The 72089-nt window shown below is 42.6% G+C and overlaps 1 pseudogene; it reads right to left on the bottom strand.

Moving 5' to 3' along the window:
- Positions 34006 to 61317, bottom strand: LOC102183365 (annotated as a pseudogene).

Genomic DNA, 72089 nt, shown 5'->3' with positions numbered 1-72089 from the left:
AAAGACTTTGGTTCCGTAGGTCTGGGCTGTAGCTTGAGAATCTGCATTTCTCAGAGTTTCCATCTGATGCTGTTGGTTTGGGGATTACACATTGAGGATCCCTAGTTGACTTCATTCTTGAACTCGATTGTACATCTCTTGAAGGTGGAGACTATGACTTATGCTCCTTAGTTTCTCTCCCCAACTAGCTTAGTGCTATGACCCACATGGAACCTGTATACATAATTCTCACAATGGAATAAATTCAGGTGTTGCTGTTGTTATTGGTTTTGTGTGTTGGAGGTTCTTAAAGTGCCAGGTACCTCCAGCCACTGGCAGTAAACAAGAAAATACAACACAGTCTCTGTCTTTTCATTCTAATGGGAGATGTGGGGCACTGTGGCAGGGCAGGCAGGGGATAAGAATGAATAAGTTGACTGTGTGCTTCTTCATCCAAATTGTGGCAGTGAAAGGGGACACTCAAAAATCCCAGTGGAATCACTATGTTGCCAGGAGCTATGGAAACAAGGAGAAGGGGCTATTTAGTCCAATGGAGCAGCCAGTGGGTTGAGGGGTGAAAGTTCAGAGGGGAATTCCAAAAAGTTACTTCAGGGAGACTATGCTTGAGTTGTGTCTGAACTTTCCCATTTTAAAGCAGGAAAAGGTGCAGCTCGGTTCCTCAAATGCTAATTAAGGTGGAATTTAGGGTGATAAGACCCTTGCAAGTGCACAGGGTGAAAGTGTCCAAATTATGCTACTTTGGATGACTAGACCTTCTTTGCTTAATAAGCATTTATCATTTGTCTGGGCAGCAGAAGTCACTTGGTAGTTCACTATTCCTCATTTCAGAAAAATAAAAGGTTGATTGACCTCAAGCTTTTACAAACAAGGAGAAGCAACTTGCTCTCCCCTGCTTGCATGAGAAAAGTCTTCTCATGCTTCTCTCTCTTTGTAAAAAAGTAAGTAAAGCTGACCTTTGGGCCAAGGTTGTAACAAGGGCAGTTCCAAGCTAATCGACAACTGATCTCATGACTGTGAGCTCAGTGTTTAGACAAAGCTAAGTTCTTTGCATCAGAGGTAAGTGATGTCTACTCAGAGGCTATATTCCCTCACCTGTTCTCTCCCGAGGGCTACCTTCATTGCTGGGTTTTTTCCTAATCACCTTGCCTGGGCTCACCTTCTTACCTGCAAAGAGCACATTCTCATAGCAGCACAATTGCATAGCTGTGGCTTATACTTTGCTGCTACTTTGGGTGCAGTTTGCTGCAAATAAGGACATTTACAGTCCCTGGGAGATGTTGAAATAGTCCCAAAATAGCAGACATGCAAACACGATGCCTGATGAGCTGCTGCTTATTAAAACATATGGTTTAAGGACTAAGTTACCAGTTTTATGTTTCCATAAAGTACCGTATGGTCTTGTATAATGAGGAAAATTGCGGAATTCTGATGTTTATAGGGCAGTCAAAACTGTAGGCTCTGCAGGCACAGACCATGAATTCCAGCTTGGAACTTCATGTTAATATAAGCTTTTTGCATTATATATATATATTTTTAACACTTTTAAGCCTTCCTCCGTGATCAATGCAAAGAAATAGAGGAAAACGATAGAATGGGAAAGACTAGAGATGTCTTCAAGAAAATTAGAGATACCAAGGGAACATTTCATGCAAAGATGGGCACAATAAAGGACAGAAGTGGTATGGACCTAAAAGAAGCAGAAAATATCAAGAAGAGGTGGCAAGAATACACAGAAGAACTATACAAAAAAGATCTTCATGGCCCAGATAATCATGATGGTATGATCACTCACCTAGACCCAGACATCCTGGAATGCAAAGTCAAGTGGGCCTTAGGAAGCATCACTATGAACAAAGCTAGTTGATGTGATGGAATTCCAGTTGAGCTATTTCAAATCCTGAAAGATGATGCTGTGAAAGTGCTACACTCAATATGCCAGCAAATTTGGAAAACTCAGCAGTGGCCACAGCACTGGAAAAGGTCAGTTTTCATTCCGATCTCAATGAAAGTCAGTGTCAAAGAAAGCTCAAGCTATCGCACAATTGCACTCATCTCACATGCTCACAAAGTAATGCTCAAAATTCTCCAAGCCGAGCATCAACAGTATGTAAACAGAGAACTTCCAGTTGTTCAAGCTGGATTTAGAAAAGGCAGAGGAACCAGAAATCAAGCTGCTAACATCGGTTGGATCATCAAAAAAGCAAGAGAGTTCCAGAAAAATATCTATTTCTGCTTAATTGACTATGCCAAAGCTTTTGACTGTGTGGATCACAACAAACTGTGGAAAATTCTTCAAGAGATGGGAATACCAGACCACCTTACCTGCCTACAGAGAAATCTGTATGCAGGTCAAGAAGGAACAGTTAGAACTGGACATGGAACAACACACTGGTTCCAGATCAGGAAAGGAGTACGTCAAGGCTGCATATTGTCACCCTACTTATTTCACTTATATGCAGAGTACATCATAAGAAATGCTGGGCTGCATGAAGCACAAGCTGGAATCAAGATTGACAAAAGAAATATCAATAACCTCAGATCTGCAGATGACACCCCTTTATGGTAGAAAGCAAAGAAGAACTAAAGATGAAAGTGAAAGAGTAGCATGAAAAAGTTGGTTTAAAAATCAACATTCAGAAAACTAAGATCACGGCATCCAGTCCCATCACTTCATGGCAAATAGATGGGGAAGCAATGGAAACAGTGAGAGACTATATTTTTTTGGGCTCCAAAATCACTGCAGATGGTGACTGCAGCCAGGAAATTAAAAGACGCTTACTCCTTGGAAGGAAAGTTATGACCAACCTAGATAGCATATTAAAAAGCAGAGACATTACTTTGCCAACAAAGGTCCATCTAGTCAAAGCTATGGTTTTTCCAGTAGTCATCTATGGATATGAGAATTGGACTATAAAGAAAGCTGAGCACTGAAGAATTGATGCTTTTGAACTGTGGTGTTGGAGAAGACTCTTGTGAGTCCCTTGGACTGCAAGGAGATCCAACCAATCCATCCTAAAGGAAATTGGTCCTGAATATTCATTGGAAGAACTGATGCTGAAGCTGAAACTCCAATACTTTGGCCACCTGATGCAAAGAACTGATTCATCTGAAAAAACCGTGGAGCTGGGAAAGATTGAAAGTGGGAGGAGAAGGGGACATGAGTTTGAGTAAACTCTGGGAGTTGGTGATGTGCAGGCAGGCCTGGCGTGCTGCAGTCCATGGGGTCGCAAAGAGTCAGATATGACTGAGCGACTGAACTGGACTGAGCTCTTTCACTCCTGAAGGGAGTGTGGACTCTGTTTCTCTGGTTAGACTGTGCCTCATCTACTGTCTTTGACCTTGTGGCAACTGATGTTTCTCAGGTGCACCCAAAGTAGGGAAGGCTTAAGATTTTCCTTTCAGAGTTTTTGCCCTAGTGTCCAGTGTCTGGTTAGGCAGATGGCTGTTATGATTTGAATTGTGTCCCTCCACAAAAGATATATTGAAGTCTTGACCCCCAGTAACTCGGGTGTGACCTTATTTGATAATAGCATCCTTGAAGATGAAATCAGTTAAGATGATGTCACATTGGAGTGGACTGGGCTCAGTCCAATATGACTCATGTCCTTGTGAAGACACTGACACCCAGGCAGGATGCTCTGGGAAGATGGTGTGTTGGAGCAATGCATCTCCAGGCCGAGGCATGCCAAAGACTGCTGGCAAACCTCCAGAAGCTAAGATTCTCTAGAGGTTTCAGAGGGGCCATGGCCCTGCTAACACCTTGATTTTGAACTTCTGGTTTCCAGAACTGTGAGAGGACAAATTTCCATTCTTTAAAGCCATCCAGTTTGCGGTGCTTTGTTATGGTAGCCTTAGAACATGAATGGCTAATGATGTCTGGGCCTCCAGTTCCCTCCTTTGGAAGTATCACTCACAGAAATTGCTCTAGGTGATCTGGGTGGTATAACCCAGTGTGACAGAAAGAAGGCTGGCGGGAGGGCGGGACAGTCATTCTTCACACAGGTGAGTTCCTCTGCCTGGATTGTTTTAAGCCTCCTGCAGTGCTGACTGTTCTACTCAGAGGCTTTGCCATCCCTCTTTGTCTTGGTTTTAACTCCTTTGATGATGGGTGGGGGGATGGGCAGGGTACACGGAACCCTGAGGTGGCCAGTCATGCTGCATTCCCTGGTACAGTGGCACAGAACTTAGAGGCAAAACGGCCCTTCCTTGAATTGATAGAGAAGCACTGAGTGGAGCGGGGTGGTGCTTTCTCCCTTCTGGCCACTAATGTGTGACTTGGGCACCCATGTGCAGTAGGTCCTTTGCAACCAGGGTTCTGCATCCACAGATATGGAGGGAGGGCTGACTGTCAGGAACTGGAGCATCTGAGCGTGTTGGTATCCATGGTAGTCCTGGAATCATTCCCCTGTGAGTAACAGGGGGGCGATTGCATATTTTTCTCTGGAGTCCAGAGGGTCTGCTTTCAGTGAGTGAGCCCTGAAAGCTGTGTTTCTGAACCCCTTAATCCCCGCTTTCTGCAGTTCTGATCTGCATCTTGTGAGCTACACTTCAACTCTTTCTAGCTACAGGTTTTGCTAAATCCCATTTCTACTTGAGCTAGGTAGAGTTCCTTCTTCTTTATAACAGTCAAGCCCCACTTGCAAATCTTTTCTGAATCTCCTCCTCTCCCTCCTCCCAGGGAAAGGTTTCCTTTTGCTCCCATTTCAATTTTTAAATCCTTTATGAGAATGCTAGACAGAAATTGTTTTTTGGCTTACATGTTGTTGAGTCTCATTAGGTCATGAATTTCTTGATAACAGAAACTGTGTCTTACTCATTTTTATTTCTTGGTGCTGTGTGCCTGGATTATATCTGGGTCCCCAGTTTAGGGATATTAGCCAGCTGAATAAACCAATGAATGATGAACCACCCTCAATGGGACTGCAGATTGTTTAAGCAGGAGAGGACTCTAGAGCTAGTCTGCGTGTGTGCTAAGTTGCTTCAGTCTCTGCGACCCTTTGGACTGTAGCCCTCCAGGCTCTTCTGTCCATGGGATTCTCCAGGCAAGAATACTAGAGTGGGTTGCCATTTCCTTCTCCAGAGAGTCTAGTGGTTTTCAATTTCTAGAAGCTGAATTCTTTCTTCAAAATGAACTTTTAGGTGGAGGCCTGTATGTAAAGCATGTGCGTGTGGAGTTGCTCTGGGGGAGGTAGGTGTGGCCTCCTCCCGGGAATGCTGCCCCTCCTCCTGTCCTCTGGCCCTCTCACCTTTGGCCTCTGCGGAACTTCTGGGATTCATGCATCACCGTTTGTTAAGCTTCTTTCTTAGACTCTTGGAGTTTCATTTTCCCATTTGGCTTCCCTTCCTTTTAGGGAGATTCCTTAAAAAATTGCAAATAGAACTGCCTTATGACCCAGCAATCCCACTGCTGGGCATACACACCGAGGAAACCAGAATTGAAAGGGACACTTGTATCCCAATGTTCATTGCAGCACTGTTTATAATAGCCAGGACATGGAAACAACCTAGATGTCCATCAGCAGATGAATGGATAAGAAAGCTGTGGTACATATACACAATGGAGTATTACTCAGCCATTATAAAGAATACATTTGAATCAGTTCTAATGAGTTGGATGAAACTGGAGCCGATTATACAGAGTGAAGTAAGCCAGAAAGAAAAACACCAATACAGTATACTAACACATATATATGGAATTTAGAAAGATGGCAATGATGACCCTGTATGCAGGACAGCAAAGGAGACACAGATGTGTAGAGTGGACTTTTGGACTCTGAGGGAGAGGGAGAGGGTGGGATGATTTGGGAGAATGGCATTGAAACATGTATACTATCATGTAAGAGACGAATTGCCAATCTATGTTTGATGCAGGATACAGGATGCTTGGGGCTGGTGCACTGGGATGACCCAGAGAGATGATATGGGGTGGGAGGTGGGAGGGGGGTTCATGTTTGGGAACTCATGTACACCCGTGGCAGATTCATGTCAATATATGGCAAAACCAATACAGTATTGTAAAATGAAGTAAAAATAAAAATTTAAATAAAAAATAAGCAGGGTGACAAAAAAATAAATAAAGTGGATGTCACAAGTTGTAAGTTGCTGCCGCTGCTGCTAAGTCGCTTCAGTTGTGTCCAACTCTGTGTGACCCCACAGACGGCAGCCTACCAGGTTCCCCTGTCCCTGGGATTCTCCAGGCAAGAACACTGGAGTGGGTTGCCATTTCCTCCTCCAATGCATGAAAGCGAAAAGTGAAAGTGAAGTCGCTCAGTCATGTCCGACTCTTTGCGACCCCATGGACTGCAGCCACCAGGCTCTTTCGCCCATGGGATTCTCCAGGCAGGAGTGCTGGAATGGGGTGCCGTTGCTTTCTCCTCTACTGTACTACAATTACTTCCCTCACACGTGAGCATCAGGCACGCAAAGCACACATATACCCCTCTCTAAAAATACTGAAGGGGGTGATTTGTAGAGCTCCAAATCCCATAGGGTGACCTGTGGGGTTCACAATAGCTATTGGCCTTCTGAGAGTAGGGCCAGCTCAAAGGATTCAAATTTGACCAAAGTTCACTCGGGGGAATCTCCTTTCCAAATTATAGTACATTTCCAAACCCTTCTCAAGCATACTCTCCAACTGACCACCCGACATCATCGGGACCCTTCATATCTTATTGTTGACCCCTGACCTGTCATGAAATATTGATAAACAGCATGATCTTCTTTCTCCATTAAAAAAAGTTTTTGTTAGGGTTTCAACTTACCTTCCATTTTTAGGATTCTTGATTTCTGGTGTCACATAGTGACTAGTTGTTTGTAATGGGAAAATCCTCAGAGAGACATGGTACTCCCAAACATCTTGCTACTAGGATGACCCTTTGCTATGCTTGATGTTAGCAAATAACTGTAAATACAGAGGCTGCCTATTCTATCAACCAGTTCCAGTTCAGTCGCTCAGTCATGTCTGACTCTTTGCAACTCCATGGACTGAAGCATGCCCGGCTTCCCTGTCCATCACCAACTCCTAGAGCTTGCTCAAACCCATGTCCATCCAACCATCACATCCTCTGTCATCCCCTTCTCCTGCCTTCAATCTTGCCCAGTATCAGGGTCTTTTCCAAGGAGTCAGTTCTTCATATCAGGTGATCAAAGTACTGGATTTTCACTTTCAACATCAGTCCTTCCAATGAATATTCAGGACTGATTTCCTTGAGGACTGACTGGTTTGATCTCCTTGCAGCCCAAGGGACTCGCAAGAGTCTTCTCCAACACCACAGTTCAAAAGCATCAATTCTTCAGTGCTCAGCTTTCTTTATAGTCCAACTCTCACATCCATACATGACTATTGGAAAAACTATAGCTTTGACTAGACGGACCTCTGTCGGCAAAGTGATGTCTCTGCTTTTTAATATGCTGTCTAGGTTGGTCATAGCTTTTCTTCCAAGGAGTAAGCGTCTTTTAATTTCATGGCTGTAGTTACCATCTGCAGTGATTTTGAAGCCCCCAAAATAAAGTCTCTCACTGTTTCCTTGCTTCCCCATCTATTTGCTGTGAAGTGATGGGACCAGATACCATGATCCTTGTTTTTTGAATGTTGAGTTTTAAGCCAGCTTTGTCACTCTCCTCTTTCAGTTTCATCAAGAGGCTCTTTAGTTCTTCTTTGCTTTCTGCCATAAGGGTGGTGTCATCTGTGTATTCTGTCAACAAGAGACTGTATAGTTCATATGAAGGCAGGGTTTCTGATCTCATTTGGCTAAAGGATACTTTTCAAGTTATAGTGAATTGAAAAAGCACCAAAAGAGCTTATTAAATAAAATTTGTATGGGAATTATAATAGAGAGCAAATATTGAATCGATATGAATAAATCGATTTAAGAAATAACCAAATTTTATTTAAAATTTTTCTTATAACAGGAAAAAATTATATAAATAAATTTTTTGTTAAGAATAAAAATCTATATTTAAATTAAGAAAAATTCTATTTTAAGTTTTTTACTGAGAGAAGTTGTGAAGTATTTTTTGAAGTATAAGTGACATAACATTATACTACTTTCAGATGTACAATGTAATGATTCAATATTTGTATATATTGCAAAATAATCCCCACAAAAGTCCAGTTAACATCCATCACCATACATAGTTACAAATTTTTTTTCATATTATGTGAACATTCAAGTATCTCTTACTTTCAAATGTGTAACATAGCATTATTAACTGTAGTCACCATGCTGTACGTTACGTCCTGTGACTTATTCAGTTTATAATTGGCAATTTGTACCTTTTGACTTCCTTCACCCATTTTACTCACCCACACTTCTCACCTCAGGCAACCACCAATCTGTTCCCTATTTACATGAACTCCATTTTCTTAATCTTACGTATAAAAGAGACTATATGGTATTTGTCTTTTTCTGACATTTCACTTAGTGTAATGCCTTCCAGGTCCATTCATATGGTCACAAGTGTCAAGGTTTCATTCTTTTTTATGACTGAATAATCTTCCATTGTATACACACACACACAGACACAGTATCTTCTTTATCCATTTCTCCATCGATGGACATTGAGGTTGTTTCCATGTCTTGGCTACTGCCAATAATGCTGTTATGAACTTGGGGGGCTGCATAGATCTTTTCGAGTTAGTGTTTTCAGATAACTGCTCAGAAGCGGAATTGCTGGATAGTATGGGTTTCCCAGGTGGCTCATTAGTAAAGAATCTGCCTGCTAATGCAGGAGACTTGGGAGACATGGGTTTGATCCCTGAGTTGGAAAGGTCCCTGGAGGATGAAATGGCAACCCACTCCAGTATTCTGCCTGAACAATCCCATTGGCAGAGGATGGGCCACAGCCCATGGGGTCACAAATAATTGGACATGACTGAGCATACACACATGGTAGTTATATTTTTAGTTTTTTGAGGAAACTGAATACTGTCGTCCATAGTGGCTGTATTGATTTACATTACCACTGACAGTGCACAAGGGTTTTATTTTCTTGCCAACACTTGTTAATTCTTTATCTTTTTAATGACAGTCAGTCTAATAGGTATGAAGTGATATTTCATGGTTTTGGTTTACATTTCCCTGATTATTATTGAGCATGTTTTCATGTACTTGTTGACCATCTGTATGTATTTTTGGAAAAATGTCTATTCATATCTTGTCCATTTAAAAAATTTTAACTCAATAGCATTTTTTGCTGTTGAATTCTATGAGTTCTTTATATATTTATTAAATGTATAATTTGCAAGTATTTTCTCCCATTAAATAGGTTGCCGGTTCTTTTGTTGATTTATTTCACTGTGCAGAAGGTTTCTAGTTTGATGTAGTACACTTGTTTATTTTTGCTTTTGTTGTCAATCCAAAAACCATTGCCAACATTCATGTCAAGGAGCTTATGCCTATGCTCTCTTCTTGAAGTTTGGTGGTTTCAGGTATACAGTATAAGTCTTTAATCTAGTTTGCATTAATTTTTGTATGTGGTATAAGACAGTGGTCCAGTTTTATACTTTTGCATGTGGCTGTCCAGTTTTCTCAGCACCATTTGTTGAAGATATTGTCTTTTCTCCATTGTATATACTTGGCTTCTTTCTTGTATACTTATTGACCATATGTACATAGGTTTATTTCTGGGCTCTTTATCCTGTTTCATTGATCTGTGTGTCTGTTTTTATGCCAATACCATACTGTTTTGATTATTATATCTTTGTAATATAGTTTGAAACCAGAAAGTATGATGCTTCATGCTTTACTTTTCCTTCCAAAGATTGCTTTGAGTATTTGGATCTTTTGTGGTTCCACACAAATTTTAGGCTTGTTTTTTCTATCTCTGTAAATGCATTAGAATTTTAAGTCTTTATGAGAGTCAGGTTTATGACCATTTTTCCATGTCTGCTAAATTTTATGATATTGTTGAGTCAGATTCTCATATCAAATGCAGTGTAGAATCCATTCTTACATATTTCAAAATTAGTCTAATTTGGAAATTCCATTTGCATTAGGAATGTTATAGCAAAAGGAAGACAAACTTCATCTGAATGTTTTATAATATTCAGGTCAATATGAACTAGATTACTTTAAAATTCATGACTTATTTTTGTCTTCAGTTCAGTTCAGTAGCTCAGTTGCGTCTGACTCTTTGTGACCCCATGAATCACAGCACACCAGGCCTCCCTGTCCATCACCAACTCCTGGAGTTCACTCAGACTCACGTCCATCGAGTCCATGATGCCATCCAGCCATCTTATCCTCTGCCGTCCCCTTCTCCTCCTGCCCCCAATCCCTCCCAGCATCAGAGTCTTTTCCAATGAGTCAACTCTTCGTGTGAGGGGGCCAAAGTACTGGAGTTTCAGCTTTAGCGTCATTCCTTCCAAAGGAATCCCAGGGTTGATCTCCTTCAGAATGGACTGGTTGGATCTCCTTGCAGTCCAAGGGACTCTCAAGAGTCTTCTCCAACACCACAGTTCAAAAGCATCAATTCTTCAGTGCTCAGCCTTCTTCACAGTCCAACTCTCACATCCATACATGACCACAGGAAAAACCATAGCCTTGACTAGACGGACCTTAGTTGGCAAAGTAATGTCTCTGCTTTTCAATATGCTATCTAGGTTGGTCATAACTTTTCTTCCAAGGAGTAAGCGTCTTTTAATTTAATGGCTGCAGTCACCATCTGAAGTGATTTTGCAGCCCCCAAAAATAAAGTCTGACACTGTTTCCCCATCTATTTCCCATGAAGTGATGGGACCAGATGCCATGATCTTCCTTTTTTTTTTTTTTCGTTTTCTGAATGTTGAGCTTTAAGCCAACTTTTTCGCTTTCCTCTTTCACTTTCATCAAGAGGCTTTTTAGCTCCTCTTCACTTTCTGCCATAAGGGTGGTGTCATCTGCATATCTGAGGTTATTGATATTTCTCCTGGCAATCTTGATTCCAGCTTGTGCTTCTTCTAGTCCTGCGTTTCTCATATGTACTCTGCATATAAGTTAAATAAGCAGGGTGACAATATACAGCCTTGATGTACTCTTTTTCCTATTTGGAACCAGTCTGTTGTTCCCTGTCCAGTTCTAACTGTTGCTTCCTGACCTGCATACAGATTTCTCAAGAGGCAGGTTAGGTGGTCTGGTACTCCCATCTCTTTCAGAATTTTCCACAGTTTATTGTGATCCACACAGTCAAAGGCTTTGGCATAGTCAATAAAGCAGAAATAGATGTTTTTCTGGAACTCTCTTGCTTTTTCCATGATCCAGCAGATGTTGGCAATTTGATCTCTGGTTCTTCTGCCTTTTCTAAATCCAGCTTGAACATCAGGGAGTTCACGGTTCACGTATTGCTGAAGCCTGGCTTGGAGAATTTTGAGCATTACTTTACTAGCATGTGAGATGAGTGCAACTGTGCAGTAGTTTGAGCATTCTTTGGCATTGCCTTTCTTTGGAATTGGAGTGAAAACTGACCTTTTCCAGTCCTGTGGCCACTGCTGAGTTTTCCAAACTTGCTGGCATATTGAGTACAGCACTTTCACAGCATCATCTTTCAGGATTTGAAACAGCTCTACTGGAATTCCATCACCTCCACTAGCTTTGTTCGTAGTGATGCTTTCTAAGGCCCCCTTGACTTCACATTCCAAGATGTCTGGCTCTAGATTAGTGATCACATCATCATGATTATCTGGGTCGTGAAGATCTTTTTTGTACAGTTCTTCTGTGTATTCTTGCCACCTCTTCTTAATGTCTTCTGCTTCTGTTAGTTCCATACCATTTATGTCCTTTATCGAGCCCATCTTAGACAATCTATTTCTCAGTTTCTTATAAATCAAAGACAGAACATTTTCATTTTTACTTTGGAGAATTTCAAACTTTTGCATGTTTGATTTAGACACTTTGAGAGTCATCAGCCTCTATATTTTATGCAAAATATCTTTCTTTTAGAAATAGCACCATGGGAAATGAGTATATTAGGTATACATGTTAGTATTTAATAAAATAAAAATTATCTGTTGACATTTTAAGATCAAATCCATACTCCAGATGAGCCATCATGTAGCAGACAACTGTTGGTAGGACAACCTGCCTTGGAGATATGAATTGCCCTGCCCATGATCACCAAGATGTGCCCTGTGGGCTCACAATATTCATGCAAGCCTTGTGCCTGGCATCCTAGTTGTCTGTGAGTCAGGTCATGTGATCTCTCTCATGGTGACAGGATACAGTATTTCATTGCTTTGACTCCTGGGGTCACACCATTGATTTAATCATAGCTTTTTAGGAAGAAAATGAGGTGTCACACATCAATACTAAGTATACATTGATTTCAGAAGCATTAAAATGTGAAAAATATTCATTTTAGACTCAGAGAACTAAGATAAAGTTATATGTGTTTAAAAGGAGTGCGTCAAGGCTGTATATTGTCACCCTGCTTATTTAACTTCTATGCAGAGTACATATGAGAAACGCTGGGCTGGAAGAAGCGCAAGCTGGAATCAAGATTGCCGGGAGAAATATCAATCACCTCAGATAGGCAGATGACACCACCCTTATGGCAGAAAGTGAAGAGGAACTAAAGAGCCTCTTGATGAAAGTGAAAGAGGAGAGTGAAAAAGTTGGCTTAAAGCTCAGCATTCAGAAAACTAAGATCATGGCATCTGGTCCCATCACTTCATGGGAAATAGATGGGGAAACAGTGGAAACAGTGTCAGACTCTATTTTTCTGGGCTGCAAAATCACTGTAGATGGTGATTGCAGCCATGAAATTAAAAGATGCTTACTCCTTGGAAGAAAAGTTATGACCAACCTAGATAGCATATTGAAAAGCAGAAACATTACTTTGCCAACAAAGGTCTGTCTAGTCAAGGCTATGGTTTTTCCAGTGGTCATGTATGGATGTGAGAGTTGGACTGTGAAGAAAGCTGAGCGCCGAAGAATTGATGCTTTTGAACTGTGGTATTGGAGAAGACTCTTGAGAGTCCCTTGGACTGCAAGGGCATCCAACCAGTCCATTCTAAAGGAGATCAGCTCTGGGTGTTCTTTGGAAGGAATGATGCTAAAGATGAAACTCCAATACTTTGGCCACCTCACGCCAAGAGCTGACTCATTGGAAAAGACTCTGATGCTGGGAGGGATTGGGGGCAGGAGGAGAAGGGGACGGCAGAGGATGAGATGGCTGGATGGCATCACAGACTCGATGGATATGGGTTTGGGTGAACTCCGGGAGTTGGTGATGGACAGGGAGGCCTGGCGTGCTACAGTTCATGGGGTCACAAAGAGTCAGACACGACTGAGCGACTGAACTGAACTGAATTTTATATATTTAAAAGAAAAATATTGCCTTTATCTCTATATTATCTACCTATTTATCTATACATATTTATTTGGAAGATAGTTCAGAAACTATTTGCCTGTTAGAAGCGAATACAGAATGTGATTTAACAGTAAAGTAACCCTCATAAAAGTGGTACTGGCTAAAGAACCCACGTTGGTGAGGAAGGCAGGTTTGACATATTCTGGGCCCTGTAAACAGGAAGCAAGCATAGCATTCTCTGCTCCTGTGGAATGTTCCCACACCAGGAAGTCAGTGTAAGATCTGAGCGATTGTTTTGACTACCACAAAAGAGCATCTGAATCTTGTGTTGTTTTCCATGTTTGTTTCTGCTTATCTGAGAACAGGAAGCTGAAGATGGCCACTGGTCACATGAGTGTGCAAGTTTGGGAGACCTTTCCTGCCCATTGGGGAACTTTGGGGGAAGGACCAGACTCTCATGGCATTCAGCCAGTGGCCTCTCTCCCATTCTTTCTGGTCCCTTCCCTCTCAACCCAAGGTGCCTCTGCTGCTCTGTTCTGTGCTGGAATCAGCCTTGCAGAGGATTTCTCCTCGTATCTCCACACTTCTTCAACTGCAGCTTCATTGGAGCCTGATTAGCAATTTGGAAGAGTATCAATTCCCATTCCTTAACTCCCAGGCGTTCAGTTGTTCCAAGTTTCATTAGAGGTGCCTACAGAAATTTGGCCCAGAAAGGGAAAGGACATGGTTTTAAAAGTACTCGCTTTAAAGTACCATAAAAAGATTTATTGGAGAAGCAAGTTATAGTTGATGAAGAGCAGTTCTCATCAATTTTATGTTAGGATGTTGGCTGACTTCAGGTGGGTGATTGTTCAGGATCAGATTGGGGCTTCCAAGTATGTGAGGGATGAGGCACCTGAGTATTACAGGATACTGGTACATCTGTTCTGGCCTTATTAGAAGATAAGGATAGTTAGGACAGGTATTTCCCCTGGTGTATTGCTACTTTACATTATTATTATATTTATTGTTGTAAAACTGCGGCTTCCTGGTGGCTTAAATGGTAAAGAATCTGCCTGCAGTGCAGGAGACCTGGGTTCATTCCCTGGGTTGGGAAGATCCCCTGGAGAAGGAAATGGCCACCCACTCCAGTATTCCTTACTAGAGAATTCTATGGACAGAGAAGCCTGGCTGGCTATAGTCCATGGGGTCACATGGGGTTGGACATGACTGAGTGACTAACACACACACGTTATTGTTATTTATTTATTGTTGTAAAAACTACAGAAGATTTTCCATCTTAACTATTTCTAAATGGATGGTTCAGTAGGGTTAAGTGCCTTCACATCATTGTGCAACCAATCTTCAGAACTCTTTCCATTTTGTGAAATTGGAATTCTGTATTCATCAGACAACTCCCCATTTCTCTTGCCTTGGTAATTCCCATTTTGTTTTCTGGCTCTGAATTTGACTACCCTAGATACATCATACGAGTGGGAAGCATACAGTATTTGTTCTCTTGTGTCTGGCTTTCTTCATTTAGCATCGTGTTCTCAAGGGTCATCCATGTAACATGGATCAGAATTTTCTTCCTTTGTTCTGCTGGATGGGACAGCTGTTTTTAAAGATTCTAGAGAGCAGACCACACTGGCTGGACACATAAAGTGCACGGAATACTCATTTGGAGGATTCCTATTTTTATGGTAACATTTTTTAAAAATGCTTTTTATTTCATGTTGGACAATAGTCGATTAAAGAATCTGCCTACAATGCAGGAGATCCAGGTTCAATCCCAGGGTTGGGAGAAGGGAATGGCTACCCACTCCAGTATTCTTGCCTGGAGAATCCCATAGACAGAGAGGCTGGTGGGCTACAGTCCATGGGGCTGCAGAAGAGTTGGACATGACTGAGTGTGTCCACTTTCATAGCCGATTAACAATGTTGTGATAGTCTCCGATGCACAGCAAAGTGGCTCTGCCATACATACACATGTATCCATTCTCCCCCAGACTCCCCTCCCATTTTCTGCTCACTTTTCTTAAAGTCTTTTAAGTAGTTGTGTTTCCAAGTACCAGTAGCAGCATCGGTTAGAATTCCCCGTGGATATGGATGATGCATGAAGAGTGAGATCAGGCTGAGGATGCTCCGAGAATTACTGAGTCGTCTCCAAATGGTCTCTTTCCTTCTGGCCTTTATGAGAAAAAACTCTTTTCAGCTTCCAGTGGTGTTCTCAGCTCAGGTGGGGTGTGATTCTGCCCTCCTCCAGGGATTTGGCATTATCTGCAGGCATTTTTGGACATCACGCTTCAGGGGAGGTGTGCCATTGGCATATGGCAGGTGGAGGCCAGGGTTGCTGCCAGACTTCTATGATGCACAACAGATGATGATTTGGTCCAAATGTTAACAGTGCCCATGATGTGAAACCCTGACCCAGAAGCAGAAGCTAAAGAAGACCAAACCGTGTATGAAGTTTTAGTCAACAGAGAGCTTCCAATCGTTACAAACCCAGATGGCCCTCCTCTTGGAGAAGGCCTGGCATGTAATGAAACAGAACAGCGTCCATCTACGTCAGATGCCTCAAGTGGGTACAAAAGATCACATCAACAGCAGCTTTCTTACCTAAACACCATTTGTCTAAACACAAAGCCTTCAAACAGCTGACTTTCAGGGAGCTCAGTGTCGGCCCTGCTCTGGAAGCCCCAGCAGAGGCTATTTCATGCTAATGTAAACAGGATAAGCCTTTTCAGCTGCAGTGCTGTTTACCAGGAACCTGCTGAAATAAACTGGGCCGTTAAGTTTAATTTAGTCAGCAGGAATTGCTGGCTTCTTCCATTGTCAAGAAGCAACAAATGTGTGGGCACATGTGACAGACGCTATGATCTGGATTTGCTGGGGAACACTTTGGAGGGCCTTTCTCCAAGCGAACAATGAGAACGATGAACTTTCGCATGATGGGCTCCCTCCCTGAGAGCAGAGAGTCAACTTGCAAGCAAAAGAAGCAAGTCTAAAGGTGGGACTGGAGACGGCCTCTGGAGGGCCCTGTTACAGCTGGGAATCAGCAAGTCGGTGACTGAGTTGAAAATGAATGATCTGAAAGTTCTTTTTCTTCTTTTAGGTGGAGAAGATACCATTTAATAGGAATTGTACTATATTTTTCTCTCTGCACATTAAAATTCTCATCCAGAGAAGAGCAGGGGAAAGCTGTCAGCAGTGGGAGGAGGTACAGTGGAGACCAGCACCCTTCAGGGTCCTGGACTATCCTACTTAGGGGCTGGGGCATCGCTCTGATAGTTGCAGCCATACTGCAGTGCTCAAATGGACCAGTTTTGTACAGTCTCTGGACAGCCTAGTTGAGCTAGGGCTCCTCTGTCTATAGGATTCTGTTGGAAAGAATTCTGGAGTGCTGTGCCCTCCTCCAGGGGATCTGCCCGACCCAGGGATTGAACCTGCATCTCTCTCTCACGTCTCCTGCACTGGCAGACAGGCTCTTTACCACTAGTGCCACCTGGGAATCCCGAGCTAGAGAAATGTGTTTAAGTGCAGTAAACACCTCACAGGGAAACATAAGTGAGTTCACATCCCCAGGCCCCCATTGTAGCTATACCATTTCAGTTATGCCCTCCCGTCTTTTGCTCCATCAGACATATTAAAGCTATAGTTGGTCCCTCCATGCAGTGCTCAGGAGTCTGGACTCTATATATGAGATTGCACAGGTGTGAGTCCTGGCTCTGTTACTTCCCAGCTGAAAGCCCTTTTCCTCTTCTGTAAGGATGAAATCACTTTCAGTGACCTCATATAGTTATGCTGATTTAAACGGCTTAATATTTGTAAAGCACATAAGACAGCTCCAGATGAGTGGTGAATATCATGTTTGCTAAATAAATGACATCCTGCTACCAAACCAAACTTGGGTCCACCAGCCTGTGTGCAGTAAAGCCGATCTGTTGACACCAGTTTGTAGTGAAGGAAGGTGCAGTGTTGACTGCAAGGCCAAGCAAGGAGTGTACTGCTCGAAAGACCTGAACTCCTTGGTTGCTTCTTGGAGAGGTTTCTAAACACAGGGTGAGGCCTCAGGGTGCCTCATGAGCGTGTGGGCACTCTTCTAGTGGATGGGTGTGAGGTGATTGGGAGTCAACATCATCAACCTTCTGGTTTCAGCTGGTCTGGGACCATGTATTTCTGGTCAGCAATGTAGTTAACTTCTCATACCTAACGGGGGTTTTAGTCTCTGCAAAAAAACTCAAGGCTGTGGCTGAGGATGTTATTTATAGCCCTTATGGAGGAACTAAAGTTCCTTGACTTTTTCAGGGCTAAACTATCATGATTTTGTATTGCCTGATGGTTTTCTTTTGTTTCTGAATTTTCTCACCTCTTTGATTGTGTTGATACTTGCTCTTTGGAACTCAGGGAAGGCCCCAGAAGCTAAAGATTTTCTACAAGCAAGAGGCGAGAGACATGGAGGTGTATCCTCAGGAACCCCCCCAGGGTCCTGCACAGTTGCAGTTCGACAAACTGGAAGCTCTAAATTCATGGATTAGACTGTAATTTAACAGATTTTTGGAGTCTGATGCTAACTTATTTCAGAGAGCGTATAAAATAAAGTCAACATGTATTGACCAAACAGCCCCCAACTTCCCCAGGTTTGATTTTAATTGACTGCTCAGGGTTCTATGCTCTCAGGCCTTCCTTGCCCATGCTGTAGCTACCAGGTGTCCTAGAAGAAGTGTCAGATGTTTTCATCAGGTGAGACTGATTGTCTGCCTTTCCATCCACTGGTGGGTCATAAAGTTGGCCTCACTGCAAACGGGGTGAAACAAAAGATTTGCTGGAGCAGGGAGCTAGGAGGACAGAGGACAAAGCCTGCAGTACATTCTGACTTGGAGGTGTTTACAGCACTTCAGCCAGGAGGTGACAGGACCTGGGTCAACGGTGGTTAAGATCCACAGGTGAGGCAGGATTAGGAGCTGGCCCAAGCCACAGGGCAGGGCTGTCTCCAGGATCTGTTCTGGTGGGAGAGACCTGACAACTGACCTATATCCAGGTGAAAAGGAGAATCACGACAGGGGACATTTGCGGCCCCTGTGGAGAGTTTTAACTCCCACTTCTCCTATCACAACTGGATGGCGTGGGCTTCTCCTTCCTCCTCTGGGCCTCTGGAGTCTTCCATCCTGGGCTTACATCCCCCTAGAGGGGGCAGTGGGTGGCATTCTCTCTGAAGAAACTGGCCTTTGGGAGTCCCAAATGACACAGTAAGTTGCGCCCTGATTTCCTAGCAGCAAAGTCCGCTGGTTGCCCAGCGTGCTGGTGCCCAGAGCTTCCATCCTGTCTTAGTGGCTTCTCCTTAGGTGTGAAGGCAGGTCAGGGGCCACTTCGGCCAGGGCTCATCCAGCCTGGGCATGGCCGTGCATTTCCTGCCCCTGGCTGCCTGCACCTCCTTTCTCTACTTGCACTGGGTAACAGAGGGAGGCACAGATGCTTAGAAGGAAACAAATAAATGACTTGGAAAATGATTCTCCACAAATAGCTTGCCTGCTCCTCTGAGTCCTGAGGAAGTTCAGTCAAAACACGGAAGGAAAACATCCACTGGTCCCCAGTGCCTAGGTACCGGCCAGCATGGATGGGGCTCCGAGGCTGTGGAATCCCAAACGGGATGGGACTCAGAGACATCAAACATGCAACCTTTTTACTTCCTCACTTTAGCACTTTCCTCTGAATTTCTTGTGGTCAACATTCTTGGTATTCCGGGTTGAAGAGAGTAGGGGAGAAGGAAGCAGGGAGAACTGATTCAAGGGAAATGAATCAGAGTGGAATGCAGTGAGCCCCAAAGTTGAGGATTAGTCCCCACTTCTGCCTTCTCTACTGCCGTGCAAGTCCAGAGGAGAAACAATGGGAAAAGCTGGTTCTGAGTAGGGGAAGCCCAGCAGACCCATGGCTCTCTCAGATTCAGCCTCATTTATGCCTGCCTGCTTGGAGAGAGAGAGAGACTGGTGTTCTGAGAACCACAGGGCATGGGGAGAGCCACTCATCTTGAATTGTTCTTGAAGAGCACATTTCAGCAGTTAGCTTTTCCCAGAGGATCCCTGCAGCTCAGAAACCTGCTCTCCATAGCCTAGAAGGGGCCATGGTGTTTTGAGAAGGCTAACACCTGATCATCCCACTGGCTGTTCTCTGGGCAGAGTTTTCAGCTCTGCGGTTAGGTGCTTTACACTGGGCACCACTAAGGACTGAGTGTTGGGAGTCCTAACCCCCAGTGCCTGTGAATGTGACCTTACTTGGAAATATGGTCTTTGCCGATGTTAAGTACTTTCAGTTCAGTTCAGTCGCTCAGTCATGTCCAACTCTTTGCGACCCCATGAATTGCAGCACGCCAGGCCTCCCTGTCCATCACCAACTCCCGGAGTTCACTCAGACTCACGTCCATCGAGTCAGTGATGCCACCCAGCCATTTCATCCTCTGTCGTCCCCTTCTCCTCCTGCCCCTAATCCCTCCCAGCATCAGAGTCTTTTCCAATGAGTCAATTCTTCTCATGAGGTGGCCAAAGTACTGGAGTTTCAGCTTTAGCATCATTCCTTCCAAAGAACACCCAGAGCTGATCTCCTTCAGAATGGACTGGTTGGATCTCCTTGCAGTCCAAGGGACTCTCAAGAGTCTTCTCAAACACCACAGTTCAAAAGCATCAGTTCTTCAGTGCTCAGCCTTCTTCACAGTTCAACTCTCACATCCATACATGACTACTGGAAAAACCATAGCCTTGACTAGACGGACCTCAGTCAGCAAAGTAATGTCTCTGCTTTTGAATATACTATCTAGGTTGGTCATGTTCTTCCAAGGAGTAAGCATCTTTTAATTTCATGGCTGCAGTCACCATCTGCAGTGATTTTGGAACCCCCCAAAATAAAGTCTGACACTGTTTCCACTGTTTCCCCACCTATTTCCCACGAAGTGATGGGACCAGATGCCATGATCTTCGTTTTCTGAATGTTGAGCTTTAAGCCAACTTTTTCACTCTCCTCTTTCACTTTCATCACTTTCATTAAGTACTTAGGTGAGGTCATTAGTGGGGGGGTCCTGATTCAATACGACTTGATGCCCTTACCTAAAGGGGAAGTGTGGGAGATGGACATAGACACAGAAAGTGTTCATCATGTGAACAGGAAAGCAGGCATCAGGATGATGCTTCCACAAGCCAAGAGATACCAAAGATTGTAGCGAACCACTGGGAACTGGGGGAGAGGCAGAGAACAAATTTCCCAGCCTTAGGAGGAACCAAACTTGCTAAGACCTCCAGCTCGGACTGGTAGACTCTGGAACTATGAGGCAAGAAATTGCAGTTGTGTAAGCCATGCAGTCTGCGGTACTTTGCTCCAGCAGCCTTACAAAATGATCCAGGCTTGGACTTGCTGGAAGAAAGTGAATTCATCACGCAGGGTTAATCAGCCCCACGTGGTTCACACACAACCTTCGATTTGGCTTTTGCCCAGAAGGTTTTGTGCAGTGACCACTGGTTTTGTTCTGCTCCGGATCTCCCTATATCTCTCTGGTGGAAAATTTTCTTGCTGCTCAAGGGTGTGTGGAGGGGGACCAAGAATGGAACTCTTTGTTTAGAATTTGCGTGGTATACATAAATAACAAGCATATGGGGGATTTTCGAGCCAGAGGCATTTCAGAATTAGGCAAGGGAAGAGAGACTTCATTTGTTAAAGACATTTCCTGTTCAAATTCATCAAGAGCTTTCCTACATCCTCCCTTCCCCGAGTCCTGCTCCCCTCACAAACCCCGAATATGTAAGAGGCTTTCTTAGCAGAGTAAGCCCAACAGGATGTTGAGAGAAAGGGATAAGAAAAAATAGTGCATAAACCAGATGAATGGAAAAAGCTCTGTTTCTTTTTATGCATATAACTTCAGAATTGTAAAAAAGAAGTGAGTAAGAAAATTTCCTTCTCAGTAAACATGCCATTAAGTGTGTCTAAATTGTTTACACAAAGCCCAGGATCTAGACGTTAACCCCGGTTGCCTCTTTTTAGATAGAGGGACCTGCACTGAAATGTTACCTTAAGGCTTCTTACACTACTGGCTTATGTGCCCTTCTGCTCAGACTGTTACATAGGGTGAGTGGGTCAAGTTTAAGGTACAAAAGTTGGCCTACTCCAGCTCAGCCACTCCAAAAGAGGGTTATACCCTTGGAGGGCGCAGGTGGGGCGATTTTGGACTCCTTATTTCCCGAATGCAGGATGCTCTAATTTAGTTAATGCTTTTTCCTATCACCATGTGAATGTTCTGTAGCAGCTTCATCATTTGCTCTGGAAAAGCCCTTTCGAATTCGAATAATTCATTAGCTGTCAGACACTTAGTGAAGCGAGCTGTGAAGAAGGGAGTCCCATTTGCTTGTGTCCGGAAAGGAGGTTGCCTCCTGGTTAGCATAAACATCTTCGTTTCACACCCCATTAACAGGGTGTTTGCCTGATTTCTTCCTTTCAACCCAAACCACAGTCCTGGGGAAGCCAGCCAGCCTTCCAGTTGCTTCTGGTGCAGATCTTCATGGCTTCGTGACTCAACTTAGTCAAAGAGATTTCTTGTAACAGTTTTAGAAGAGACATTTCCACATTCAAATGTGACCACAGAAACACATTTCAATGACAGGTAGACATTATATATGATTTCTTTGTACCCTGAATGAGAGTGCTTTTTCTGGATGAATCTCCTGAAGACAAGTGTGTGTAACTGGTAATTTGCAGTAATATTAGAAACAGAAGAATAAAATAGTTGTGATATATACTAATATAAGTATTTATTACATAGTATGTTGCAAGAGATAAAATATAGAACATAAAGCATAAAACCGAGGAAATCAGATTTGGGGAAAGGTTATTGAACACTTTGAACATGCCAGAAACTGCACTCAGCTCTTCATGTATTCTTAGGGGGTGTGTGTGTGTGTCTGTGTGTATGAGAGAGAGCAAGAGAGTGTGAGAGGGAGATTAGATCCCTTTGGAGAATGTCTTCTGTGTCATTGAAAGAAAGGTAATTTATATGAGTGTCATGAAAAGTCATTTAAGAATTTGAGAGGAAGCATAAGGAAGGTAATTATGTATCAGGAAAAAAAAGGGCATTTTCCCCCCTCTGATTTACAGAAGGGTCTAATCCTTGCATAACATTTTCAAGGGCAAGGCTCAAACTTGGCTTTGAGATAATTAATTGGCCTGTTGCCTGGAGTGAGGAGTTGGCTTTTAGAGACAAATACACTAATCAAAAACAGCTTTCAGGAAGACTTTATTCTGTCCCATGCCTACCGCAGTAATTTGCACATAATATGCCCTCAAATATGAGTTTATCTAATGGATGAAGAGAGGATTTTATATTGAAAAGTTGTTTGTAGCAGGCAGTATCTGTACTTCTTTTTCCTCTAAAGGTGAAGAGGGACTTGTCTAAATTGCGGTAAGAGAAATATAGGTTAGAGTTGCCAGCTACAAGCAGAAAGAAATATTAGCAAGAGCTCCAAGAGGTTTAACGTTCTTTCTGGAGGTATCTATGGCAACAGAAAGGTTAAGCATAGCTCTTGTAGAAGAAAGGTGTAGGTCCTTAATTCTCTGCCCCCGACTTCCCCTTTCCCCCTCCATTTGCTACTGGCTGGGAGATACAGTCAAGCCCAGAATGGTACTAAATCCCCCTGAATAATGGGATTTTTTTCTTATAGTCAAGATACTCTGCCTTTCTGAGAACAAAGGGGTCACTCAGCTAATGTCACCTGAACCAGGCTATAGTGTAAAGGGGACATATATAAAAGTTGGTTCACCCGAGAGTAAAAGAAAACCCCAATTAAAATGGCACAAACAAAATAGTAAGTTAAGAAGTCAAGCGGTAGATATCTAGTTCATGATATTGCTAGGGACCACGTTCTCATCATGTAGCTTCTACGCCATGGTCCCAGATGGCTGCTTGAGCTTCAGCCATCATGTCTACATACTAGCCAGGGGCCAAGAAAGATGAAGAAGGGCATGCCCTATTCCTATAAGGACACTTCCCAGGACTGGCAAAGGATACTTTCACTGACATCTCCCTGGCCAGAACTTCCATGAACACACTTTCAGCTTAGGGTGGCTGAGTAATATGGTTTCTGCATTGAGCAGTCAAATACCAGCTAAACACCAGGGGTCCTATTAAAGAAAGCAGAGAAGAATGGTTAGTAGGGGGCACCTTGTAGTCTCTGCAAAAGGTGTAAAATGGATATGTGGGTCACTCAGTTCATGGAAACATTATTTTCCTCTCTGCCTATTCTACACTCCCCTTGGTTCCTGTCTGAGTAGCTTAATTTGATTTTGAAATCTTGACAGTAGGAACTCCTAGGCAGATCCTGAAGGCATTCACAGGACCTGGGTCAGTCTGGATTCACTGGAGCAGAGCATGGTTTCCAAACTCAAATGGACAGATGCACTCTGAAGTACTTGGTCTGGCTAGGGCCTGAGATTCTGCATTTCTAAGAGTCTCTCAAGTGATGTGATGCTGTTGGCGTGCAGACCACATTCTTAGTGCAAGAGTTTAGAAAAGATTTTCAACGTCCCAGTCTGTAGAGATGGGCTGGTGGTGGTCAGAGTGTGTGCCGTACTGTTCATGAGACAGCCTTGGGGAGCTTGCAAAATACAGACTCCAGCATCCCAACTACTGCATTCTATGTGATAGGTTGCAGATATCTGATTTTTTTAAATTGAAGTATAGTTGATTTAAAATATTGTGTATAGTTTCAGGTGTATAGCAAAGTGATTCTGATTATCTATCTGCTTTTTCAGATTCTTCTCCATGAAAGGTTATTATAAAATATTGAATATAGTTCCCCATGCTATACAGTAAATCTTTGTTGTTTATCTATTTTATATAGAGCAGTGTGTCTCTTGATCATGGTATCTCCCTTGCCAGGCAAGTATGCAGCAGTGTATCTCTTAATCCTATACTTCTAATTATGTGGCCCCCTACTACCTGCCTTTTCCCCTTGCTAAGCGTGAGTTAGTTTTCTACATCTGTGGGTCTGTTTTCTGGTTTGTAAATAAGTTGATTTGTATTGCCTTTTTAGATCCCACATGCAAATGCTATTATATAATACATAATACCAGCTTTGTCCTTTTTCCTCAGAATTACTTCAGCAAGTTTAGATCTTTTGTGGTTTCATATACATTTTAGAATTACTTGCTCTAGATCTGTGAGAAGTGTCACGAGTAATTTGATAGGGATTACATTAAATCTGTATATTGCTTTGAGTAGTACAGTCATTTTCACAGTATTAATTCTTCTAATCCAAGAACATGGAGTATCTTTCCATTTCTTTGAATCATGTTCAGTTTCCTTTATCAATATTTTATAGCTCTCAATGTATAAGTCTTTTACCTCTTTGGTTAGGTTTATTTCTATGTATTTTATTGTATTTTTTTGACACAAGACATCTGATTTTCATAACAGACACTCTGGGTAATTTCTGATAAAGGTGGTCTGTGTGTGTGTTCTTAGTTGCTCAATTGTGCCCAACTCTTTGCGACCCTGTGGACTGTAGCCTGCCAGGCTCCTCTGTCCATGGGGATTCTCTAGGCAAGAATCCTGGAGTGGGTTGCAGTGCCCTCCTCCAGGGGATTTAGGAGCTACATTTTGAGAAATATTGGCATCCGGTTCCCCAGCAGTCTGTGCCGGTGTGGGTCTTAACCTCTCAGATCATTAGCCTATGAGATCTTGGCATTCTGGGATTTCTGGTTTTAAATTGTCTAGTTTAATTCATTAAAGGAAAGACATTTTACTAATCTTTATGGTCCAGAAGTATTTCATCAAAGGCACATTCATCTTCCTTTCCTGTTTTGGAACTAAGGGTTTTATTCTTCCAGGAGGTTTAGGATGTCTTTATCAGTGAGGGTTGCCATAACAAAATACCATAGGCTGGTGGCTTAAACAACAGACTTATTTCTCACAGTGAAGGTTAGATTTCTGAGATAGGGTGCCTGCCTGGTTGGGTTCTGGGGAGACCTCTCTTCTAGGCTTGCAGACAGCCACCTTCTGCCGCCTCTTTATGGCTGTGTCCTCACGTGCTTGAGAGAGAGGGAGGTCAAGTCTTGTCCTTGTCTTACAAGAGGACATGCCTCCCTCATTACCTCATTTAAACCTAAATACTTCCCAGAAGCCCCACCCAAATGCCATCACCCTGGGAGTTAGGCTTCAACATGAGTTTGGGGGGAAACACAAACATGCAGTTCCCGACAGAGGGGATTCTGCATCTCTGAGAATGGGGCTGGCAGACTGCCCAGAGGTTGGGCTGGGTAAAGGCAGATGTCGGGGAAAGATTGAGGGAGAAAAAGAGGAGGGAGGAGGGAGCGGGTGGCAAGAAGCTGACGTTCCCTGGCACCTCCTCTGTGCAAGCGCTGTGCTAGCCATCGTCTAAGTATTCCTTCATGCAATCCTCACTACCACCTGTGAGGTAGTGGGCTGTCTCCATTTGGCCCCAGACAGATGTTTTAATATTCTTTTGCATATATTCAATATTTAATTTAAACGGGAGTCAGAGAAAAGGAATGGCTTTTGTTGAGTTTGGGTGAACTCCGGGAGTTGGTGATGGACAGGGAGGCCTGGCGTGCTGCAGTTCATGGGGTCTCAAAGAGTCGGACACGACTGAGTGACTGAACTGAACTGAACTTTGTAATCACAGGTGACCAGAGGGTCTTTTCACCTCTTTACTTTCACACCATTTTCATTACTTGGTAATTGTTCTTCCCTTCCCTGCATTGCCTCCTCCTTATCCCAGCATCTCTTTACCACTTTCATTTCCTGATCAACTCTACTTATAAAGGCCTAGTTCAAGTTCTAGGTAGATTTCCCCATCACCCTTTGGGGAGTCCTAGATTGCAGCCCCATCCTTGGATTCAGACCTTCATTCACATGGAGAAGTCTTCCCCAGGTTTCTGTCATCAGCCTGGGGACATATTATATCAAGCGCATCTTTTAATTTTCTGTATATTTCTTATTATCTGACTTTATTTACTTATTTGAAAAAACTTTTTATTTTATATTGAAGTGTAGTTGATCCATACATATGTATAATGGAATCATTTTGCTGTACACCTAAAACTAATTTTCTGTATTTTTGATGTTTGATGTCTAAGGTCTTGCTGACACTGGAGGGCCTGCATTTTTCAGGGTTGGCCTGTTCCTAGAGATAGTAATTGACAGGTGGGCTAGGGTGCCTTTCATATGGAAACCATCCAGCCCAGCGCCCACTACAGTCACCTCTTTATGGAGCTTTTATATCCCAGGCCACTATCTGCCTATCCTAGTCACCTCAGCATCAGGTACCAGACAAGTAAGGGCAGCCACTTTGCTCCACTGAAAGCCTACTGAAATCTTTCAAACTAGCCAGCCTGAAGCCTGCTTACCCTGCCTCTCATCCTTTCCTGTAGAAACCACAATAAAAGCTCTTGTCTACTTTTCCCTCCATCTACCTCCTAACTGACCCCGATTCTTCCCTGAGTGGCCCCACCAGACATGCCATCCTTTTGGAATCTGAGTATACCAAACTATCTTTCCAATGGCAGTCATCTCCTCATCTGTTGGTTTCACCGTACCTGAAAAATAATGCAACCTACATTTTATTTATTTATTTTTAAATTGAGATATTAACTGACATAGCATTATATTAGTTTCAGGTGTGCAGCATATTGATTTGATACTTGTATATACTGTGAAATGATCACCATACTATCTCTCACCATACATAGTTGTAAATTGTGTTTTCTTGTTATGAGAACTTTTAAGATTCACTGTCTTAGCAACTTTCAAATATGCAATACCCCATTATTAATGATAGTCACCATGCTGTATATCACACCCCCATGATTTATTTATTACTGGAAGTTTGTACCTTTTGACTCCCTCCCACTCTTTGGCTCCCCACCCCCACCCCCTGCCCCTGGCAACCACCATTGTATCTGTGTGCTTGATGAAGCTTATGTCATCTTGTCAAATCCCACTGACCATGAATCCCAAACTGGCTGCTGTGCCCCCCTGAGACTGAAGAGCTCATGAAGGACTCAGCCCTCATTGATTGCTTCTCAAGTGCACTCAGTATCTCCAGGCTCTGTTCACTGGGAAATGAACTCATTTAGCTTCCAAAGAGAGGAAAGTCCCATGGTCCTAGAGTCTCTCTCTTTTTTTTTTTCTTCACCTTTTAGGAGCTTAGCAGAGACCTGACTCAACTGGTCTGGGTTACCTGGATTGAGAAAACAGACTGATTCTGGCTCCTGAGCTCCACAACTTCCATTTCTAAAGGGTCCACTTCCTTGACACGAGAGCATCCTGATGATGCCTGCATAGATATTCCCTGCCCTCTGTCCCTGCAGATATATGGAGCTTGATGGTGCTGGGTTCTGTTCTACTAGAAGGTTGGTGCAGTGAATATATTTAAACATTTCCTGTGTATTATGATTTTTGACATCTTAGAAAACCTTTCTGGTGGGGGAGAGACTGCTGATTTTTAGAGATAGCAAAGGCTCAGCTTGGGTACATGCCTTTGATTTCCAGAGCCACACCTCCTGTCTGGCCCAAACATTCTTGGAGGCAATATTCCTCTGTCTTAATTATCCCAGGGCTAGGTACCAGGCAAAAGGGACCACCCTGATAGTTCAAAGCCTACAGAAGGTTTTCAAACCAGCCCATCCTGAGCTGCTTCCCCCTGCCTTACCTTGCCTTTCCCAAGGACACCCCAGTAGCCCCCATGGCCTAAGTCTTCCTTCTGCCTCTGTCTCCAGACCATGTTGGTGAATTCCTACATGGTCCTGCATGATGTGGCATGCCTCCTGTCTCTAGGGCCTGTGAGTATAATGCATGTTATTTTCCTGAGCCTCTCCTGTGTCTCCTCCAATGGCTGTACCCGAGTGTCTCATAAAAGCATATAGAACAACTGACCCTGGGGTTGCCTGGTTGAGATTTTTGGGATAAGGAGAGCTCAGGGGACTGTGTGCCCTTTCCTACTTCTCTGCTTTCATCTTCCTCGGCTCCCAACCCTATTTTCTGTTTGTACCACGTGGTATAAGTGATGTGTGTCATGACCCCTCTGTAAAACAGTTTCCAATCTTTGGTCATTAGCCACTCCTGTGTTTGAGGATCCGGAGACTTCTTTAGTGACAGGACATTAATTCACTCCTCTGATAGATTTGTGGGCTAATAACAAGTGGTGGAACCATTGCTTTCTTCCCACCTAATAAATATTCCATGAATAATTGAAGCTTATTGAATTAGTTGGGCCACAAAGCTGCTTCCTCCCTTGCTGGGAATGCAGCCAGCGTTGTGCTTTAAAAGACACGTGTGCACGTGCTCACGGTGAATAAATTCTCTGGCAGAAAGAAAATCGAGGAGGAGTTAGAAAGGCCAGGAGAAGCAGAAAACAGCACCAGAGGAAGGAAATGTATAAAAGCTTCAGGAGATTATACAAAAGGAGTGGTGCTGTATTCCCCAGGGAAAAGAGATGATGTTGTTTGTGGCTTTGTACATCCTGTTTCTTTTTGTGATTCAGCTTAAAGATGAATAATGTGGGGAGGGAGGGAAATCTGGTACAAGTCCAGAGCCTGACACCTCCGGGTAATGATGCTGCTTTTGTCCCTGTCTTCTGAATGCCAACAGCAGTGTCTTCTCCTGCTTTGTGGGGAAGCAGAACTAAGTTCCTACACAGCTTAGAATGGCTGGGACTGGAGATAAGGTGCAGAATTTTCCTTTTTTGGCTCAGTGGCATGCACCTTTTCTTTCAGTTCAGCCAAGCTGGGTGGGGACACTGGGGATACAAGTGTAAATAAATGCTGCTCTTTTCCCCATCCACAGAGTGGGGAGGACCATCTTAGAGGCAGTCCTGTGTGCTGGGAGTTGGGGGAATGGGGAGGACTCTAGAAAGACTATTTGGGAGCAAGTCCTGTCCATTCAGTGACCCCAAGTCCTTGGACAAATTCCCCTGTTTATTTATTGCCCAGTAGAGTTTTGGGTGCTGAGGATAGAGTGCTGAACAGAGGTACTTTGATTCTAGTGGAGAAGACAGTCTGGTGGTGGTGTAGTACTAAATTGTGTCTGATTCTTGCAACCCATGGACTGTAGCCCGCCAGGCTCCTCCATGGAGATTCTCCTGGTAAGAATACTGGAGTGGGTTGCCATTCCATTCTTCAGGGGATCTTCCCAACCCAGGGATTGAACCCAGGTCTCCCACATTGTAGGCAGATTCTTTACTGTCTGAGCCACCAGGGAAACCCAATCGAACTTATGGACAAAACAGAAGGAAACTCACAGACATGGATAACAAATTTATGGTTATCAAAGGTTAAAGAGGGGGAGGGATAAATTAGGAACTTGAGATTAACAGATACATACTACTATGTGAAAGTAGATAAATCTAAAAAGAAATGATACAAATGAACTTATTTTGCAAAACAGACTTACAGACTTAGAGAAGGGGACTTATAGACTTAGAGAATGGTTGCCAAGGGGAAAGGATTGGGGGAAGGGATAGTTAAGGAGTTTGGGATCAACATGTACACACTGCTATATTTATAATAGATAACCAACAAGGACCTACTGTATACACAGGGAACTCTGCTCAGTGTTATGTGGCAGCCTGGATGGGAGGGGAGTTTGGGAGAAAATGGATACATGTACATGTATGGCTGAGCCCCTTTGCTGTTCATCTGAAACTATCACAATGCTGATAACCAGCTACACTCCAATACAAAATAAAAAAGTTAAAAAAATAGATAGATAACAAGGACCTGCTGAATAGCACAGGAAATTATATTCAGTATCTTATAATTACCTATAATGGAAATAACCTAAAATGGAAAAGAATCTGGAAAAAAAAAACAAAAAAAACACCACTTTGCTTTACACCAGAAGCTAACACAACATTGTAAACCATCTATACTTCAATTTTAAAAAAATCTGGCTTTTTGAGCCACTAAACTCATCTCATTCTAGCTGTAGTTATTTTCATCCAAGTCACTCGGCGCTGCCTGTGGGAACAAGGCGAGGTTAGCCTGTGTTTGTCTATATCGGTCTAGCTACCATTTACCTATCTCAGTCTTATACAGATGAAGCAGCTAGAGTTAGAGATAAGATTTTTTTTTTTTCAGAACACAAATTTGGATCTGATCTGACACTCAGACGAATGGGCAATCAAGTTCAAAATCTCAGGTCCTTTCTGTTCATAGTCATTTTCTTCTGCTGCTGCTAAGTCGCTTCAGTTGTGTCCGACTCTGTGTGACCCCATAGACGGCAGCCCACCAGTCTCCCCCGTCCCTGGGATTCTGCAGGCAAGAACACGGGAATGGGTTGCCATTTCCTTCTCCAATGCATGAAAATGAAAAGTGAAAGTGAAGTCGCTCAGTCGTGTCCGACTCTTAGCGACCCCATGGACTACAGCCTACCAGGCTCCTCCGTCCATGGGATTTTCCAGGCAAGAGTACTGGAGTGGGGTGCCATTGCCTTCTCTGCATTTTCTTCTAGGAGCTATGAAATGTCTACCTTGGTCATAAAAGTGTTATAAGGCAACCACAAAATCCCTCACTTTAAAGCTTTTTGGCTTTCTGGTGAACCCTTAGTGTTGGGATTCTCTTTCACCCCCACTCCAAAGTCTACCCTGCCCTCTGCCCTGGCAGGCTGGCTCTGTGGGTGACCTCCACCCTGGATGTGGCGTGGGCAAAGGCGGGAGACTGGAGGACAGACAGACAGAGGGTCAGGATATTTATGCTTTCTATTCCCTGCCTGTCTGGTTGCCTGGAATAAGCTGCCTTCCTCTACCAAAGGCCTTAGCTCTTGTTGGAATGACTCCCTTCTACACTGAGGGTTTCTCTGGGTTCACGTAAACCCTTTTCTATTACATTCTGAGGCCCAAAGGTCATAGCAGTCTTCTGGTTTTGCTAGCCAGAGATGCTTGCTGTTTTTCTTTAACCCTACTTATACCTTGATAAAATAATATCTTCATGAAATTCTCTTAATCACCCCTTCTTACATGTGCCATCTATTTTCTGCTGGAACCCAACCCACATACCTTCTAAGGTCAAATGTTTCAAAATGTACCCTTACTATAGAGTACTAGCAAGTAAAACATAGTTATATTGAAACATATATCATATTTCAATGATTCTAATATGTGCCCCACCCCCCTTCCCACATGTGTTTCAGCATCTCCAAAATTAAGATGATTTACAAGTGGTGGGTTTTATTTTGCCACCAGCGAGGCAGTGGTTCCTGTTTCCTGGGGAGGTATGAACTTGGTCATTGGTGGTCACAGAATCCTCATTTTAATTGAGTTATGCTCATTGTTGGTACTACTTAGTGCTGTTTAAAATATTTTCGGAAAGTTTGCATAAGGATTCAGCTCTGGAAACAAGTAACTGTGTACACAAAGGCACAAAACAGAGCAATGAGGCATAATTTGGATGTTGGTGAAGCAAATATTCATCTTGGCAGAATGGCTGCAATTTCATAGTTTTCAAGGGTTTTATGGGATGTAAGAAAGAAAGAGCCCTTAAGTAGCTGGAGCTGTGTTACATGTGTTACTGAAACGTGTGCAAAAGAATTGCCTGAACAGAGCAAGAGATGCCCCTTAGGGCAGAAGGAGTTCTCATAGCCCTTAGAATAAGTCAATTTCAAAGAAGCAGGGAGTTGGTGTCACTGATTGGTGGTACTTTTTCTTTCTCAGTGATTCATAAAATAGTGATGTGGCCTACAAATTCTTAGATATCTAAGATTCAGTGAAACACAGTATTTCCTAGAGTGCTGTTTCCGGATTGACAGTTCATTTATCGACCTTAGTCCTACCTCTCTGTCAAGTTTACAGAGAAACAAATAAAGGGATAGCATTCATCCCCAGGCCGGTGGAGGATGTGTTCCTCAACTTTCCCCCTCCCATGGGCACACATACTATAAAGGTTTTGATTTTGAGGCTTGATGAGGTGTCTCCAGAGCAGTGGTTCCCAACCTTTTTGGCACCAGGAACCAGTTTCATGGAAGATAAATTTTCCACAGCCTGGGAAAGGGAGGGTTGGTTTCAGGATAATTCAAGTGCATTACATTTATTGTGTACTTTATTATTATTTCATCAGCTCCACCTCAGACCATCAGGCATCAGATCCCAGAGATTGCGGACCCCTGCTCTAGAGGGATCCAAGGGCTCCCTGAGTGGCCTGGAGTGGAATGGAGAGGGGATTGCTGCCTGGGCAGACAGTGCTCCTTGGCTGAGGTAATTGAACCTTTTACCTCCGAGTTTTGGTGGAATAACTGAGGAGAGGACTTAAAATGTGATTCCAGGAAGAAATCAGGGTGTAGTCAAATGAAAGTTTAATGAAACAGGATCATGTGACCCAAGCAATGTCACTATTTTCCATCAAACTCCCAATGGCCAAGATCACAGTGTCTCATGGCCCTACTGGGCAAGCTGGAGGGAGTAATTTATAGCACTTTCTTCAAGGAGAGTTGAGAGGACTTAAACATACTTTTTCCCACAAATAAAAATAAACGTGATCTTTATTATTTAAAGGTAATACCCTTTTCAAACATGATTTTCCCAGGGGCTGTGTGCTAAAGGATGAATGGCTTAAGTGTGGATTGTATTTGTGAAGATGACTTTAGATCTCTGTCCTCAAAATTGAAAAAACAGATTGAGTAATCCAGAAGTCTGTTAATGGGCCATGTGCGTGAAGGTGAAACAGAGTCAGAAATGGATGGAGATGCTATTCAGCTCAGTTCAGTTCATTTCAGTTCAGTCGCTCAGTCGTGTCTGACTCTTTGCCACCCCATGAATCGCAGCATGCTAGGCCTCCCTGTCCATCACCAACCCCCGGAGTTTACCCAAACTCATGTCCATCGAGTTGGTGATGCCATCCAGCCCTCTCATCCTCTGTTGTCCCCTTCTCCTCCTGCCCCCAATCCCTCCCAGCATTAGAGTCTTTTCCAATGAGTCAACACTTTGTATGAGGTGACCAAAGTATTGGAGTTTCAGCTTTAGCATCATTCCTTCCAGTGAACACCCAGGGCTGATCTCCTTTAGAATGGACTGGTTGGATCTCCTTGCAGTTCAAGGGACTCTCAAGAGTCTTCTCCAACACCACAGTTCAAAAGCATCAGTTCTTCCATGCTCAGCTTTCTTCACAGTCCAACTCTCACATCCATACATGACCATTGGAAAAACCATAGCCTTGACTAGATGGACCTTTGTTGGCAAAGTAATACCTCTGCTTTTGAATATACTATCTAGGTTGGTCATAACTTTTCTTCCAAGGAGTAAGCGTCTTTTAACTTCATGGCTGCAATCACCATCAGCAGTGATTTTGGAGCCCAGAAAAATAAAGTCTGACACTGTTTCCACTGTTTCCCCATCTATTTCCCATGAAGTGATGGGACCAGATGCCATGATCTTCGTTTTCTGAATGCTGAGCTTTAAGCCAACTTTTTCACTCTCCTCTTTCACTTTCATCAAGAGGCTTTTTAGTTCCTCTTCACTTTCTGCCATAAGAGTGGTGTTATCTGCATATCTGAGGTTATTGATATTTCTCCCGGCAATCTTGATTCTAGCTTGTGTTTCTTCAAGTCCAGCGTTTCTCATGATGTATTCTGCATATAAGTTAAATAAGCAGGGTGACAATATACAGCCTTGACGTACTCCTTTTCCTATTTGGAACCAGTCTGTTGTTCCATGTCCAGTTCTAACTGTTGCTTCCTGACCTGCATACAGAGGCCAGTACAGTTTTTGGATATTTAGGAAGGGGAGGGGGAGAAAGTCAGTTCTCAGAACAAATTAGTCGGCTTCAATCTCATCAGCAGGATCTTTGGATTCTTTGTTCTTCGGTACTTCTTCAATGTGCTTGTCCTTCTCTTGCGAACGCTCCAGCTTGGCGGCCCTCTGCGCCTCTCGGTTCTCTTTGTGGCCTCCATCTTGTGGGTCAGCTTCTCTTCCGCCATTTTACTGAAGATGTCCTCTATCGCTTTCTGAAGCGCTTCTTTCTCACGCTCCGGTTTCTCAGCAGGCTGCTTCAAGACCTCAGCTTCATGGGACTTGCGTCTTTCTTCTACAGCTTCTAATTTCTTCTGAATTTCCTCCAGGGAAAGATCCTTCTTCTTAGGAGGGGGAAGGGGAAATCCTGGGACAGATTCTTTTGATCGAGGGCTGAGAATCAGCTCAAAAGCCTGGCTGAGGCACGCTTCTCCGGTTCCTTCACCTGGATATAGAGGAAGCCAAGGTGAAGAGAAGACAAGAAACTGACAGTGTACTCTACAAGATTCCCTGGCAAGGAAAACCCTCTTTCCTTCGCTCCCAGTCTCCCGCCACCCAAAGCCGTCCGCACCCTGGGCCTGGAGGACTGGGCGGCTCTTGTGGGGTGTCAGCCTTCCGTGGGCAGCCTCACGAACACTGGGCGGGGGCGCTGCCCTTTCCGCCCCGCAGTCTGGCCCTCAGGTCGCTCCCGGGGGTGTCGCCCCGCCCCTTCAAACAATGGGGACCCCAGCGGGCCGGTGCCTGCAGTGGGGCGGGGGAGGGTGGGCCGATGCCCTCTCCAGACTTCCTTCTATAGTCACCTGCACCTCCCCTTATCTCTCTCCCCCATTTTCTCCCTCGCCTAACCCTGACCTGGCTTTGCGCTGAGAAGCTAATCCATATGGATCCCACTAAATATTAAAAAGCAGAGACATCACTTTGCCAACAAAGGTTCTTATAGTCAATGCTGTTTTTTTCAGTAGTCATGTATGGATATGAGAGTTGGATCATAAAGAAGGCTGAGAACCAAAGAATTGATGCTTTTGAATAGTGGTGCTGGAGGAGACTCTTGAGAGTCCCTTGGACAGCAAGGAGATCAAATCAGTCAATCCTGAAGGAAATCAACCTTGAATATTCATTGGAAGGACTGATGATGAAGCCGAAGGTGAAGTTCTAGGACTTTGGCCACCTGATGTGAAGAGTCAACTCATTGAAAAAAAACCCTGATGCTGGCAAAGATTGAGGGCAGGAGGAGAAGGGGGTGACAGAGTTTGAGACGGTTAGATAGCATCACAGACTGAATAGATATGATTCTGAGGAAACTCTGGGAGATAGTGGAAGACAGAAGAGCCTGGTGTGCTACAGTCCATGGGGTCTCAAAGAGCCAGACACAACTTATTGACTGAACACCAACTACATGGTTCACACAAAGGGTATCTCTGTCTTCTAGCTTCCAGTTGTGTCTGTTCAGTATGGAGTCCCAGCAGATCAGAGGAAAGGGATGAATGAGAACCAGCATTTGTTCCCAGGTTCCCTGCTGTTAGGTTGCTTGGATTGCTGTATCCATCCACCCATGAGTCACAGCTCTTCTCAAGATATGGCCTGTATACACTCTCTTCTTCTAGGCTCTATTAACTTATTTTTCTCCTCTTTAGGCCTAACACCTTGGCTACTAATAAGCCTCATGTTACTGTATTGTCCCTGTGGTTCCTCTTATACCTGTAGCTTTGTAAGTAAATGTTCCTTACAGTATCTTATTTTAAGTGTGCCATCTGCTTGCCCACAGAACCCTGATGGGTCCAGTCTAGATACTTCCTGTAATCTTCATGGGAGATAGTATCCTCTACAACAATAGAAATTGAGAAATTGGGATTGCTCTGGTTCAGTTCCTCGACCCTGAATTTCAGGAGATAAATGCAAAGATGTGACAATAATGATATAACTCCCTGACATCTTTTGCATATCCCATGGTTTGAATAAGTAAAACGGCTTGATTTCAGGGGGTTTGGAGCTCTAGGACTGGGACATGGAGGATGGATTATTTGGAAAGTGATGTGTTTGTTTTTGTGTTCATCTGAATAAAAAAGTGATGTGATCATTTCCACATCTCGTGTTCTTTGGCTCCTCCAACTCTTCTCTGAATAGAAAATTGTAGATAATCTCCAGGCTTAAAATTAGTGTTAAAGTCTTTTTCTTTTTTTGAGGCGGGGGGAGTTTCTTTTTCACATTGGGCCTTTAAATAATAATTAAACTTCCTGGATTTGGAATTTGGAGAGTTCATCTTTCCAAACAGGATTACATTTTAATGTTTTGTAGTCACAATTGCAAGTGATATCCAAGAGAAAGTAAACTGCTGTGGACAGTTGCTGAGGATGTATACTGACATCTCTAGGGGGCAACATCCAAGCTTACTATTATGCAGTGTGCAACCTGCACAACAGTGTACAGTGGTCCAAAGAGGGGACACAATCTCCTCTAGCACTGATGTAACAGAATTTAGGTGAAGTTTAACCATTGCCCACACTGCCTCTGCCCTTTATATATTTTAAACTTATGCCTTAACTTGAACGATCTGATTTACAGTCTGAATTTTACTTTAAATTTAGCTCTTTCTATAGTATAGCTAAACATTTCACTTACAATGTTTCAGTGTTGGAGAGTACTCTGTGGTCAGTTTAATTTGGGGGCATCAGAATAAGGAGAAGGAACTCTGGATCTAGTATTTGGGGACCTGGATTCAGAACTTAGCTGGACATTTATGAACAGATTCTGTTAGGACTCTCAGAACCTCAGTTTTCTTAACTATAAAACAGGATTAGTTGAGGCTTTTTTGGGGTAGGTTTCAATGGACAAACAAGATTACATGTCTGAAAGAGTCTGATACACAATAAATGCTTAGTAAGTATTGGTTTACTCTGACAAGGCAAAGCTTGTAAAAATGAAATAGCTTCTTACAGTGCTAATATATGTGAATTTTTAGAAAGGAGAACCTCTCAGATGATGGTTTAGAAATGTCTTCATGTAATAAGAACTTTTGTGAGACTTAAGAGGGCTGTTTAGTGAAGCTGAGGGAGGCTGCCCACAGCATTTAGCTCCAGCACTAGAAGTGTGAAGTCCTTAGATTGTTCAAAAATTGCTCCCTGGTTGGTGTTTTTCTCTCTGACATCATGGGTTGTCCTATCTAATGACAGGGCCGTCTGTGATGAGGAATCCCTCTTGTTTGTAAAACCTCCTTTGGTGGTTGGAGAGGTCAGATAGCGCTGGGTCTTTCACCTTTCTTCTGATTGGCAATGGCATGTTCCTCCATTTGGAATTCATCTCATCTATCGATGTAGGACATGGGGAGGTGATGTTTAGGTCAAAGTGTTGTCATTAATGCCAAGATGTTGAGGCATCCCCAGTGAATAGATGCTCTCAAACTCCAGAGGTCTGAGGTCCAAAAAGTAAAACTATTGGGTGAGATCCCTATGGATGGCCACTCCACAATGGACTCTTGTTTGCTGGCTTCCTGCTCTTAGCTCTTCCTGTCACATCTCTGGGATATTATTGTGCTTGGTGAGGGGATCGAGGAGTGGGAAGTGAAGCATGTTATAAAGCAGAGAGAGGTTTGACCTGCACCATTTACTCTGCTAATAGATGACTCCTGATTCTCTAAGCCAAACTTTTCCATCTTCTGTGTCCTAGGAGCCAAAACAACTGAGGAGGGTGGATTCCAATAACAATAAGGATATCTTACATTTGTGTAATGCTTTGTCCTCTGGAAAGCAACTTTGCCTCTGTAATCTTACTTGACCCTCATGTAAACCCAATGAGGTGGTTTGGGAGGCATTATTTTCTTTATTTTACAACTGTGAAATCCAAGAAGATATAAAGTGTCTCGCCATGATCTCATAGTACATAAGCGATAGAATCCGGATCTCTTGGATCCTTGTCTGGTAGTTTTCACATTACACTAAATCGTCCTGAGCATTTTTTTTAATTAAATGAATTTTAAATTATTATATGTGCCTATGGTTTTAAATTAGAAAATATTAAAAAAGGTATAGAATGGAAAATAATTCTTCCTCCCTCTCTCCTCAGCAATGTATTGATCCTTACTGGATGCACTCACTATTCCCTCTTTCCCACGTGCTCCTTTGGTAATATTCTATGAATTTGTAAGTATAAACATATATCTTCTCCCTTCCTCCAGGGACTTAGAAAATAGGCAGTAAGAAACATCATAGAGAAGTGAGCTTGGAGAAATTAGTAATTGATCTCACTTGTGGTTTTATGAGAAATATAGATGATCTATGTAGGTTGCCTTTTGAGAGTCTAAATGATACATTTTAGCCTTTCAAATATAAAAGACAATTGCTTTGCACTACAGGTCTTGAAAGTAATGGAGACCGTCATTTTAAAGAAGTTCTTCCTTCTTTAAAATGAAATTTTTTTTCTTAAATGATTGTAATAATAATGGTCAGTAGTATTAAAAGATTCACTAAATGTGAATTACTCTTCTAATAATTTTTAATGTAATATTTCTTGTAATCATAACAGTACCGTGATAAAGGTATTATTATTATTATCGTCCATTTTCATAGCTGAGAAAACTGAGTCTCAGCAGGGTTAAATCATTTGCCCAAGGGCACACATAGAGTAAATGTTGGAGCTGGGATTCAAAGTCAGACCCCAAGCCTCACATTCTGAACGCTTTTGTGAGTGTGAAGAAAAGAATTCTCACAAGTTGAATAGCTCCTGGGAATGACTCCATCAAGGATGCAGGCATGTTTGGATAGCTTGCCCTTTTCACTTCTGGCTTACTTCTGGTATGAATGTTGTCACTTAATCTTGGTCTTCTTTTGCTTTCTGTCCTGGGTCGGTTCCTTCTCCTGCCTAAGATTGTGCTTGAGGTTCAGGAATTTGCTTTCTGGTTCATAAGGCCATTTCCTATCTTCACCCATAGTCTTCAAACCAAGGTTGTACAAGCTTTGTTGTAAGTATTCAGCACTGTTTCTGGAACATAAAATCATTTAAATGGGACTTGAGAAATAGCAACTGGAGAAAGCCACCTGCTATTATGGAAATTTGGGCCCTTACATTCCGAGACTAGAGTTAGGTCTCCTGATGAAGCCTCACTATTCCCCAGTGTCGCTAGGTGTCATGTCTCCTGGTATCAAACCCTTTGAGACACAGGACCAAGTTGGTTTTTTCCGATCCTTCACATACCTGTGCTGATGTTCATCTCACCCCACCTGAAATTCACTAGGTGAGCTCCATACCCAGACTGATCCATAGCTTGTTCAAGGAGATGAGTCCTCTAATTGTGCACCTGGGTGGCATGTCATTGTTAAACTGCTATAGAAGTTTCTGGGTGGTGATTCCTTTTGCAATCCAATGGTTTGAGAACCACTGAGCAGCACTATGTATAAGACCCTGTGTTCTGGTTAGCCAAGTGAGTGAGCACTGCCACTGGCTGCTTCACTGGGAGAATTAACGCCAGTGCTTTCATCTTATTTCTTTACAGTTTTGAATGCCCTCGTATATTTCATCTGTTTGTACCTTTCACTTTTGTGGGGGGCAGACTGGTAGACATAATTGGTATTTGAACCTACTAAGATAGGTATTCATGTTACAAAGATGAAAAAAAGTTACCTGTGTTTTCAACCTTATGTGATGATATGCCAAAAGAAAAAAAAAAAAAAAGAATCGATATATGTCATCTGGGGAAAACCCACAGACAAATAGCAAAAGAGAAACCTGGGAGTCAGCACACCATGCAGTCATGTGCTCACCTGAGAGCTATAGAAGGACTGTGTACCTGTCATCCATCCCAAATTGTCTCATTGCCACCTTCTAGGAAGAGGGCCTGTCATTGAATTGACATTCGGAAGTCTGGTTTCTGGGCACTTCATCTCTAGGGTCAGAGAACTGGTTATTCCATTGAAAAACTGAAATCATCAATTGAGATTTCTCTCTCTTGAGTCAATGAAACAATTTCCCCCAATACTATTGATCATTTCTGAGCATTTTTAACCTGTCAGTGGGTGCCGAAGATCTTTTTGCTCTATAGGGCAGAGGGTCCTTGCGGTAGAGAAGAGGGTCCTTGTGGTATTTTACTGTGAGTGGGGATACAGACAAGTGTGAAAGATTCTGAGATGTCGCTCCCACCTCCTGTAAGTGTTGCTGCATGCCATTGCTAACTTCCTTCCTCTTCATAGGTAGATAAGACTTCATGAGAATTAGCAGGGACACTGGAACTGCTTTTGATAAAAGGCCAAGAAGAGAAAGCTTTTCCAGGAGGTTCTCAAGGTATGATCTGAATACCATCCAGACCAGATCACCTGGTGCTTGTAAAAACATTGACCTCAGAATTACTGAATCAGAGTCTCTAGAGGTGGGATTGTAGCATCAGAATTTTAACAACCTCCCTATGGAGTCTTAAGCATATAAAATTTAATAACCACTGATTTAGGGAGACACTCATTTTTAGCTTAATCATTAGGCTCTGCCTATATATCTCCACATTATCCCAAGTGTGCTAAAATGGAGGAATTTGTGTCAAGATAATACTGGCAGCAACGAAAGGCCTAACTAATCTGCCCAAATGTCCCCCTGTGCCAAGGCTGTCACTGTTGCTAAGTTCTCAGCTCTGGCTTCCCTCAGCTGCCTTCCTCACTCAGATGGTGCAAGTCCCCCTGTGCTGGGCTGAACTTTGCCCCGAGCCCAGACTACCAGTCCCTCCTGTGAGTTTATTCCTAGCAAGTTGCTGTCAGTGCGTACAAGCTCAGCTCTGGAGGTCTCACACACTTGGGTTGGGTCCTGCTTCTGTGCTTACCATCTGTGACTTTGTACTGCTAAAATTCTCGGACTCAGGTTCCTTTCTAAAATGGAGAGAATAATGTTGATGGTTCACACCTTAGAGGATTGTGTCTGGACTAAATGAGATAATCCATATGCCTAACATATAACAGATACTTGATAAATTCTAGCTGTCATAATATTAACACTAAATATGGAATCATGACATTTACCACTATCATTACTAACATCCCTGGATACAGAGGCATATACTTGGACTTGAGCCTCAGTGTAAGTGGGGACTACTCAACCCAGTCCCAGGGCAGGGCAGTTCTTGCCTCTTGGATGTTATCTCCCTTGGCCAGAGAGCTGTTCATGAACACACAGATCCACCTATTATTTAACTGCCTTCTCAGCACTTTTGTCTGGATCTGCCAGAGGGCACCCATGCTCACATGTGCAAAGGTAAGTTTGCCACTTCCCTTCTCAGGCTGTCCTCTTCTAAGTTCCCTTTCTCAGTAAAAGGCACCAGAATCTATCCAGCTGCATAAAACCAGAAACCTGGAAGTCATTCTTTGTCCTGATGCCCCCTCACCCTTGTCTGGATCTCCAAGCTACTCTCACCCTACTCTGTTCCTGGTCTTGCTGGGGAGGTTCCCCTGCTTTGTGTCTCCGAAGGTTGACAACAGCCTATTGGTGTTGGTAGCCTTAATGCTACCATGTCTCAGGGCGTGGTCCCATTCTCTTACCCATCTGCTTATCAGGTGGAATTCCTGAAATGATCCATGTACCTGATACTACCACTATGTCAAGTGTCACTGGTTCTCGGGGCACAAATGGAATTGGCCTTACCTCTGTTGGGTCTGGCCTATGATTAAGGATCCTTGCCTGCAATTCAGTACCTTTATCTCCGTTTGCTCTTATCAGCTTCCTGCTAAAAGTCTGCTGCCAGTTCAATCCCATCTGTACTCCTCCAGGCCGAGTATTCAATGACACTGCCTGGAAGTGAGAACTAACTCTATCTAATTACAGTAGTTGTTAATATGGAACCTAATAGGAAACCACCTGGGATTTATTATATATGTATATGTTGTTATTGTTGTTCAGTCACTAAGCCATGTCTGACTCTTTGTAACCCCAGGAACTGCAGCATGCCCGGCTTCCCTGTTTTGCAATCTCCCAGAGCTTGCTCAAATTTATGTCCATAGAATTGGTGATGCCATCTAAACATCTCATCCTCTGCTGCCCTCTTCTCCTTTTGCCTTCAAACTTTCCCAGCATCAGGGTCTTTCCTAATGAGTCAGCTCTTCCCATCAGGTGGACAAACTATTGGAGCTTCAGTTTCAGCGTCAATCCCTCCCGTGAATATTCACCATTGATTTCCTTTAGGATTGATTGGTTTGATCTCCTTGAAGTCCAAGGGACTCTCAGGAGTCTTCTTCAGCACCACAGTTCAAAAGCATCAATTCTTTAGTGCTTGGCAATGTAGTTTTTGCTTTTTAATACATTGTCTATGTTTGTAATCCCTTTCTTTCTAAGGAGCAAGCGTCTTTTAATTTCATGGCTGCAGTCACCGTTAGCAGTGATTTTGGAGCCCAAGAAGACAAAATCTGTCACTGCTTTCATTTTTTCCTCTTCTATTTGCCATGATGTGATAGGACTGGATGCCAAGATCTTAATGTTTTGAATGTTGAGTTTTAAGCCAACTTTTTCACTCTCCTCTTTCACCCTCATCAAGAGGCTCTTTCAGTTCAGTTCAGTTCAGTTGCTCAGTCATGTCTGACTCTTTGCAACTCCATGAATCACAGCACACCAGGCCTCCCTGTCCATCACCATCTCCCAGAGTTCACTCAGACTCACGTCCATCGAGTCCGTGATGCCATCCAGCCATCTCATCCTCTGTCGTCCCCTTCTCCTCCTGCCCCCAATCCCTCCCAGCATCAGAGTCTTTTCCAATGAGTCAACTCTTCGCATGAGGTGGCCAAAGTACTGGAGTTTCAGCTTTAGCATCATTCCTTCCAAGGAAATCCCAGGGCTGATCTCCTTCAGAATGGACTGGTTGGATCTCCTTGCAGTCCAAGGGACTCTCAAGAGACTTCTCCAACACCACACTTCAAAAGCATCAATTCTTTGGCGCTCAGCTTTCTTCACAGTCCAACTCACATCCATACATGACCACTGGAAAAACCATAGCCTTGACTAGACGGACCTTTAGGCCCTCTTAACTTTCTGCCATGGGAGTGGTATCATCTGCATATCTGAGGTTGTTGATATTTCTCCAGGCAATCTTAATTCCAATTTGGGATTCATCCAGCCCGGCATTTTGCATAATGTACTTTGCATATAAGTTAAATAAACAGGGTGACAATATATAGCCTTGATGTACTCCTTTCCCAATTTGGGATCAGTTAGTTATTGCATGTAAGGTTTTAACTGTTGCTTCTTGACCCACATGCAGGTTTCTCAAGTGAAAGGTAAGGTGGTCTGGTATTCTCATCTCTAAGAACTTTCCACAGTTTGTTGTGATCCACACAGTCAGAGGCTTTAGTGTAGTCAATGAAGTAGATGTTTTTCTGGAATTCCCTTGCTTTCTCTATGATCCAACTAATGTTGGTGATTTGATCTCTGGTTCCTCTACCTTTTCTAAACCCACCTTGTTCATCTGAAAGTTCTTAGTTCACATACTGCTAAAGCCTAGCTTGAAGGGTTTGAACATAACCTTTTTAGTATGTGAAATAAGTGCAGTTATCCAGTAGTATGAACATTCTTTGGTATTGCCCTTTTTTGGGATCAGGAAGCAAAGACTTTTTCTAGTCCTGTGGCCACTGCTGAGTTTTCTAAATTTGCTGGCATATTGAGTGCAGTACTTTGACAGCATCATCTTCTAGGACTGGAAATAGCTCAGCTGAACTTCCATCACCTCCATTAGCTTTGTTTGTAGTAAGACTTCCTAAGGCCCACTTGACTTCATACTTCAGGATGTCTGGCTCTAGGTACGTGAGCACACCATCATGGTCATCCAGGTCATCAAGACCTTTTTGTATAGTTCTTCTGTGTATTCTTGCCACTTCTTAATCTCTTCTGCTTCTGTCAGGCCCATACTGTTTCTGTCCTTGGTTGTGCCCATTCTTGCATAAAATGTTCCCTTGATCTCTCCAATTTTCCTGAAGAAATCTAGAGTCTTTTCCATTCTACTGTTTTCCTCTACTTCTTTGCATTGTTCATTTAAGAAGGTCTTCTTATCTCTCTTTGCTATTCTCAGGAATTCTGCATTCAGTTAGGTATATATCTTTCTCTTTATCCCTTGCTTTTCACCTCTCTTCTTTCCTCAGCTATTTGTAAAGCCTCCTCAGACAACCGTTTTGCCTTCTTGCATTTCTCTTCCTTTGGGATGGTTTGATCACTGCCTCCTGCACAGTTTTATGAACCTTTGTCCATAGTTATTCAGGCATTCTGTCTACCAGATCTAATCCCTTGAATCTATTCATCACCTCTGCTGAATAATCATAAAGCATTTGATTTAGTCATACATGAATGCCCTAGTGATTTTCTCTATTTTCTTCAATTTAAGCCTGAATTTAGCAATAATGAACTGATGATCTGAGCCACAGTCTTGTGTTTTGCTTACTCTATAGAACATCTCCATCTTTGGCTACAAAGCATATAATCAATCTAATTTCAGTATTGACCATTTGGTGATGTCCATGTGTAGAGCTGTGTTGTTGGAAATATATATATGTATATATAATATATTCCCATATAGATGTGGGACTATCATATATCATATACCAAGATATTAATGATGGTTTTCTATGAATGATCTGATTGTGGGTTTTAAAATTCTTTTCTCTCTTACTTTTTTGGTTTAATTTTCTCCAATGAATATATATATGTATATATACATATATATTCATATATATATGGCTTCTGTTATAAGAGAAAAGTTATTTTTAATTTGAAAATACATAGCAACTCTTTAACAATTGAAAGTAATGGCATTAATTCCTGGTTCTTCATATTAAAATTCCCATGACAAAGAAATAATTCAGATATAATATTACTTGGCTGTGATTAGGGAAGAAAAAACTTTTTAGGTTCTCTGAAGGAGGTAAATCTTATTTTTATCATTTGGCCTTGTTTTCTTTTCATTGCCATATGTGCAGCTCCAAGGAAAATTTATCTTGGGATGTTTGAACTTCCGGAACATATCCTAGTTAGAAGAAATAGGCTTAGTCATTAGGAGGCCTCAGGGGCTCAGTGAGAATTTGAATATGTCCCCCATTTTGGAAGACAGGCCTGTAATAAGGACATGGCTACTGTTGTCTTGGGACCTCATTTGCAAGACTTTCCTGTCAAGCCTGCAATGTGGATGGGGTTCATATGCCAAATGTGTATGATGAAAGATAACAGACCCAAAATAAATCAGGCAGCAGGACAAGTTTTGAATTTTAATGCATATTAAAAAAGTTACCCCGTGCTGGGGCTGCATTTCAAAGAGAGGTTGAAAGATAAAGGTAGGTATTTGAAGGTCTGTTTACTAGGTGACATTGTTACAGTGCAGTAAAGATTGCTAACAGCTGCCTTGTACAGTGACTACTTATTTAGGGACTTACTCACCATGAGTTTATGTTTGAATCCACGGAGTGTTTGGGTTAAGAGCATGGATTCTAAAGTCAAATTCTGTGTTTGATGCTGTTACTTTTTGAGTGACTTTGGATAAGCTGCTGACCCTATCTATGCCTCAGTTTCTTCATCTATAAAACAGTGATAATAGAATCCCGAAGAGTTACTGTAAGGATTAAATAAATTAACAGGTGTGAAGCATTTAGAATAATCCTTGGCACATGGTTAGTGCTATATAAAGGTATTGCTATTCTTCTTTTTCATCTTCTTCTTTGGGGGACAGGATAGATGAGGATTTGCTGAGGGTCACAATATGGCTGATGTTGTTTGGCTGAACCACAGTCACTCTCAGTCTTTTTTACACTTTTCACCAGGGGGCAAGAGAAGATAGCATTTGCTCTTCCATTTAGGGATTGCCCTAAACACAGTTCTAGCCAGTAGGGCATCCTTGAAAGTCTATGGGACAACTTCTTGGAAAGCTTTTGCTATAAAAGAAACCACTCAAGGTGGCCCCTTTATTCTTGCCTTGAACCTGAATGTGATGTCTGCAACTACAGCAGACACTTATCAACCATCAGGTGGCAAGCAAACGGGAAACCAAGAGAATCTCAGGGATACTCTCACATCCTTAAGGCTCATGTACAGTAAATTTGAAAAATCCTCTCCTCAGATATTGACTTACTGGATTCATTTTTGTTAGGCAACCTTTGGGCATTTACAAAGGCTAGGCTTTATATTAGTCGCTATGGACGCAAAGATGTATAAGACTACTTTGCTCAATGTAATGTAAACTAAATTACATTCTGTTTGTAATTTCAGTCCAAGGTGGTAATTGCCAATAAATAAATAAGGTATGCAAATGGTTAAACTAGTGTGGTAGGTGAAGAAACTCTTCCTGAATTGAAAGTATACTGCTAAAAAAAAAAAAAGAAACTACACTGCTAACTTGATTCTGTGGATGTTCATTCTTTGTGAAGGTAACATTTTAAATAATATTATCCCCACTTCGGTAACATTTCCTGATAGCATAGTTTATGGAGCTAATTCTATAAAGCCAATTCAATGCCTTAATCAATTTTATATTCAGAATTGTTAAAATAACCCATTATTTTCCATTTTCATTGGTATTTCATCAAAATTATTTTCCTTTGGAGAAATTCTTTTTCATGGGAAATTTACAGAGACAGTTTACCAGTTTGCAGTTGTTGCATTGTTTTATTCTGTAGTCATTATGTCAATCAAGCCCAATTTGCCTGTTTAAAATATTAAAGACCCAGATTTAGTCAAGGATTGTTGACTTGTCTGTCAAATTTAATTCTTAAAATTTTTACCATGCAAAATTTTAGTTGTGGCTAGTTTCACATGCTTGTGATTATTTTTCACAGGACAATTTTTAGTTTTCAACAAAGCAGCAATTCTTCAGTTTTTTTTTTTAACAAAAAAATTCTGTTAGAAGTTTTCTATGAATATTTTTTACTTTGTCAGTTATTTTTAGTTGATTATTTCTACCAGGGATATTTAGCATAAAATTGATCAACATTAAATGTTTATGTATATATATTTCTAAGCTAAAATATGAGAAAATTGGGACTATATTTCTCTGCTATTCTTTTCCAGGCTTATCTTTTAGGCAGCATTGACCTATTGATTTGAAAATTCAGTTATTCTATTTGTTTCAGATCACTTTACATGCTGTGTACAGAGAAGAGCACATAGAGATGCCAAAATGGTGTGGGTCAGAGGAGGGGAGTTAACAGAGAAGGGCAGTGAGGACGGGAGCAAGGTGGCTGTGGCATTGAGGGGACAATGGGAAGGAAGCGTGGATAGTGAATTGTACCGCTAAGCAGCTTGACTAAAAAGAAGAGGAGAAATACAGTCAGGAGCTAGAACATTTTTAGGATGGTGAGGACTTGCTGGGTAGAGGCTAATGGAAAGATCTCAGTGAAAGAACAGGACCAAGGGAACAAATGGAGAGGTAGCTTTGAACTGGAGGAAAAGAGATAACGATCAGTGCAGGATAGGGAAAATTAGCACCGTAATTTTCTCCGTGTAGCTGGAGGCAAAAGTCCTCTGCTGGGTGGCAAGGGTGGTTGAGGGCTGAGTTAGTAGGGGGCTGTGGGAATAATTGCCTTGGCTTATCTGGCAGGCTTTCCCACCTCCTTCTGGCAATAACACTCTCTTCATTTGGAAACTCTTCCGCTACTTGTCATGGGATTTTGCATGTGACCCCTATCCCTCGCCTAGGGAGTGAGTCTCCATTAGTTGGAGAGAGGGACAGACAAGGAGTCCTGGGGCATCCTCCAGCACTATAAGATGACAGAGATGAGGCAAAGGTTCTGTGCTTAGGAGACATCTTGAGATGATGTATGTTGTGGAATAAAGATGAAGAAAGTGAAGAAGGAGGGAGGGACTAACTGTGTACATAATGCTGGAGGCTGTGTAAACTAGGACTGCACTGATGTTGAATGTGGCAAGGTGAAGGTCATCAACTTTGACAAGAATAGTTTGCTGATGAGGTGGTGACTAAAAGCTGCATTAGAGTGGGTTGGAAGAGGAAAGGGTTGAAGAAGAGGAAGCATAAGTAATCATTTGGAGGAAGAGAGAAATGGAGCAGTAATTAGAGGAGGGATGTGGATTAAAGGAAGATTTTTGATTTGTTTTGACTTAAAAAAAAAGAAATATTACAGCATGCATATACACTGGTGGGAATGATCCTATAGAAAAGGAAAAATTGAAGATGTAGGACAGGGAGGGACTAACTCTAATAGCAAAGAGTTTGAGAAAGTAAGAGGGGAGGGCCTGATTGTCAAATGGAGGGTCTGGTTTTTGGATAGAATTGGGGACAGTTCATTTTCTGTCATTGAGATAAGGCTGAGTACATGGTACAGATGAAGCCAGGTTGGTAGTTACTGATAGGAAAATGAGGCAGTTTTATATTGATTGCTTTTAGTTTCTTAAGTAAGAAGCAAGATAATTAGCTGTGGGATTAGTTGTGGTAATTTCCTAGGTTAAAGTGGGCAGTCAATTTGGATAATGTGAGGAGTGTAAATAGATGGACCACTGGATTTGGAAAACTGAGGTCATTGGTGACCTTGACCAGAGCCTTCTCTGGGGCAGTTTGTAGGGGACAGATGAGTGGTGTTGGGGCTGGAGAAGGAACAGGCTCACCAGTAGCTGGAGCTTTGTGTGGCATCGCTGCGACCCTGCTGAGGCCAGGATTCAGACTGGAGGAGGTCGGCTGGCCTCAGTGACAACGGTGGTTGATGATATTACCAGTAAGAGAAACTGAGGAAGTAAAGACCTTTTTCTGCTCTGGTTCCTACATTGTACCATATAAGCCTGGTCCTTTGCCTACATGTATGGAAGAATCCTCACCCTAGAGAGGGGAAGAGTGCTGACACCCAGAGGAAGGGTAAAGTAGGCAATGGGGGTGGAAAGAGTTAGGGGCACATCACTTGAACTGCTGGATCCAGCCATGCTCCCACGGTTTTCAAGGTGTAAGATAAACAAAGATCACCCAAATGAAGACAAGCAAAGGCTATGTATTCAGAGCTTGCTTATGGCAAAGAAGTCAGCCACCAGTGTTTGTATTTGGTAGAGAGTCAGGGTGGGCAGAGGAGTGGGAAGGCTTTACTGTGGAAATTGGAAAGGCTTCATGTGTGCCCTACTGTAGAGATTGCTGGCTTAGAGAAACTGGGAGCAGGTTAATGAGAAGCAGGACATCCTATTTGATTGGTTAGGGGAGATATCTGATTTTCTCTGGTTGGTCCTAAGCTTAAAGCACATTCAAGAAATTAGGGAAGTTGGAACTTATTGACCAAGTTTGTCCTAAGCTGATTGCTGCAGAGGCTGTGGTTTGACTTCCTGGGTTGGTTACCACAGAGACTGTGGATCACAGTTCTCTTTTGATACATGGTCTGACCATTGTCCATTTATATATTCAGTTTCTCAGTCCCTATATATATAGTCTCTTTTTGCTTAAGCTGGTTTGTGTTGAATATTTGTATTTTGTGATTACGAGAGTCCTGACCTCTACAGAGAAGTTTGGGGAATGACAATTTGGAAATGAGCTTGGAGGTTAGAAAGCTGGGAGATTAGAAAGTTGGGAGGGTAAGTAAAACAAACCCCAGAGATGATAAACACCACTTTTAAAAATCTACTTTTTCCTTTTGAACCTTTTATTTTGTATTGGGGTATAGCCATTAAACATCTACTTTTAACCAGGACCCTACCTGTATCATCTCATTTAATCTTCAAAAACGCTGTGATATAGGATTATTTTCTCCATTTTTCACATGAGGAAATGGACTCACAGCAGGAAAGTAGGTTGCCTCAAGTTTTACAGTATCAGAACCAAGGATTCAAACTTTAAAAAAAACCTTTTATTTTGTATTGGAGTTTAGCCAATTAACAATGCTTCGATAGTTTCAGGTGAACAACAAAGGGATTCAGCCACACATACACATGTATCAAAAGGGAAAGTGTTAGTTGCTAGGTCATGTCTGACTGTTTGTGACCCCTTGGACTGCAGCCCGCCAGGCTCCTCTGTTAATGGACTTCTCCAGGCAAGAATACTGGAGTGGGTTGCCATTTCCTCCTTCAGGGGATCCTCCTGACCCAGGAATTAAACCTGCATCTCCTGCATGGAAGGCAGATTCTTGACCATCTGCACCGCAAGGGAAGCCCATACATGTGTTCATTCTCTCCCAAACTTCCCTTCCACCCAGGTTGCCACATAACATTGAGCAGGGCTCCATGTACTACACAGTAGGCCCTTGTTGGTTGTCCATTTAAAATATTTCAGTGTGTACATATCCAAGGGATTCAAACTTAAGTCCGCTCTTCTGAGGTTCAATGTTTTTGCCCTCAGGTTATGATATGTTGTATAAAATAGGAAATGGATATTCCTCCTTCTGGGTACCATGAGACTCAGAAAGACATCTATGGATTTTCTGCTTGTTTGTTGTGTCATATATACAAGACTTCTATGAACATGTGTTAACACATGCCTTGTGGTTGATTCATTAGTAGACATCTATTTTGTGATCATGACTTTATTAAAAGCAGTTGTGATATGGATGAAAAGTTAATTTTGAAACAGTTTTTTCTCATCCCCGTCATATCATTTTGAAATTCATAGTGTTTAAAAATGGGTTATTGATCTTATCGATGATTGTGATAGATAATCCTTCTATCTGTAGAATGAAAACTGATCTCTAAAGCACACATCTTAGAACTCAAAAAACATCATGTCTTGATTTTAGTAGGTATGTGTTAAATACAAACAGCAAGAAAAAGTTATTAGGGTAATAATTTTATTATTTTATTGTATTACTGAAGGAACACTAGGTAGGAAAGTTATTTCCAAAGGTGAAGAAGAAAGTCTGTCCCTTCAGAGAGCTGTGGGGCAAGAAGAGAAACAGTCTTTATGGGAGTTGAAGAATTCATTAGAACCAATTAGAAATTGACTGGCCTGATCTGAGGGCTTCTCTTTCCACTAGGACTAGATTACATGGCTTTAACCAAGAAAGAATCTATAATTTTTTTTTCTTTCTTTTTTTGGTCTGCATGGGTGATTAGGAAATTTACTGCTTTCTTGATCTGGGTGGAGTAATTAAAACAAATCCATCTTTCCTCTTATGTAAGATCCTATCCAGAACTCTAGATTTTTCTCTTATTCCCCACCCTCAAATTTTTTATATCATTCTCCCTTAGAAACTGTGGTAAAGCTAATATGGTCATTATAGGAAAGTGATAAAATTATCAGTATCCCTAAAGAAGCACTGTTAGTCTTCAACACGCAGAGAATTTTTCTTTTCGTGTTTGTGTGTGTGATGGATTTAATGTAGCTTGGTACATCATACATTCTAGGAAGGGGAGAAAAGATGCTCCTGGAGGGATTACAATGATTGGTAGGGTAGATACAGATCCTCAGGCTTTGTGAATTTGCTGTAGTCTATCATGTGTGAGTTTGGTTAACACCTCATTAATTTATTAAAGCCAGAGAACAAAAAACTGAATAAAATAATGGCTGTGTTCCCAGTCCAGTCTCCTGCAGATGGCTGAGTGAGTCTAGTAAACAAAATAAAACAAAAATCAAGGGTATCATTTGGCTTGTCTGCTGATGGTAGCCTCTAAAATTTCATATTGCCTTTTTAATGCCTTTGAATTGGGGCAAATAACCAGCCAGGGTTCCTGCAGTAATTAGTATTGGTTTCAGCAGCTCTCAAAGCAGCTATTTTGTGATAATGGATAACCAAATAGACCTCTGAGCCTTCCCTGGATCCTGTCCTCTTAACATCACGGTGGCTTTTCTTGGGGAGATTTTTTATCTGGTCCATACTAGAGAAAAAGATATTTTAGAGGTTATCATCAACAGACAGGCCAGATGATACCCTTGATTTTTGTTTGATTTTGTTTGTTCAGTGGTTACAAGTGACATGTAAGCTTTAATGTATAAACATCCTTTGATGTAAAGGTTGAAAATTGATCTTTTTCTTGACATAAACAGTTCCTTTAAAAATTATGAATTTTTCCCATACGTAAGCTAATGCTGGTAATGTAAAGACTAGCAACATAACACTCAAGTACTCACCACTCAGCTTAAAAGCTAGAACATTACTGATGGATATTAACCCTTCCCATGTAAATCTCTCCCTAATCTCATTTCCTTTCCATGCCATGTACCTTCCCTTCCCCCATGAAACCACTATCTTGAAATGTGTGTTGACCATTCTGTTGATTCAAAAATATATATGTTTCTACATCTGTGTTATCTATGAACAAAATGTAATTTAATTTTGCTTTGGAAAAGTTTTACATAACAACATTTATTCTTACATAATTTGCCTTCCCACCTTTCAAAATAGTGTTGGGCAGTTTGTATTTGCTTGTAAATAGTTCTGGGATGTTCATATCAAGGATTGTGAGTTTGGTGAAGGAGCAGCAGTAGATACAAAAATTGATTGTGTCTTGGGAAATAGAATTTGTAAGAAAAGAATTAAGGTATTGGGCTAATGCATATGCAAAGTAAAAAGTGGCTGGGATATCATAAAAACAATGCATTTATAATGGATTTTTATATAAGACTAGATAAATAGAGCTGGAGTCAAATCCTACCTTCACCACTGCAGGGTGATTCCTGAAGAGTATTGTTATTATTATTTTGCCTTTGTAAAATGTGGTGCTAAGTGCTAAGTTGCTTCAGTCATATCCAACTCTTTGCAACCCTATGGACTGTAGCCTGCCAGGCTTCTCTGTCCATAGGATCCTCCAGGCAAAAATATTGGAGTGGTTTCCATTTCCTCTTCCAGGTTGGAAAAGGTAGGGTGAACATCATTCTGAAAAAGTTTAGGTTAAGATATTGGATATATACTGGATTTGAATGTTTCATTCTGAATAAGCAAAACAGGACCAACCTCAGACATCTGCCCTGGAAAAGTGTTCAGACTGAAAAATCTTCTGTTCTGAGGTCCTGGTGGGGAGTGGGAGATGAGACAACATGGGAAGGGGTGGTGATGATGAGGCAATGAATACGTTTCTTGGCTTTCTCTTTGACTTTTTTCCCTTTTCAGAAGTGTGTAGTAATAAGACCTCAATTCAATTGGTCTTGGTGGATGAGTTAGGGAAAATTTGAATGTACCTCAACTTTTGTTTCTTTGGTTAGTTCACTGAGATTGGAACAGTCACATACTTTTCTATGTAATCTTGCCCTTTTTAAGACTTAGATTCTTCTTCTGTAATGCAGAGATCCTATCCAGACAAATGAGAAGGTGAATGCAAAAATTCCAGGAGCAATGCTGTGCTGATAGTTGTGCTATCATTGTTACTACTATATTGTAAGTACTTGTTTTGAAAGCTCAACTGAGGAGTCACTGAACTATGGGAGTCTTCCCTGACCTTTCTCTCTCCTCCATTCCTCTTCTCAAATCTTCTTTGGAGTTTAAAATGTTTCTAGAGGACTTACAGAGAAGGCGATGGCACCCCACTCCAGTACTCTTGCCTGGAATATCCCATGGATGGAGGAGCCTGGAAGGCTGCAGTCCATGGGGTAGCTAAGAGTCAGACATGACTGAGTGACTTCACTTTCACTTTTCACTTTCACGCATTGGAGAAGGAAATGGCAGCCCACTCCAGCGTTCTTGCCTGGAGAATCCCACAGACGGGGGAGCCTGGTGGGCTGCGGTCTATGGGGTCACACAGAGTCAGACACGACTGAAGCGACTTAGCAGCATCAGCAGAGGATTTAGTGTTTTTTTAGCATTTACAGTTTATGTCAGTTATAGTACAAAACTTACTTACTTGTCTTTCTCACTAGCCTGTGGGGTCCTGTATCCAACCATAGGGCCAGAACACAGAGCTAGTCAATAAATTTTGCTGCATGATTGGACTAAAATAAATATCCCTTAAGATGTTAATATTATATTTACTAAATACAGTAAATATTCAGTCAAGTAATTCTCATTTTCAGATAATTTATTAGCAGCATTTGTTAACATTAATTTGTCTATGACTGTTAATTCTCTTAAACTCTCAAACCAGAGAGCATCATGGGAAATACTGGCCTTGCGTCACCCTGAATGGAGAGCCAAAATACAACTTTGGACATAACACTTTGAAAATATATATTGCCCTTAAGGAATGACTAAAAACAGAACAATGAAAACAAAGTAGAGCTCAAAACCCATCCCTCAAGTGAAAACATCTGTCTAAATTTTTCAAAAGTCTGAAAGTTTTAAAATTTATGTTAGTTTAATTGAAAACCCATTAAATAAATCTGGGGAAAATCATCCTCATATCTGGTAGAACTTCTTTCATTATCATCAACCCAAAAGCTATAACTGTAAATTGGAGGAAAATTTCTTAAAATTCTTAATGAAAGAAGGCATTTTAAAACCATTTTTGGCCATCATGTTCACAAGAGCTTGGACTCTTCCTTTTTTTTTTTTTTTTTTTAAGAACAGAAAAGTGAAGTTCGGGGTAGTTAACAAATATATCCAAGAAAATTTTCAGGGGGACAATTACAGTTTCAGGTTTTACCTTTCTTGTTATTTATTTATTTGGCTGTGTTGGGTCTTAGTTGTAGCACATGGGATCTTTCCTTGTGGTGCACAGGCTGGGTTGTTGCGGTACATGGACTTAGTTGCCCTGTGGCACGTGGGGTCTAATTTCCTGACCAGGAATTGAACCCATGTCCCCTGTATTGGAAGGTTGATTCTTAACCACTGGACCACCAGGGAAGTCCATACCTTTCTTAATTTAATTGAGAAGTTCTGGTCTGTTCTAACGTGCAGAGGCCTTCAGACACTGCAGCACTTGGCGTGTTTTTAGGGTTCGTATCTCGAACCTTCAGTGGTCATCAGGCTCTGTGTATGTGCGCTAAGTTGCTTCAGTTGTAGCCAACTCTTTGTGACCCTATGGATGGTAGCCTGCCAGGTTCCTCTGTCCATAGGATTCTCCAGGCAAGAATACAGGAGTAGATTTCCATGTCCTCCTCCAGGGAATCTTCCTGGTCCAGGGATTGAATCAAGGTCATGAATTAAAGTTTAAATGGTCTTTTGAATTAGTAATTGCCATTGTATGAATTTTCTAGCATGTAACGTCACAGTCCTTTCACATAGGCCCTTTCTCCCTTTTTTGGCTAGTTTTCTCTGCTCATTCCTGAGACTGGCCTCAAGCAGGAAGAAGAGGAGGGGGAACCAGTCCAATCTAGGAATGAGTTTACATCCTATTTGAGGGCATGGAGTGTACTGTGAACTCCAGAAGAGTCAGTGAGTTACATGAAGAATCAAAACAGTCTGTTTTCTCACAAAACATGCCAGGAGCGAGACAACATCCACTGAAGAATAACAGTGATAACTGGCCTCTGTCATCCAGGGAGCTCAAAGCATTCATGGCCACTTACTCACCAAGCCGCGTGCCATGCCTGTGATGTATGTATGTCTTGTTTAAAAATTAAGAAGCCAAATTTTAGCAGGTTTGACCCAGTGACTCAAAGGAAAGCAGGGGAATGGATGAGAACACATGCTTGGTTCTGAGTCTTCTCACTCAGATAATCATGGTATGGAATGGACGGTTGAGAAGTGACAGCAGGCATTACCATTATCTTTATGATTTTGGTTGGCCACTGTTTTGAACGATGGGGATTATAGAGAATGAGGAGGCAGTTTCTGCCCTAGCTGCTGTTTACTCACTAAGTCATGCCCAGCACTTGCGATCCCATGGACTGTAGCCCACCAGGTTCCTCCGTCCATGGGATTTTCAGGCAAATATCTGTCCTAGAGGTGCTTCTGAGAGCTTTGCTTTACCTGCAGAAATAAGTAGACAAAACTAGCATAGTCTAAGTGCAAAATAAAGAAATCAGGCAGGAAGTTCAAAGGAGGAAAATGTGTCTCAGGCTGAGGCAGTCAGAAAAAACTTAGTGGAGAAAGATGTTGAGTTGGGACTTTGAGGAAAATGGGACTTGGCATGAGGAGACATGTGAACAGGTGAATTTCAGGTTGAAAGATGTGAGGGGAGTTATAGGGGTGGATGGGACGGTTGCCCGCCCTGGGGTGTAACTACAGAGAGGCAGGTATAACTTTTATCCAACTGGGTTAGCTTACCTACCAGCCAATCTCAAATCTGCCTCCTGGAAGGCAAGGACCCTGGGATGTTTATGAGATAAAGCAGAGTTATGGGGAGGTGTGTGCGCGTGCGCGTGTGTGCGTGCGTGCGTGCGTGCGCGCGCGCGTGCGTGCGTGTTCTATCCTGTTTAACTCTGTGACTCCATGGACTGCAGCCCGCCACCCTCCTCTGTCCATGGGATTTTCTAGGTAAGAATACTGGAGTGGGTTGCCATTTCCTACTCCAGGGGATCTTCCCCACCCAGGGATTGAATCTGAGGCTCCTGCGTTGGCAAGCGGATTCTCTATCATTGAGCCACCTGGGAAGTCCCCATGTGGGGGGTTGGAGAAAGCTAATTGAAGAAAAAAAGGAGGAAAGAGAATCATCATTCTGCACAGGTGCAACTAAGCTACGTGCTTCTTCCTGGGATGCATGTACAGAAACGGTGGCATCATCACCTGAGGGTGGAGGTGTTGGCCCGGTGACATCAAGAGGTCACCAAGGGGACATTTGTGCAAGCCCAGTTGGAGGGTTGCTGAACCAATCCTAACCAGCATAAGCTTGAGGTAGACAGTGCTGACTCCAAATTCCTGAAAAATACTGAAGGTAAAGTCGCTCAGTCGTGTCCGACTCTTTGCGACCCCATTGGCTGTAGCCTACCAGGCTCCTCTGTCCATGGGATTTTCCAGGCAATAGTACTGGAGTGGATTGCCATTTCCTTCTCCAGTGGATCTTCCCGACCCAGGGATCGAACCTGGGTCTCCCACATTGTAGACAGACACTTAACCGTCTGAGCCACCAGGGAAGTCCTCAGAAAAATACTGAGGCAAACATCTTTTTATTTATGCAGCATGAAGTTTGGAAGATGTTAAAGTTTTTGTAAAAAACAACTTGAAAGTGAAGGCGGGTTATAGATGTAATGGATCTAATTGATGAATACACTCCATTTCACCACCTTTAGCAAGTTTGCAAAATCCCCACAATTACTGATCAGGGAACAAGCTCTGACTTCTTGGAAGTATAGCTTCTTTTGTGAAGTAAGTGTCTAACCTTGCCCGACCACCATCCCTCTGATGGTTAAGATGACCAGACTGAGGTTCTGCCTCATCTGCTGGATATTTTACTGGGCAGGATACCAAGTTGAGAAGCAGTGCGTCTCATTGCTTCCTTGTCCTGCTGGGTAACCTGCTTGTCCCTGCTTACAAGAAGTGACCTGATGCAGACTGGGACAGTACTGTTTTGTGAAAACGAAAGGAAGTATTTTAAGAAGGAAGAATGCTTAAGGTTTTGAGGGACATGAAGAAGTCAAGGAGAATAAGGTTACAGAATCCAATTTTCTGTGATTTATCAAGTCAGTTCAGTTGCTCACTCATGTCTGACTCTTTGTGACCTGGTGGACTGCTGCACGCCAGGCTTCCCTATCCATCACCAACTCCTGGAACTTGCTCTAACTCATGTCCACCGAATCGGTGATGCCATCCAGCCATCTTATCCTCTGTTGTCCCCTTCTCCTTCTGCCTTCAATCTTACTCAGCATCAGGGTCTTTTCCAATGAGTCAGTTCTTCACATCAGGTGGGCAAAGTATTGGAGTTTCAGCTTCAGCATCAGTCCTTCCAATGAATATTCAGGATTGATTTCCTTGAAGATTGACTGGTTTGATCTTGCAGTCCAAGGGACTCTCAAGAATCTTCTCCAACACCACAGTTCAAAAGCATCAGTTCTTTGGCATTCAGCTATCTTTATAGTCCAACTCACATCCATACATGACTATTGGGAAAACCACAGCTTTGACTAGACAGACCTTTGTTGGCAAAGTAATGTCTCTGCTTTTTATACACAGTCTAGGTTAGTCATAGCTTTGCTTCCAAGGAGCAAGCTTCTTTTAATTTCATGGTTGCAGTCACCATCTGCAGTGATTTTGGAGCCTCCCAATATAAAGTCTCTCACTGTTTCCCTGTTTCCCCATCTATTTGCCATGAAGTGATGTGACCGGATGCCATGATCTTAGTTTTTTGAATGTTGAGTTTTAAGCCAGCTTTTTCTCTCTTGTCTTTCACTTTCATCAAGAGGCTTTTTAGTTCCTCTTCACTTTCTGCCATAAGGGTGGTGTCATCTGCATATCTGAGGTTATTGATGTTTCTTCCAGCAATCTTGAGTCCAGCTTGTGCTTCTTCCAGCCCAGGGTTTCTCATGATGTGCTCTGCATAGAAGTTAAATAAGCAGGGTGACAATATACAGCCTTGATGTATTCCTTTTCCTATTTGGAACCAGTCTGTTGTGCCATGTCCAGTTCTGACTGTTGCTTCCTCACCTGCATATAGGTTTCTCAAGAGGCAGGTCAGGTGGTCTGGTATTCACATCTCTTTCAGAATTTTCTACAGTTTGTTGTGATCCACACAGTTAAAGGCTTTGGCGTAGTCAATAAAGCAGAAGTAGATGTTTTTCTGGAACTCTTGTGCTTTTTCGATGATCCAGTGGATATTGGCAATTTGATCTCTGGTTCCTCTGCCTTTTTTAAATTCAGTTTGAACATCTGGAAGTTCATGGTTCATGTACTGTTGAAGCCTGGCTTGGAGAATTTTGGGCATTACTTTACTAGCATGTGAGATGAGTGCAATTGTGCAGTAATTTAAACATTCTTTGGTGTTGCCCTTCTTTGGGATTGGAATGAAAACTGACCTTTTCCAGTCCTGTGGCCACTGCTGAATTTTTCTGGCATGTGAGTGCAGTCACGGCATCATCTTTTAGGATTTGAAATAGCTCAACTGGAATTCCATCACATTGACTAGCTTTGTTCATAGTGATGTTTCCTAAGGCCCCCTTGACTTCACATTCCAGGATGTCTGGCTCTAGGTGAGTGATCACACCATTGTGGTTATCTGGGTCATGAAGGTCTTTTTTGTATGGTTCTTCTGTGTATTCTTGCCACCACTTCTTAATATCTTCTGCTTCTGTTAGGTCCATACCATTTCTGTCCTTTATTGAGCCCATCTTTGCATGAAATGTTCCCTTGGTATCTCTAATTTTCTTGAAGAGATCTCTAGTCTTTCCCATTCTATTGTTTTCCTCTATTTCTTTGCACTGATCACTGAGAAAGGCTTTCTTTTCTCTCCTTCCTATTTTTTGGAACTCTGCAATCAAATGGGTATATCTTTCCTTTTCTCCTTTGCCTTTAGCTTCTCTTCTTTTCTCAGCTATTTGCAAGGCCTCCTCAGACAACCATTTTGCCTTTTTGCATTTCTTTTTCTTGGGGATGATCTTGATCACAGCCTCCTGTACAATGTCATGAATCTCCGTCCATAATTCTTCAGGCACTCTATCAGATCTAATCCCTTGAATTTATTTGTCACTTCTACTTTATAATCAATAGGGATTTGATTTAGGTCATACCTGAATGGTCTAATGGTTTTCCCTACTTTATTTATCAAGTAGAACAACATATTTATTTCTTTGAGGATTAAGGGGATGCAGGTAATCTGAGTCACACGTTGCCAGGTCTCCTGCACAAGCTTGAGCAAACTTTCCTATGATTCCTATATGTAGTATTAACTCCACCATTATCCACATACTAAAAATTAAACTCAACTTTGATTTACCCTCCTGTAAGATACATATGTGTGGTATATGTTTTCTGTAGGCTTTTATTATGTTCAAAAGTTGCTGTAGCCTGTTATTAAAATTAACTGGTTTATTTCAACATGAGGCAGAGGGGTTTGACTGATGTTAACATTTTGAGAAAAATTTATGGAAAACATTTTTTAATTTGAAACATTGGTGCAGCTGGTGCCAATTGAGAATCTCCTAGTAAAGCTCATACATATTTTGAAGGGAAATTAGGACCCATTTGATTTGGAAGTTTAGGCAAGTCCAGTAATAAACTGATGGGAAGAAAGGATGCTTTGAATTGGAAAATAGAAGAAGAGTGAAATGAACAGGTATATTTTTATTTTTTGGCAAAATATGTAATTGTAACAAAAATTTTAAAGAAAAAGTGGTAAATAAATTCTGTACTTTCATAGCAATTGTTTTTGTATTTTGAAAGTATTTTACTCCTGCCTTGTCAAGTTTCTGTCCATTATGCATTTTTGTTTTTTTCAAAATTTACTTTACAATACTGTATTGGTTTTGCCATACATCAACATGAATCTGCCACGGGTGTTCACGTGTTCCCAATCCTGAACCCCCCTCCCGCCTCCCTCCCCCTACCATTTCTCTGGGTCATCCCAGTGCACCAGCCCCAAGCATCCTAGTCTGCATTGAACCTAGACTGGCAATTTGTTTCTTATATGATATTATACATGTTTCAACACCATTCTCCCAATCATCCCACCCTCTCCCTCTCCCACAGAGTCCAAAACACTGTTCTATACATCTGTGTCTCTTTTGCTGTCTCGCATAGAGGTTTACCATTTTTGAAAACATTGTTGTGGTATAGATAGGGCATGTAAAATTGAATAGTCTGCGTTTTAACTTATGATGTGCTTGACATACATTGATATTTCTATTTGGTCTCCAGAATTAACTTTAAAAATTGTTTTGTAATATTCTAGTAGGGGTTTCCTCTCAGTTTCTGCATCTGGCCAGTGACTTCCATTTTTCTCTCTGGTTGTCATCTCACAGCCCAGGGGCAGAGTCATGTGAAGTTTTGGTTTAGAATCTTCATAATAGTCACTTGTAGTTGATTTCTGCCAGTGATATGCTGTCATTGGGCATCTCACACCATCCTCAGGCTGGGGGTTTGGGGACCATGAAGAAGGAGAAAAAGGACCTGAGTGTGGGAAAGAGAGAGAACTCACAGGAGGAGGGAGGGATGTCAGGGCCATGAAGATGACCTCGTTTCTCATCCTTGCCTTGCAACTTTCTTCTCTTGACTTTCTCTTTTTTTCCACATTCAAGCTCTGTCTGTACTCATCATTGCTTGTTCTCTCACATGTTCTGATTCCTTCACCTCTCCATGTCTCTCCCTTCAAGCTTAATGTAGTTCAGAGATTCTCAACCCCAACAATGCCTGCTTTTAAAATCCATCTTTAAATTTCTCTTTTATTATTTCAAAATAAAATTTGTAGGTTATGTAAGCTCAATATGCATAATTAATAAAATAGGATGCTCTAATTGTAATACAGAGAATAAAAGGAAATCAGTTTAAGAGAAAACGGCGCGCACCCGCACATGCTCAGGCCCAGCTGCACTAGCAGCGTTCATGAAGGAGACAGACGCCTGCACTTGCAGAGCGTGAATACGCTTGGTTTTAACAGAAATAGCATTCAACTGGGTATTGTTGGCTCTCCCCATAATTGACAGTGTACATAAGGAGTAGAGAAACATATCTGCTTATCAAGTCTCTCTAGCTCCTCCTTGATAAAAGCCAATATACCCCCTAATCACTGTGATGATCGAAACTTCCCCAGTTAAGTTTAAAATCCTCTTTAAGGTATGGTACCATTTCCATTGAAAATCACTCTTGTAGTCAAAGGAAAACTGAATTCTGAGCTTCAGTACCTGGGCTTAAGTCCCATCTTTCCCTAGCTGTCAGTGGGTTTTTCATAACTGCTGGCACTTGCTGATGGGTCTCTGGAAGAGGCTGCTCCAGTGGGAGTCGGTCCAGTAGGGAGACCCTCCTCCCTGGTTTTTATAACAGGAGCCACAATGTGCTTGGCCTGGCATGCCTGTATCACTGCTTCTTTTAGAAAATGAGGCTTGTCTTCCCTTCAGTCAGAAGGTTCTGGAATCTGCCCCAGAATCTCAGATTCATAGCACAGTAGAGGATTCCAAACATAGCACACTGACCTCTGAGCCACATGGTAGACATGGCACCCGGCCTGGCCCGATCAGAGTGCTTCTCTGGGACCTTTCACATTAAACTGATGGAGAGGAACTTTCTTTGAACTAGGCATGCTGTTGAAGCTCAGAAGCTTCTAGAAGGTGTAGTTTAAGCTTGTGGACAAAGCTGGCATGTGGAAGCGGAAATGGGGACATTGATTTCTGATAGCAATCTTTGAGGCTCAGCAGTATCCCTGCTCTTCCCCTTCCTTGTCTACAGTAGTTTGAATTGTGTCTCTGAGATGGGAAACCCTGGCTGACCCAACTGTATTTCCAGGCAGTCCTATCCTTATCCAGGGCTGCAGTGTGATGCAGTTCTAGAACTGCACTGTTCCATATGATAGCCACCAGGCTTATGTAACTGTGTTTTAAGGGGCTGCCCTGGTGGCTCAGTGGTGAAGAATCCACCTGCCAATGCAGGGGATGTGGGTTTGTTCCCTGGATTGGGAAGATCCCCTGGAGAAGGGAACACTACCCACTCCAGTATTCTTGCCTAGAGAATCTGCATGGACAGAGGAGCCTAGCAGGCTATAGTCCGTGGGGTTGCAAAGAGTCAGACACGACTGAGCAACTTTCAGTTACTTTTAGAGCAGTTTGATATTCACAAAAGTCTTGAGAAGGTACAGAGATTTTCCATATACCTCTTGCAATGGGAATATACAGGAATATGTGTGTTTGTTTTCTTAAATGGCTGGACAGCTCAGGTCTAGAATACCTACCCCCAATCCTTTCCGTCCCCATCAACTTCCTTAGGAATTCAGTCAACAGGTCAATTTTGTAGACTCATATGCAAAAGAGTTCCTAGATGCAATTTATGAGTTTTGTTTCTGTATTGTTGTGTGAATTTACACCGTCGGATTGAATGGATTTTGAAGAACACACACAGGCTCAGCTTCTAGTCCCTCACCAACACCTCAGTTCACAGTGATCAGCAGGGCCATGGCTTAACAATCCCAGCTAATGACACACCGCTGGTTTCCAGCCAGTAGTTGGCGATATCTTTCTACAAGAAGAAAGAAACCTATAATCTCTGCCCTTCATGCCATTGGCATTTATTACTGCTTTTCAAAAAAGCAGTGACACAGATTAAGGAATCCAAGCTGCAGGTGCAGTTTCCACCATGTTTTAGTGAGATGTTGATGGAACAAGAGATTTTAAGCCTGTCAGCACCTCCAGTTTAGTCATTGAATGTAATTGTGGGGTTCAGGGGTTCATGAGCATCAGAGATCCCTAAATTATAGTTTGATATCTCTCACAAATTAGGTCCCAATTAGCCCCTGAGAGGTTTGGTAGTATTTGAGAGAGGTGAATAGGCGCATGTGCACACGTGTGCATGCACACACACACACACACACACACTCTTACACACATAGATATACAAATGTGTGTGATGTATGTATGTATATTCCAAAATGTTTCTTATCCCTAGAAAGTGATTGAGGTCATATGAGTGAGCATGTATGGTCTAGATTCTGAGAAACTCACTTCTTTAGAGAATACTTATTGCCTTTACTGGGCCCTCAGAGTTAGGCAGAGTGAACTGATCAACATATTTTGGGATGTTTAGGGGCTCCTGAGTGTAATAGTCACTGCCAGAGATCTTAACTGCAGGACTCCCCAGGGCTACCAGTCTAGTGAAAAATGGGAAAATTCTGGAAGATTTTGTTGAAGAAGCACAGTGCATTGAGAAGAATATGGAATACTGAGTTACAAGACCTGAATTTGAGTCCTAGAAACCATCATTTACTAGCTACTGTGAGTTCAGGGAAGTTGGCTAGCATAGTTTCCTAACCTATAAAATAATAATGGTGTTAATAAAAATAAAAATAATAATCCCCAACTTGCATGGTTGTTTTGAGGATTTAAGATGCCATTTGTAAAAGCAATTTCATTAATAGAAATATTACTTTATAAATATTACTTAACTTCCTGGGTAATAAATACTTTGGCTGGGATTCCCTGGTAGCTCAGCTGGTAAAGAATCTGCCTGCAATTCAGGAGACCCCAGCTCAATTCCTGGGTTGGGAAGATTCACTGGAAAATGGATAGGCTACCCACTCCAATATTCTTGGGCTTCCCTTGTGGCTCATCTGGTAAAGAATCTGCAATGCAGTAGACCTGAGTTCGATCCCTGGGTTGGTAAGATCCCCTGGAGAAGGGAAAGGCTACCCACTCCAGTATTCTGGCCTGGAGAATTCCATGGACTGTACAGTCCATGGGGTTGCAAAGAATCGGACATGACTGAGTGACCTCAACTTTTCACTTTCACAGGGAATTGTTAGTTATAGCATAATGTACACATACTGTTGATGGGGTTCTCAAGGCAAGAATACTGAAGTGGTTTGCCATTCCCTTCTCCAGTGGACCACATTGTGTCAGACCTCTCCACCTTGCCTGCCTGTCTTGGGTGGCCCCACAGGGCATGGCTTAGTTTCATTGAGTTAGACAAGGCTGTGGTCCATGTGATCAGATTGGCTAGTTTTCTGTGATTATGGTTTCAGTGTGTCTGCCCTCTGATACCCTCTCGCAACACCTACTTGTCTTACTTGGGTTTCTCTTACCTTGGACATGGGGTGTCTCTTCACAGCTGCTCCAGCAAAACGCAGCCGCTGCTCCCTACCTTGGAGGAGGGGTATCTCCTCAAAGCCGCCCCTTCTGACCTTGAACATGGAGTAGCTCCTCTCGGCCCTCCTGTGCCTGCACAGCCACTGCTCCTTGGACATGGAGTTACTCCTCTTGGCCGCCTCCCCTGACCTCAGGTGTGTGGTAGCTCCTCTCGGCTGCTACCCTGACCTCGGGCATGTCACCCTGCTTATTTAACTTACATGCAGAGTACATCATGAGAAACGCTGGGCTGGAAGAAGCACAAGCTGGAATCAAGATTGTCGGGTGAAATATCAATCACCTCAGATGTGCAGCTGACACCACCCTTACGACAGAAAGTGAAGAGGAACTAAAAAGCCTCTTGATGAAAGTGAAAGAGGAGAGTGAACAAGTTGGCTTAAAGCTCAACATTCAGAAAACTAAGATCATGGCATCTGGTCCCATCACTTCGTGGGAAATAGATGGGGAAACAGTGGAAACAGTGTCAGACTTTATTTTTTGGGGCTCCAAAATCACTGCAGATGGTGATTGTAGCCATGAAATTAAAAGACACTTACTCCTTGGAAGGAAAGTTATGACCAAACTAGATAGCATATTCAAGAGCAGAGACATTACTTTGCCAACAAAGGACCGTCTAGTCAAAGCTATGGTTTTTCCCGTGGTCATGTATGTATGTGAGATTTGGACTGTGAAGAAAGCTGAGTGCCGAAGAATTGATGCTTTTGAACTGTGGTGTTGGAGAAGACTCTTGAGAGTCCCTTGGACTGCAAGGAGGTCCAAACTGTCCATCCTAAAGGAGATCAGTCCTGGGTGTTCGTTGGGAGGACTGATGCTAAAGCTGAAACTCCAATACTTTGGCCACCTGATGCAAAGAGTTGACTCATTGGAAAAGACTCTGATGCTGGGAGGGATCGGGGGCAGGAGGAGAAGGGGACTATAGAGGATGAGATGGCTGGATGGCATCACTGACTCAATGGACATGAGTTTGAGTGAACTCCGGGAGTTGGTGATGGACAGGGAGGCCTTGTGTGCTGCAATTCATGGGATTGCAAAGAGTCGGGCACAACTGAGAAACTGAACTGAACTGACTGAATGTACACATATAGAGTGGCAATTTTCCAAAACATGAACACAATCAAGTACATTAATAGTAAAATTCCACTAAGTATTTAATGTCTTTGGATTTTTCTGTAGGCATGTTAGAGTTTTGGCATGTGCTATAATTCTAAATTGCCAAGCCAATTACCCCAGAAGATATGGGAAAATAGGATGACCAGTTAACCTTGGGACAAACAAAGACTTTTCTGTATAGTGTTTTAAAATGGACCCCTACTTTCCTATGATCTTCATATATGTCCTAATGATAATTCTTAATTAAAACCTAATATCAAGCTTTTGCTTAGCAGATCCCAATAATAATTGCTGTGTCAGGCTAGACCATAGAGACTGGTCTGTGCTGAACGATAGGTGAGAAGGAGGGCTGAGATTTGGCTCAAGGTTGCTTTTGCTTGACTTTTTCTCCTGCAGCGGCTTATCAGCAGTTTGAAGGATACACATGATATAGGATCTGAATGGATACTGGTCTCATTGCTTCCTTTGTATTTCAGGGAGTTGGCCCACACTTTGGTCTTGGCCAATTTTGAAGAGTAGGAAGTCTGCCAGCTTGGAAGAGAATAGAATCAACTAACTTTAGCATCCAGAAATATCTTATTTGGGTATACAGTGCAAAAATTTGCCCCACTCAGCAAGCAGAGTCTCCAAGGTCCAGGTTCTTGCTGGGCTAGCACTGTGACAACATATCCTAGGCCAGGCCATGGTCTGTCTCATCCTTACAGGAACAGTCCTTTCAAAGGCTGCCTCTGCGGACTTAGCATGTCTAAAATACATGTGTGGGTTCAGGTGCTTTACACTCTGTGGTCCAGATGAGACAGAGAGAAACAGAACTAAACATGCCAGATTAGGGAGTCACTTCTCTGGATTTCCACTGTCCTTTCTCAGTGATTCTGTTTTAAAGATTAATTCCCCTTGAGAGGACACCTACATGTTACTGTGAATTAGTTTTCACTTGTTCTATTAGATTTCTTCCATAACAAGAACAAGGCAGTAATAAACACCTTGGGTTCCTGTGGAATGAAATGAGGTTTCAAAAGGAGGACATTCCCCTCTAGATAGCTTGTCAGCCTTTCAGGAAGGAGGGTTGGTTTATATGTGTGCCAGGCTTGTCAAAAGTGAATTAGGAATTCCTACTATACCCTAATTTTCATCAGTGGCTACTACTGCTGAGGTGAGGTGAAGTTGCTCAGTTGTGTCCGACTCTTTGCGACCCCATAGATTGCAGCCTACCAGGCTCCTCCTTCCATGGGATTTTCCAGGCAAGAGTACTGGAGTGGGTTGCCATTTCCTTCTCCAGAGGATCTTCTCAACCCAGGGATCGAACCCGGGTCTCCCACACTGTAGGCAGATGCTTTACCGTCTGAGCCACCAGGGAAGCACTATCACTGAGTATTGCTCTTTTCAAAGTGAGCTGGCAACTGGGACAGTGACTAGAAAAACTATTAGTCAAAGAACTTCAGAGAAATATATAAATCCACTCTGAATATTCATTGGAAGGGCTGATGCTAAAGCTGAAGCTCCAATACTTTGGCCACCTCATGCGAAGAACCAACTCACTGGAAAAGACCCTAATGCTGGGAAAGATTGAAGGCAGAAGAAGGGGATGACAGAGGACAAGATATTTGGATGGTGTCACTGACTTGTTGGACATGAGGTTGAGCAAGCTCTAGGAGATGGTGAAGGACAGGGAAGCCTGTTGTGCTGCAGTCCATGGGGTCACAAAGAGTCAGACATGACTGAGTGACTGAACAACTAAGAAATCCACTCTATCCACCCACCTATTTATCTTTTCATCCGTCTATCTATTTTTCACCCATAGGTTCAATCTATCCAATTAGTCATTTCACAAATATTTATCAAGTGCTTGTTCTGTGCAGGACATGGGTGAATGCTGTGAAGGAGATAGTCAGCTGGGTATGGTCCCCACCATCAACAGATTTGTTAAGGGAGATAAAACATATGCATATTAAACTTAAATAATCAGCGAACATTTATTTGTAATCCACTGCACATGAAACATCATGTATATATTAAAAAGTCGAGGAAGACACTTTCTGCTTTCAAAAAGCTTACAGTGTGTGACTGCAATAGTCAAATGCCAAAATACTTATGATAGAAGGCATATTATGATACATGACATGAAAGAGGCACAAAGGAAGTGTCTTGGAAATGAGGGAGGGAAGATCATATAATTAGCTGAGTGGGCTGTGGAATGGGGAAAGTAAAACTCAGGAAGAAAGCGTATTTGAGCTGGGACCTGAAAGATGGACTGGGTTAGAAGAGATGGAAGCAGGGAATCACGAGGCATGTTTAAGAAAGAGTGAGATGTCCAGTCTCACGAAGTGTAAAGTAACGTAGCGGGCAGTAGAGGGGGGCGGGCAGCTTTGGAGTCAATAGAGAGCCACTGAAGGTTGTTCAGTGGGTGAGTGGTGTGAGAGAGGGTCTATGCACTGGGAAGATTAACTGGCAGCAGTTCACAAAAATGCGTTAGAAGAGATAGAGACAGGAGGTGGGGAGGTCCTTCTAGGAAGCAATTAAAGGAATCCCCGGGGGAGTTGATGAATGTTGAAAGTGCAGTAGGAAGCAGTTTTAGATTTAGGAACCCTTGCAAAGTCTACTAATTAGGTAATACATTTCGATAATCATCTTTAAAAGAATAGCAAATATTTATCGAGCCCTTTTTATATGTCAGACAGGCTGCCAAGTGTGTTTTCTTGGTTAATTTTCACAACAACACATTATGATAGGACTTTCACTGTCTGTATGTTACTGAAGAGAAAACTGTATTTTCTAGAGGCTAAGTCGCTGGCTGAGGTAATTTAGCTTTAAATAGCAGAGCTTAGATTGCAGTTGCTGTCAGCCGACCTACAGAGCTCCAAACAAGCAGGCCACTCGGTTTCCCCTGGTTACAGCCCAAAAAGGCCTTTGCAGAACCTTTACGCATATGATTTTATGCCTTAAAGCAGAATAATGATGACGTGATACTAAATAAAGATAAGATCAATGGCATGTTCCATGTTAAATGAATATGTAAGATGATGGATGCTGTATTATTAATTTCTCTTTCTGTTCCCTGTTTGTAAAACTTGTCAGACTCATTTTTCTTTGCAGTTTCATCAAGACACTTGTGGTACTTCCCTGGTGGCTCAGACGATAAAGACTCTGCCTGCAGTGCAGGAGACCTGGGTTTGATCCCTGGGTCGGAAAGATCTCCTGGAGAAGGAAATGAAAACCCAGTCCAATATTCTTCCCTGGGAAGTTCCACGGACAGAGGAGCCTGGTGGGCTAGAGTTCACAGGGTCACAAAGAGTCAGATGAGACTGTGAAACACACACACACACAAGACACTTGTGACTTTAAACTATGTTGTGGATAATAAGAATGCTAAAAAATTGTCTGCCCGTCCAGATCCTTGGTCGTTGTCCAGAATTCAATGCTTTTTTTCACTTGGAAGAGTCCCCACAGCACAACCACTCTGGAGCCAGACTGCCCAGGCTTGTTCTCTGGCTCTGTCAGTGACTAGCTGTGTACTCTTGGGCAAGTCATTCAATTCCTGAGTGCCTCAGTTTCCTCATTACCCATTTACAGGGCGGTAGAGAGGCTTATCTGAGGTATCTAGCAAGCCCTTTGAGCACAAAGTGAGGGCCTTGTAGGACAGTAATCGCATCACTTGGGAATCACTCATTCCTGTGCCCTCCGATGCCTCTGGTTTCCTATCACTACCTCTCCAGTCTACCTCCATCAACTCTTACACCCAGGTCCCAGTAACTTTTCTGTTGTTAAATGTCACAAAAACCAGGTTTGAAGGCATCTTCCTTCACCTTTCCCAAGGTTTTACAGTTCATATAGGAGGCAGTCAGTTTTAATTGGCAATAGTCTGGACCCTGGAGTCAGAGTAGGTTCAAATCCTGGTTTTCTCATTTGCTCACTTATATAAACTTCGATGAGTTGCTCATCTTCCCTTTATTTATTAAAGTTGTGCTAGTTGCTATAACTGATAAACTTTCAAAGCACAGACCAGGTCCAGTAGAAGCTTATTCTAGAAGGTAAAAAAATCAGGCACTCCTGAGAATCAAGGTGATGCTGGCACCCAGCTGTTCCCTCTTCAGGAGGTGGTTTCTGAAGCTGCTATGGAGAGGAGCATGGAGGGTTCTATGAGGAGGTTTTCAGGGCCAGGAAGTAGAGTTGTCTGTATCACCGTGGCTCACATTTCATTGCCTAGGATTTAGTCACATGGCCTCACAGGAGCCTGAGAAACCTTATCTGTTAGCGTAGGCATAACAGTGCTGCTTCCCACGCCACTCCGAACTCTGCGACTTGTTAAAATTGCCTGCGCTTCTTGTAGCACTCATGGGTTTGCAGGCTGGCTGTAGCCTGGCTGACCTGGGCTGGGATTGTCTGGGTGGCTTGGGCTCAGGTACACTCGCTACATGTTCATGCTGGGGGTCCAGGCTCAAAGAGCAGCTGCCATCTGGAGGAACCTCATCTCATGGTGATGGCAAAAACATAGGAGGTATATTCATTTTTTAGGGCTGTATTAGCAAAAATACCACAAATCGGGTGGTGTAAAATAACTGAAATGTATTTACTTGTAGTTCTGGCGACTGGAAGTACAAAATCAAGGTGTCTGCAGGGCTAGGTTCCCTCTGAAGACTCTAGGAAAGAATCCTTCCTTGCCTCTTTCAGCTTCTGATGGCTCCAGGTGTTCCTTGGCTTGTAGCAACGTAACTCCAACCTGTGCCTTTATTTTCTATGGCCTTCCTCTCTGCGTCTTTCTTGTTTCTTATAAGGATATTCTCCTGGGATTTCAAGTCTACCATATTTTACTATGATTCCATCTCAGTCCTTAATTATATCTACAAAGACCCTATTTCCATATAAGGTCACACTCTGAGTTTCTAGATGGACATGAATTCGGGGGAGAGGGACACTATTCAACTCACTACAGGAGGACAAGACCAAACAGCTACATTATATCTGCTCATGATAGCCAAAGCCAGTCATAGGGCTAAGCCCAACCCCACCGCTAGGGGGAGAAGTTCAAAGGGTGTGGACAGAGCGGGAGAAAAAGAAGTGGGCCAATAATTCAATCTGCTTCAAAGGCATAGTCTGCCCCAGGTCTAGAAGAAGAGACTGGTGATCCTGTAACACTTCTTAACTCTCCGTATCCTCATCCGTAGTCTATTGAGAAGCACATGGGTGGTGTGATGTTTAAGTACACGTAAGTTGCTTAGTATGCAATACACATACCAAGCACTAAATTAATGTTAACTGTTATTGTCCATATAGAACCCCCATTCCTTTCCTCCCATCTGCTTCACTTTTCTTTATCATTTCTTATATCTCTCCCCCACCTTTGCTAATTTCCACCAGCAAAGTAATTTCCATTTTGCATAATTCACATGAACCAGAAAAGAAATTCTCCTGGTGGTGAATCCTGTTATATCAGAATTTGGAATGCAAGAGTCTCAGTTATCAGGAGAGATAACACGTAGGACATTCGGTATGAAGATAGCGTGTAATGGTGGGCAGGAAACAAGGCAGACCCGTGCTTTGACCTCCTGGAAGGCAGGCTGCTGTGGGAGGAAGGGTTGGATGAGGCTTTCACGAAAGCAGTGGGGGTGGGACAGGACCATTACCTTTGCAGAGCAGAAACGATCCAGCTCAGTTTTTGAAGCAAAGGCAAAAGCTGATCAGGTCAAGACAACACAGCAAAGGATGCTGCGTCATCACCCAGCGTGGCCTCTTGGCCGAGAGATAAGAACGGGTTCCCCGGCAGCTATTGCACTCTGTCTGGATATGAGCTGTTCTATGCTAATGAGTCATATTGTATTATTTCCGGGAGCTGATGCCAGAGAAGGGACTGTTGTCGCATGCAGCCTTTTTATAAAAACTGTTTATTTGGTGGAGTCTTTATGTTTAACTTTTGTACCAAAATAATTGCTGAGTGATGACTCACTTCCAACCTGCATGACATGCAGGGACACAGCTAATGTGACAAGCTGTTGATGTTCACTGTTTTCATTTTAAGGAGCTAGTGTGCTGCTGTGTTAAGGTCTCAGGGTTTCCTAAGATTTCTGGGAGCACAGCATTGCAAGCTTCACCCTAGGACAGGGTGTGATCTTCAAAGGACTGTGTGGACAGTTGGAGTGCTCAGGAAACCCAAACACTGCCCGTGGACTCAGGGACTCCTTTCGTGTCTGTTAGCTGTGGATGATCTTTGTAATCTTGAAAACTTTAGAAAAGAAATCAGTGGTTTCCATTAGTTGTGTGATTACAAATTTCTGATGGTTTAAATGTAAACTTTTATATGAAAATATATTGTGATTAGTAAAATGGGTTCCCCTGCAAAGCCAGGAGCCAGCTTTACTTTGTTCAACACACTGCTGTGCAAAGCAGCACACTCTTCTGGCTAAGAGAAGTGGGTGTGGGTCAGGAAGCACGAGTCCTTGGCTGAAGATTGAGAGGAGCTCCTAGACTCAGAGAGGGATGTGGTCTTGCCCAACAGAGGGCAGAGCAGTTGGGGG

This window comes from Capra hircus, chromosome 20 (assembly GCF_001704415.2).
Source record: "Capra hircus breed San Clemente chromosome 20, ASM170441v1, whole genome shotgun sequence".
NCBI lineage: Eukaryota > Metazoa > Chordata > Mammalia > Artiodactyla > Bovidae > Capra > Capra hircus.
Note: the sequence above shows the minus strand (reverse complement) of the source record. Positions and strands in the feature narration are given on the sequence as shown.